The sequence below is a fragment of the Silene latifolia genome, chromosome 1 (genome assembly GCF_048544455.1).
Source record: "Silene latifolia isolate original U9 population chromosome 1, ASM4854445v1, whole genome shotgun sequence".
NCBI lineage: Eukaryota > Viridiplantae > Streptophyta > Magnoliopsida > Caryophyllales > Caryophyllaceae > Silene > Silene latifolia.
Window position 1 is genome coordinate 188,109,152 of NC_133526.1, and position 72,089 is coordinate 188,181,240.

A 72,089-nucleotide genomic window follows, 5' to 3' on the forward strand; every position below is an offset into this window, starting at 1 on the left:
CTGGCCAGCCTAGGATCAAATTTCAGCCCTGCTGTGTTTGATAAAATACCCATTGTCCACCTGCTAGAACCAACCATTGACAAACCTGGCCAAACTTATCCCATCCACGAGGATATAAATTCTTGGACCAAAATCATACTATGATTGGTTCTTACAGGGGACACTTCTTAATGATAAGAATGAGGCAATGGCTCTAAAAATCAAAGCCTCCACCTATACTATTATCAATAATATGTTGTTCAAAAAGTCACAGGCTGGACCCTACCTGTGTTGCCTGGAACCTCATGAAGAAAAACAAGTCATAGAGGATATACATGATGGATACTGCGGAAATCACAAAGGCGGCAGAAGCCTGGCCAGCAAAATTCTAAGGACATGCTACTTTTGGCCAACCTTTAGAGCTGATTACATAGCTTACATCTCCAAATGCGAAGCCTGCCAAATCCATTCTCCTTTCATCCACCAACCATCAGAGCTACTGCACTCTATTTCAACTCCCTGGCAGGTCATGAAATGGGGGATGGATATAGTAGGCAAACTGCCTCAAGCCCTTGGACAGAAAGTCTTCATGCTAGCTATGACTGACTATTTTTCAAAATGGATAGAAACTGACTCTTACAGGCAAGTCAAAGAGAAGGATGTCATATCATTTATCAAACGCAACATCATATGCAGACATGGAATCCCTTCAGAAATAGTCTGTGACAATGGCACTCAGTTTGTGGGAAAAAAAAGACAATGGCTTTCTGTGCAGAATGGAATATCAACTTGGTAACCTCCACGCAAGCCTACCCAAAAGCCAATGGTCAAGCTGAATCCAGCAACAAAGTGGTAATTAGTTGCTTGAAAAAAAAAACTAAAAAAAATGAAAGTGAGATAGGCTGAAGAACTTCCATTAGTCCTATGGGCTGACAGGACCACACCAAAGACATCCACAGGTCAAACCCCATACTCCCTGGTCTATGGCTGTGAAGCAGTAATCCCTGCAGAAATCCACATACCAACAACCAGGAGTAGCCTGAATACCATAGAGGAAAACAAGCCACTATTACAAGACAGCCTGACATTGACTGAAGAACTAAGAGACGCAGCCAAGATCAGGATAGCCTCCTATCAGCAAACAGTAGCCAGAAGCTACAACAAAAATGTTAACATCAGGGTGTTTAGGGAAGGAGATTTGGTCCTACGAAAGGTCTTCCCTAACACCAAAGACAAAAATGCTGGCAAGCTAGCCCCGACATGGGAAGGACCATACCTGATTGATTCAATAGTAGGACAGGGAGCTTACAGACTACAAACCTTGGACCGAGAAATGATCCCCAGATCTTGGAACATTTCTCACCTAAGGCTATTTCATGTCTAAATTAAAACCAGGTAAAACTATTAACTCTAAATGTGCCTGACCAAGTTTTATATAGCAAACCCCCAAATGAAATCATGTGACCTTAGCAAATTATGTTTTCCTGCTACCTGCTATCTTGCCTGAATATCTGCATATTTTCTTTTACACAAACTCTATCACGACTGCCTATTTAAATCCTACTATATTGAATCCTGAAAACTTGTTTTACGCATTTTTTCCATTAGTTATACATTACACGCAGGCTTAAACAAATATTCAGGATTGAGGGCCACTCCACCCAACCTGAACAGCATCCCAGAAATGTTATACAATAACTAGGCACCTACCTGCCTGACCCAAAAAAAAAACACATACAAAAAACTGAGCTCAGTAAAAAAAAATAAAAGACAAGTATAATGGTGGAATAAACCAGATTACTTGTCTAAAAGCCCTCCTGACAGGCTGAGGGCCATAAGCCCTCCTAACTGGCAACCACCCCTCTTACTAAAAAGCCCTCCTGACAGGCAAAAAAGCCATCATTTCCTGATAAGGATTGAGGGTCATAAGCCCTCCTGACAGGCATCTCCCTAACAAAATACTTCAAAATGCATTGTTTACAGGTACAAATTACTCAAATCAGGCCATTCAAAGAAACCAGGAGAAAAAATGGCAAAGTAAACCAAAGCAAACAAATACTGCTCAAGGAACATCCCTCCTGGGTAGAGGATTCAAATTATACCAAAACAAAAAGAAAAATATAACAGCCCAGGGAACACCCCTCCTAGGTAGGGATAAACATTCTCAAAAATAAAAAATTGTTTGTCCAGGGAACATCCCCCCCTGGATGGGCCAAAACAAAACAACTACTTCAAGAAAAAAACCAAAAACAACTAGCCTACCTTGGAAGCAGTAGCAGAGCTGATCCCCTCATCAACAGTCTCTTCCTCTTCCTCGTCATCCTCCCCATCACCAGCCTCACCACTCTTTTCCTTGGACGGAGGAGAATCCACCTCCTCATCAGCATGCAGCTTGCAAAGCTAAGGGTAAGTGGCGTTAAGGTTAGCTATATCCTGATCCGGATTCGAGAAAGGCCTGACTTCAACAGGCTCCTTTATAGCATCCACACGACCCCTACCAAAGAAATATAGAGCAGCATCCTTGTACCTACCCTACACCAGGTCCCTCTCAGTAGCCAGCTCCTCATTCACCTTCAGCTGCTCCTGCATAGCCTGCTTCTCAGCCTTCAACTCCTCCTGAACAGTGTAAAATTTGGCCTGGAGAGATTTCAGGGCGTTCTGAGCAGAACCCGGCTTAGACGACTCCACCACCAACCGTGCCTTCCTTGCCTCATTATCCTCCTTCAAGGAATGATTCTCACTTTTTGTCGCTTTGAAATCAGTTTTAAGGCTGACAACATCTTTCTTCAGGCACTGCACCTCCCAACCAAGGTATCTTTGAGGTTGGTTACAGAATCCAGCTGGCAGGCACCCCTCAACATATCATTTACATTATGCGAAAATATCACCAATCAGGCAAAGCAAAACAAAAAAACAACCAAAACAAAACCCGACAAAAAATTACCTCCTGCGGCATAGTGATCAGATTGGCAGCATGATCCCTGGTACGATACATAGCAGCCAAAGCACGAGCAGAAGAGTCCTCAGCCTGGTATTTATAAAAAGGATCATCAACCATAAAATATTGAGCCTGGATCTGTTCCTTGGCAAACTGAATCTCATCAAGTCTGACCCTAACTCCCCTAACCTCATTAACCCCATCTGAAGTCTCACCTGTAATACCCCGGCCCAAACCAGGTCGGGAGCGGTTACTTATGATAGCTCACCAGGTTGTGTACATGGCCCACATATCAACTCGAGTCCTTTATAGCGCATTTTGTCCTCACTCATGCGCATCCTGGGAACCTTCCCAGGAGGTCACCCAGCTAAGCACGCTTAACTGTGGAGTTCTTTTGTATGGATGACCATAAAAGAAAGTGCACTTTGTTGATATGAGTAGTACTTCCAATCCCTTTAAGCACTAGTCATTTAAGCCTATCACTGGACCTCTTCAATTAACATGGCGTGTTACAATCACCCCCACTTGAAGAACGCAACATCCTAGTTGCGCCTGGGAGCATAACCGCTAACCCAGAATCCTCCCCTGCTAGGTGTGTGATTACAATGGAGCGTATAACCACTGCCTCAAAAAGAAAGTCTTTTGTGCTTCATTAGGAATCATAGGTTCAGCAAAAAGGGCTAGAGCATTAAACTAATCAGTATATTCCTATACGGACAAATCCCTTTGCTTGAAATTCAGGAATTCTGCCATCTTATGGTGTTTCAATTGAGCAGGATAGAATCTTGCTTCCAAAAGAGTCTTGAATCTCTCCCAGCCAAAACCTGGTTCCAAAGTAGCAGTGGGACCAGTCATAGCCCACCAACGATCAGCTTCCTTCTCGAGAAAATGTGCAGCAATGTTAACCTTATCAGCCTCTGCAACACGGTAGAGAATATAAATGACTTAAAAATATCTATCTAGTGATTAAACTTTGTCTCAAGACAGTCCAACACAATAATAAATAACGAAGTCCAGTTAAATAAATACATATTTCGTAATAATATAAATTAAAAATAATTAAATTTATATACTTTATAAAATAGTCTAGCATTTAAATAATACGCATAATTTATAAAATTATCGCCCTATCATAATAAATAAATACGACGACTTAGGAAAATTATAAAAATCAGTTAAAGAAATTTAAAACTCGTGACTAGCTAATATTATGACGGATAAAACGCGGGTGTTACAGTCTCCCCTACTTCTAAAAAGTTTCGTCCTCGAAACTTAACGCGAGAAAAACGAGGGTAGGAAAGAAAAGGAGGGATTGAAATAAATGAGATGATAATAACAAATTACCTCTCTCAAAAACACCCATTCAAAGATACAAAACCAGCCTGGACTGCTCCAATTAGCCCTAACTGGACCACTCTCACGGATCCAAACATCAGTTTCAGCAGGAAGGAGACCCCTTCCCTTCAGATAGTGTTCAAAGGTTGGCTTCAACTGATTAGCCTTAGGAAAAGAGGCACACAAAGCCTTCACAGGAGCATATTCAATCCCCTTGTATGACATAGACAGAATTTCCGGAGGAGCAGTTATCTCCACAACTTCATCCTCAGTGATAATGTCTGGAACATCAACAACAACAGGAGGTTTCTCAACCTCAGCAGGAGCTTTAGATGCATCCGTCTTTCTTCTCCCCCCAGCCATTGTTTCAGATTTAATTGAAGAATTGATTTTTTGGTTTCAAAGAAAGGTTGATTTCACAAGAGAATTTTGGAAGAGGGAGAAATTATAGAGAGTTGAAGAATAAGAATGTGAAAGCAAAACGAACGTTGCAAGGGTTTTATAGCCGCAAAAACAAACGGGCAAAAGCAAGTGGACAAACCTAATCATAACTCTCCTAGGGTTTTGTGAATCTACCCCATTAATGGCAAACTAGCCGTTATAGAAGTTGAACCAAACACAAACTCTATTCCGGTAAAATATTCATATACGTTTTTTGCCTGACCCAAATTTTTATCTCCTTATTCCTGGCCAGACCCATTAGGGAATAAGAAGATAAGGGGCAATTGTTGGGCCTAAAATTACCCTGCCTGGCCAGACAAAAATCAGGCAGTGTCCAAAGCCAAGCCTGGACAGAAGACATTCTATACAAAGCACCTGAGAACCTAAGCAGGCACCAACCAGGAGGAAAGAACAGGTCATGCATCTACAATGTCAGGCCTGAATGGAAATCACAGCCAGCTACATAATAGAGCACCACCAAGACGTGTCAGGCAACAATTCAAGCACAACTTAGACCTGGAGAAAAGGTTCCTACTTTCGTGGAAGACTTATTCAAGCATAATATATGAAGAGTGTGGAGCAATTGACTGAGCAAAGATAACGACAGTCAGGTTATAGAGTCAACCAACAACCTTCGGGGAAATAGGGCACTGGGCCTATTTACTAGGAACGTCCAAAACAACCATGAGGGAGCCGTTATAAGCAAAGTATAAATTAAATAACAAGGCAGAAGAAGAAGAAAGCATGATCTACTATTCACTCATTCTTACTCTCATACTCAGTCTTTAGCCTGACATACACATTCCCTGTCAGGATAGACTTAAAGATAGTAATAATTCCTCCTGGCTTGGTGCCCGTGGTTTTTTCCTTATTCCCAGGGTTTTTCCACGTATAAATCTTTGTGTCATTGTTTTCACTTTATTTACTTATTCAGCAATATTGGTCAAGCAATTCAATTCAGTTAGATCACCCCCTCAAAATTCCCCTGGCAGGACGTTCTCATTTAGTAAAACCCCTGCTAAAACACTATTAGAATTGGTTTTGGTTTAGCGCACTACCGTCTTAGCCTCACATATCCGTACGTGCCTTGGCACAAACCACTTCTATACCCTTGCCCATTTACCATCGTATTGTCCTTGATACATGTACTTTAATCTTTATTGTGAATGCGTATTAGTTGGAGAAATTTCGATCGAATTAGATTGTATGCATGTTTCATAAGTTGAATGAGTGTCTTAATTCATTCTATCTTACATATATCTTACCCCTTATGAGTGCATGAGTGAAACCACGAGAATTAAACTAATTTATCTTGCAAGATTGAAAAGTGTTTGGCTGAGTCTCGGTATCATGTCACATCTTGAGTTGAGCTGCGTTATTCTATTATGCGTGCTTTTGAATATGTTTTATTGGCAAAAAATTTTTGGTCATTACTTTGTTATAGATATGGATAGCTTGGGATTTGTATGTGCTTTGACATTTGCTCTGAGTTATTCGTTCACCATTTGTATGTTGTCTTTTGAATGGTGTGATTGCTTTGCTTAGGGACAAGCAAATTGTTTGGTCTGGGGGAGTTTGATGTATCACTTTTATATCTACTTTTATAACTCCTTTCATGTTGTTTTGATACCATTTTCGTGCCTATTATATCATTTATATTCCTTTATTGGTGAAATGTCGATACTGTAGCTTTATGTTTTAATGCATAAATGACGCATTATGAGGTGAATCGAAATAAAGATGAGCATTGCGGATATGGTATAGAGGAATACACGAAGCATGTCACGAGAAACGACGAGACTTGAAGATAAGAAGAAGAATTAAAGATGAAATCAAGCTGAAGCGCTTGGTGCCTCGATCGAGTGTGCTGAGGCTCGATCGAATAACCTGTCCTCGATCGAGTATGTCAAGGCTCGATCGAGGAACCTCTTTGATATATTTATTTCCGTGTTTTTCTAAAACACGTCTTTTTAATACTATTTATTCTAAACTCGGGAAGATTATTAGGTTACGCTTTTATTTAGTTTCGTACGAAGAATACTCTAAGTTTTTGGTTGTCTTGCATACCTTGGATATTTTAATCTTTCCTCATTAATCATTAAGGTATTAAATCATTCTTCATAATTTATTGATCAAGTTTATGCTTTTAATTAATTATATTGTTTTATGTCTTCAATCATGTTTTCATCCATCTTTATTGTTATGATTCAATTTACTATGAGTAGCTAAATCATTCATCTAGGATACAGGTGATCTAGGTTGATTAGAAGGGGGTTATTAATTAATTGTTAGTAATATTGTTAAAACTATCGTTTGATTATTGTTCTTCTTCTAGTTATATGATTTAAGGCTTGAATCTATAATCAGTGTAGCGAATTAATACTTTAACCGACGGGGTTAGAATTAATATAGGTTGCGATAATCAGATTGATTGTGTTTAATTATAGCGATTGCATGTTAGACTTAATCTAAAGGGCATAATAGAATTAATCAATCATGTGACCTTAGATAGTTTGATTGACCTAACAATTGATTAAGATACACCCCATATAATTGACTAGTGAACCGAAATCCTAGACTTCTTTAATATTATTGTTACACATCTTTTAATTCACTTGCTATTAGTTGATTAGAAAACAAACAAACAAAATCCCTAAGAAATCAGTTACTTTAAGACACTCTAAATATTAACAAACTGATTATTACCGCCTCCTTGTGGATTCGATATCTTTCTTACCACTAGCTATTTTGCGTACTGAGATAGGATTATTTTGATTTAGGTGATACGACTTTAGCCTTATCAGTCACTGGAGGAGGCACATGCCTTCATTGATGGAGAGCGAGTAGACTTACTCGCTATTGGTCACAAATTTCGCCATTCTAGTAACCCTATAATATATCGTCGCAGGGCTTTTGGACTAATCATGCTTCATCTCTATGCTTTTGAAGGGAATATCGAAGTGCCTACTTGTTGTGGTAAGGCAAAATTCATCAGAATTGTAGAGCAAATGGAAAATCTTCGGAGTCCGGCTTGGCTCATTCTGGCCGAAACCATCAATTGGTTAGATGCTCGGAAAGCTAACCCAAATCTTACTTACATTGGATCAACCCGTCTTCTACAGCTATGCCTTTTCTTTTTCTTTTTCCTTCTTTTTTTTTTGTTTTTTGTTTTTTTTGTTTTTTTTTTGTTTTTTTTTTCTCTTTTTTTCACCCACCTCTTTTCTTTTCGATCAGTGGGTTTGACATCATTTCCTGTAGTCTGACTTGCTTTCTCCGCCTTTTTTCACATATCTGGCTATGTGAGAGACTCAAGTTGGTTGATCCACCAAAGATTATGAATGCATATGAGGTGAGAAGCTTCACTTCTCGTCATCGTCAGTTTTCTCCTGGGCAGGAAGAGCCTTTCTGGCGACATCGGCTTTCTACCAACGCTGGGTTACATGCTCGGTGGGCCTTGCCTTGGCTTCGCCTTACTGCAGTTACTGGCCTGTCTGACACTGAGAGAACTAGACATCTTACTTTGTTGGGCTTAGAGCGATCTACCCATATTTACCCGGATCGTGTACTTCAACAGATCGGTCGTCAAGAGCGGATTCCTGCCGTTTAGCCCACTCACAGTCGTGCTGAAGAGGTGACTCTTGCAAAGTGCAACGCGTGATTGGAATCTTGGACTCGAAGGACCATTTGGCACATCACTAGGCCATTTGCTTCTACTTGGGTGTCCTCCTCTTACTTACAGTGGACCATCGAACCTTCTTTCAAGACCCGAAGAGAACTTTATAAGGCCGAAGTCATTGATTACAAATACTGTGAGAAAGTGACGAAGAAACGAGAATTCTTTATTGGGACGGCTCTGGTTTCATCTGGATCTGAAACAAAGACTGACTCGACTCCTAGGACTGACTCTTTGGTTTTAGGTGTGTGGAAAAGGCTTAGTTCAAGGAGTGAAACCGGGTTGACACTTGCAGAAAGACTTGGTCCTCGACCTAGTGTGAAAAACAGACTGAGCCCTCATGAAGAATCGATGATTCCTCCGAAGAAAAGAGCCCGAGTGATGATGGGTGAGATTTCGTCTCATCGTGATGGGGCGTGCGGCCCAGCTAAGGGTGGCAAAGAGTATTCTTCGACATTACTATTTACTATTACTATTACTATTTGTGTGCTTTCCTTTTTGTGTGTGATGGGCTTCGCCCGGAATTTAGAATAAACAAAAACTTCTTATTTATTAGAAATCCCTAGTTTTCTGCATCAAAATTTTCATTTTTGTTTCACATGTTTCGGTTGTACTCTTAACTAAGAGTTGCCTACGTATCTGCTTTGAAACAGATCAAACCGAGTCCGTAGTTCTCGCTTAAAACATTTCATGCAGTGTTGACAAACAACTCACAACTTATTCTAAAAACATTTGCAACTCAAAAATTATTTCATAACATTTGAGAATGAGGTCATCAAGGATAGTATTTCTCCAGTTGGTCCAAATTCGTAGGATTTGTGAAGTCATTCCCATCCAAATCTATTAATCGAACAACGCCTTCTGACAGAATCTTATTTTCCAAATAAGGGCCTGCCCAATTTGGTTTAAATTTACCACTCGAGTCAATAGGTAATAGAGCGCTAACTGAGTTGAGAACCAGATCACCCTCACTAACTCCCCTTGGTTTTACCTTTTTGTTGAAAGCTCTCTCTATCCTTTTCTGGTAGAGTTGGACGTGATATAATGTGACACCCTTAAAAATTAACGATAAATAAAGGCGTAAATGCTACGGAAAAACTGGTAGGATATGTTTGTAATTGGTTCAACTAGCCAAAAACCTGTAATTTCAAAAAAATTTCTAAACCAATCACAACATTTCCAACATTCCCAAGAGGCGGGTGCCAAAACCTGCAATGCTAACGAACTAATTACATGCCATAGCTAACGATAAGAAAATGTAATGATACAAACCCAAAAAAGAAAAAGGGAGACATATGTCCCTTCAAATTATATACAAAACCAAAAGACATAAAAGGTTTACTATAAGAATAACCAAACTAGGTCCAAGGTTCCTTATGCTCACTAGCTCAAATCTCGTGACCCCAACAAAGCATCAACAACCTGTCAATCGCATTTTATACAAACACGAAAGCCACAATTCAGTGGGGAGTAACTTCGAGTCCTCCCAGCCACGAATCGTCATAATTAATGTAACATGTAGTAAAACATGCAAACAACATGATATTTAATCTAATTATCAAGTATTCTAACCTATGACCCCCTAACTGACCAAAATAAACTATCATGTGAAACATATAACAAACGGTAATCCAAACTTTATCAACTGTAACCGGCTTACATCTCACCTATTACAGTTCATAAAATCACCATACAAGAAAGGGCAATATATCAAAGACAGGCATAAGTTCTTAGTCCCGTCAATAGTCACTTTGTAACTCGAGTCTATACCACGAGGTAGGGAAGGTAATCGAACCGGTATCTTGGCTCAGCGGTTAATATTAATAAAACATGGCCAAGAGACAACACAACCCTAGCCTAAAATCATGAGACCTAGACATGCGGATACACACCACCGCACCCAAGACCCACAATTTTTCTAAAACAAAGTGAGTACCCTAAGGAGTCCACCAAAGGGTTGGCTAGTACTTAAGCTGACCACTTACTATCAAAATAAGTAACTGAGGTCATGCCCCAACTTGGATATAAATCCACTAGTCAGGAACACAAAGGCTATCAAGCAGTGAACATATACTCGTCAAAGACTATAAAGACCTATCTATGATGAAGGCCGAAATACTCACCTAGGACCTAGTCCCAGCTAGTCCCAGCTTGAATACTTTAGCCCACACCACACAAGACTCACCACACAAGTCAAGTAAGACACCCACTTAACCATAAGAGGGCAAAAAGTCCTACTTACCAACATAAATTCTAACATTCTATCATGTGAAAGGCTATATAAATGTCTATTCAAAGATACAATCCAATGAGAATCCTCAATAAGTATTCAATACTAATTTCTAATTCTAACAATATTAACCATGTTAAAGGCTTCAGGGAATCTAGGGCCATTTCTACAATATAAGATGCTACTTAAATCAACTAATTACACATGTGAAATAAAAATATAATAAATGGCCTAAAACAAGAAAAAGGCCGATTATCTAATTCATTCAACCGAATTTTTACCCGCAACCCCAGCCCTGCGACAGGTACGGGTTAAATTGCGGCTGACCAATCACACATTTAACTGACATCGCATCAGTCAAAGGGACTAAGGCTCAGTTTTCGGCACAATCATCAAAACATGGCAATTATTGCTATAAAATTCACCTTGAGCCTAATCATTACAATTTCATCTTATAAACTATCCTAACATGTGATAACTATCAATATAAGCTTAATTTTACCAACCTCATTATCTTTACTACTAACATTATTCATTTTAAGCCTTTTTATTACCATTTCATTTTATAACCTATACTAACATATGCTAACTACCAACATAAGAATAATCTCTACTACTAGTGTGATTCAATTTAAAAGTGTACTCATATGTGACTTATACAACTCTAACATTAATTAACCCGAAATGACCAATATTGTACGAAAAACCGCGAAACAAGCAACGGACCGACCCGGGCCAGCCATGGGCCAGCCCCGTGGGCTGCCGGGCTCTTTGCCGGGCCATTGCCGCCACCATTACTCCTCTTTTTTTTCCATTTTTATTCATTATAAGACCGTCTGAACATAATTAATCGTTCCCAATACTAACTTGTTAACTAAAACTAACAAAAATACATGGATTAAACATGCATGCATCAAATTTAATCATGTGAAAATTATTACTCAAACAAAAATCACAAAACATACAAAAACAACAAAGCATGTGACGATCTTTCGTCGAGTAACTCGAAATATGTTACCTTAAGCTAGAAAATGAGCAATTAGCACCTTAAAAACCCAACCCTAATATGCAACTAGCCGCTATCTTCGATAATATACGAGTCCCCAAACTCGTCCTCCAATTCTTCACCTAAATAAACAATTAAAACACAATAATAAGTACATAAAACCGAAATTACCGAAAATTCATCTTAAAACAACTTCAAGAAAACTGAAATTAAATTATACCAAGTTGTAGATCTCGACGAGGGGATTCCGGAAATGTAAATTTCGTGAAAATCCGATAAGAAATGAAGAAATTAGGGCGATTTTAGCTTGATTTATGTGAAAATGGTGTTTTGGTAAAAGGGAAAGTTGAGGAAGATGAAGATTGAAAGGAAAAATCAGAAAAAAGAAAGAAAAGGGGAGGAGTGCCGCGGGTAGGGAGAAAGGAAAGGAGGGAGTCGGGTTTGAGTCGGGATTTTTCGAGTCGGTTTTGACTCGTTTCGATAATAATTAAAACCGTAAGTCAAATGCAAATTCCGACAAGACCAAAGTTTTTAAACACGAGATTACAAGAAAATTGAATATTTATACTACCCATTTCCAAATTCGTTTACCCAATGTTCAAAAGAATTGTTATTTTCCCCCCCGATACGCCCTTATTTCGAAATAAAAAGTTTTACACGGTTTAAACTATTTTTAAACATCTCGAAACTATCAAAATAAATACTTTTCTTCAAAATATAATAAAATTATATTTCTTTGAATTATTTTTACTTTAAATACTTAAATATCAACTTTTATTTGATTAATAAATTATTTTCGAAATATATTAACGGTCCGAAATTACGGGGCGTTACATATAATGCATTCAAACGTCGCTCGACGAGCATGACTAGTGAATCATACCTTGCTTGAACCCAATATGCTTCGGGAACCTGGCTTTCCAGTAGGATCCTTAGAGATGGCACCTCTAATTCAATAGGTTGGACTGCTTCCATCGCATAAACTACGGGGTTGCACCCATTGCTGTTCTAATCGAAGTTCTATACTCCCATAATGCGAAGGGTATCTTCTCAAGCCACTTCTTATAGTTGCCAGACATCTTCCTCAAAATGACTGTTATCGTTTTATTAGCAGCCTCTACCGCACCATTCGTCTGTGGTCGGTATGGTGATGACTTGTGATGCTTGATTTTATACTTTTCAAGTATAATTGCGGTCTCAGCTTAAAAATGAGTTCCATGATCGCTGATGAACATATATGGTACTCCGTACCGTAAAATGATCGTAAGAGAACTTATCACCTACAAGTGGAATCACATCAATATCATATATGCATTTCCAGTTATAACAATTTAAAGACAACTTCTCTATAATCGGACAACATAACTACTTAATTTTTTTTTTTCCAAACAACTTAAACAACAACAAAGCAAACAAAGGCAACTCGATCCTCGTAAAACCAGTATCCCTAACCACATGTTACTATTTCCAAAAGCCAAACAATAACATCCATCATGATCATATAATATTCAACTTATCAATCATGTAATATCCGCATGCTTACTTAGTATAACTTCAACACATATCAATATACATATCGTCATATCCTCCTAATATCACATGCTACTAATATTAACCAAACAATAACATCAATCATCACTTAAACATATTCCGCATCATACTTCACATACTTCTATCATTCCATCCAATTCAACCACATAATTCATCCAACACATATACTTTAAGGACAATAAACAATTAGCGATCCCATGACACCCCCATAATGACCGGTTTAAAGTTGTAGGGCAAGTTCACGACTTTAGGACATCTCCCAAGCCTTTGCATTAGCTCATAACAACTCCTACACGGGTTCAATTTAATTTGACTCTCTACATTCATTGAGTTCATTGGCAGGTTCCAAAATCGTCGCTTTGATACCACTTTATAACACCCCTATATACCAAGGTGCCTTACCAAGACCACCCTAGCACACGGAGATGCTACCATCTTGGTTACCCGAGGCATAGTAATCAAAGTAAACCATAAAAAAACGTACTTTAATGTAAAAGTTTAATGTTCGTACATCACACACCGAAACTGAAAACCAACTAAAGAAAAATTGTCTTAACAAGACACAGCGGAAGACTAAAGATTCTGACACGTGGTGACTCCATCCCTAGCTAGATACCGCGCATACTCCAAAGAAATACCTGCTAAGCAACTGCTCACCATCCTCAAATGGATCACCACAGTTTTCAAAACAATTAAACGGGGCTAGTTACTGAATAAACAAGATAAGCAACAACAACAACAACATCCAATTACACAATCACAATCCTCCAACTCCGTCTCATCATCAATCATCTGCCTACACACTAAAGTGTGATGCCCTGCCATAATATCCATCGCAACAGATATTCCACACCGCTAGTGGGGACCGCAGCCGTACCACCTAAGCCCCACTCAACACCATAGAGCGAATAACCCACGTCCATTACGGTGCACATCCACCTTGTGACGGGAACCACCAGGGGCGAATCAAGGGCATAAAGCCACTCCCGCAAGTGACTCCACTTAGCCGAGAGCGCACCTAGCGAACCACAAACAATTACAACCAAAACCACAATACCAATATAAACATGTCAAATCCAATTAAGAATAATAGTAATCATGTCAACACAATAATCATGCCATCTTATACTTATTTAATCAGTCAACTGAGCAGCAAACCCCTACCTGAGATGGAATCACCGAGTATATGACCCTATCTATTCATATTTTCCAACAGCACGAAGAAGACTTGTGCCATTCAATTTGATATTTGCCCTGAATTTCTTTATTTTTCTACATTTCTACTCATTAACGACTGAAACGGATTCTATACATCAAAAAAAAGGAAAAAAGACCAACATTGTGAATTTGTGATTAGGTTACAGTTCATTATACATTCACATAGTCTTCTTCTAAAACATTGGTCTTGCTTTACGCCGCAAAAACTCGTTCAAGTTGTCAAACTCAAGCAATGAATACTTCTTCCAATTGTATGTCATATAACTTAGATTGGGAACCATCAGAGGCGCGGATAAGGAAAATGCCACCATGCTATGGCATTGCTTAATCTCCAATGTCTCCAAACACGGTAAACTTAAAATGACCTCTTCATCGAGAGACCTGATAAAAAGAAATGTATATATCTTGGGGGCAATTGTCTTGAGACTAACTTCACTTAGTTTGGGCATTTCGGCATATCCGTGTGAGAATGACTCGAGGTTGTCACACCGGTACATATTGACGTTCTCCAAAGTCCAAAGAGAGCAAACGTAGAGTCTGGTTGGGTTGACTTGAAGAAAAGCATTCCAACGAAGAGCAATTCTGTAAATGCAGGGTTTTCAAGTAGGGTGCTATAATCGGACCTGAAATGAACTGTTTAAATGCTTGACAGATATCAACGACGAATGACTCTAGCGATGGAAGGCCTAAAATGACGTTTTTGGCAGAAGAGAACTCTTCCAGAGTGTTCATTTCGCCTAAAGATATCTGCTTGAGCCGAGGAAACTCTATAATCAAAACCTCGTTTCCTTCAACATCGCCATACTCCCATTTTATGACAGTTGGATATTATGAGAACTTCAAGCTGTTGTAGCGCTCCTTGAGCCCTGATAACTAAATCAGCCGAAATCACACATTCCCAACTCAAAACATTCAAGACTGCTTGAATTCCCAATGGTGAGATTTTTCAATTGAGGACATTGATAACTTGACAGTGGATTTCCAGCTCTTCCGAATCGTCTGCTATAACTTGCCGTATCTTGTTACAGCAATTTATGGTTAAACTTTCAAGTAGCACAAGTGCAGAAAATATGGAAAACCTTAATCACTCCTATTACTTAATGCAAAGTATTTCCCGGACAAACCACGCTGCACAAAAAAATGGTTCAAGCTGTCAAACGGAAGCAATGAGTACTTGTTATAGTCATCTGTCAAATGACTTAGATTGGTAGCCGTTAGAGGTCCAGATGAGAATGCAGTCATTTTACCGCAACCAAACATGAACAGTGTTTCCAAACACGGCAAATTTAAACCGATATCTTCGGCAGATGTGAAAAAACATCGCATCCTGGGACATTCATGTAGATGAACTTCACTTAGTTTGGGCATTTCCACACGTCCGCTTGAGAATGACTTGAGATAGTAGCAATGCTCGATTCGAATGAGCTCTAAGGAGGATAATTGTAGAGTCTGATTGGGGTGAACAGAAAGAAAGCATTCCAACGAAGAGCACATACGTAACTTCAGGTTTTTCAAACAGGGTGCTATGATCTGTCCTGAACTAAACTCTCTGAATGCTTGGCACTCTTCAACCGTGAGTGACTCGAGCAATGGAAGGCGCAAAAGGACATTTTTGGCCGAGCAGAATTCTCCCAAATTGCTCACTGTATCCAAATAAATGTGCTTGAGGCTCGGGAACTCGATAACAAAATCGTCATCCCCTTCAACATCATCAAGGATTACTACTTTCATTTTATGGCACTTAGAAATTTCGAGAACTTGGAGCTGCTGTACGGAATCCTGAACCCGAATAAGTAAATCAGCTGAAATAACATATTCCCAGGGCAACTCCTCCAAATTGAGGCGACACAGGCCTTTAAACTGGCCCAGAGGTAATTGGTTTAGTCCAGGCAACATAAACAAATGTAAAGCTTTCAATTGCCCACGAATCTTCGCTCCAGAAGAAGCAACGTTAACGACATTGCTGCTCTCGTTTTCAAATAACTCCTTGAGTGAATCACTTTGCCCAACCCACAATTCTTCTAATTCCGGAAAGGCCAATGAATTAGTTGATGATGAGAACAAGACTTCATTTTCGATACAATGGAGTTTAAGGCAAGTCAAATCGTCATAGGTTATGGATGGGAGGCATTTTAGGGCGTGTGTTCCGCTAGTTGTCAGGTTTCTTAACATCGGAACATAGTTTTTTATGACTTCATTTCCTCCCTCGATTCTCGATATATCCCAATCCCATAATCTCTTTACATGGTTTTTCGACATGACCACTTGCAGCTCTTCCAGGCTCGGAAAATCCATCTGCAATTCAAAACAATTAGAGACAAACCGGAAAATTCTAAGAAAAAGTATGGATGTGAGGAGTAAAACACGGGCTTGATATAGCAGCTTCCGAGTAAAATTAAAGACGAGAGGTACGATTAACTATGAAACGTACCTTTTCACTGAAAAAGGCTGCAGAAGAGCAATCCAAATCAGAAAATCTATTCATGAGGTTAAGTTGGGCAAGTGTTAGAGATTTTAAACTTGGGAATTGGAGTTTGTATCTTCCATTATAAAAACACTCAAGATTGCTTGAACTCTCAATGGTAAGAGTTTTCAAATGACAAAATATGATAACTTGATTAGAATTTTCCAATAATTCTTCTGTTTCTTCAGCAATTATAACTTGCTGCATCTTGTCACAGTGTCTTATGGTTAAGCTTTCAAGTTGCACAAGTGCAGTAAATATTGCGGACGTGCCTACATTTATCATTTCGTTACACCCTTCGATCTTTATCTCCCTTAAATTAGAAAAGCCGGAAAATCCAGCTTCCTTGCTCCACAACTTTGAGATTTTACGACAGTCTTTCACTGAAACTAGTTCCAAGCACGGAAACCTGATCTGCAACATTTAACAACATAAAAAGGTTGTTTTCGCACACACATGATAACAATCGTGTCAAGAAATTCATGGAATGTAGACCTAGCAAAAATCAAATCACATGTACCGACTTAAACTGACTCGACCTGCACCTGATCTGCACAAGTCACAGCAAAGCGATTACATTTGAAAATACAAAAAGACGAAGCTTACCTTTTTGTTGAAGAAAGCTTGGTGGCTTTGAAAACCATGGTTGATCTTTGTCCCCAACAAACTTTGACAGGTGAAGCCGGAGGATATTTCTATTGATTTTAGAAAAGGCAGCTCAATTACGACATCTCTTTCTTCAACTTCATCAAGCATCTCGTTACCATTATCAATGAAAAAGAACTTCAGGGAGGGACAGAATTTTAATTGTACATGAGTCAAGTTACGCGGAACATGGCTAAGAGGAAGCAGATACTCTAACATCTCCACTCTATCTAAGGACATTTTTTGTAGCTTCTGAAACATGCCTGATGGAGCATCTCCTTCACATAAGGCCTTTAAAATATAGATGTCCTTTATTTCAAGAAAAAGCAGCTCCTTAAACCCGTCTTCGTCCATTTCAGGGACAAGATTATCGACCCTTAGACACTTTAATTGAAGATAATCTAATTTTTTTAGCAATGCCTTAAGACAACCGTCATAATCTGAGCAATCATTAATACTCAAAACACGATGGTAGCCTAGGATGTCGGCTGTTCTATGGGCATCACCCGAAACATCAACATATATCTTAAACATGTCTAGATTCTTGGCAAATTCGCTATTTCTTGGCAATTTTGCGGCTTCAGAGACCCTCATTTCAAGTGCATTCAGGTATTGTAACTGGTTAAGCTCATTAGCAGTTACCATTCCCTCATTGCGTTCCTTTTTTATTCGGGTGGATGCCCAATCAGTAGAGCTACCAAGTGCGTAGAGTCCTTCCAATTGAGAGAGACGGTCTAACAATCCACATGGGATCAACCACTCGGACATAGACTCGCATCTACTCAAATCAAGTAAGCTAAGATTCGACAAATTCCCAATTTCAGAAGGTAGCTCTCGCTTTAGAACGGATTCACAAAGACTAAGGACAATTAGACTCGACAACTCACCAATAACTCGAATATCTTCCAATTTACAGCTCTCTAAATGTAATGTTCTAAGCTTCTTCAGTTTTCCTAGTGATACCGGCAAACCAGGGGAAAAGTTCATTTTCGACAAAGCTAAAACCTCCAGATTCAACATTCCTTCAAAGAATGAATCAGGAAAATCTAGGGCCAGATTACCTTTTAATAGCAAAATTTGAAGCTTATCAGCCTCTACACCATTAAGACGTGAGAAATCACCACCGGATAGCAGTGATATGGCGGTATATTTCCCAATACTCTTCTTGTTCAACCATCGAGGAATGGCTTCCACCATGAACTTATGCCCCTCATCTACAACAAGATCATGAAAATCATTAAATTACACGCATACAAAAGTCAAAAAGAAAAAGTCGGAGTAGTTCTGTTATTTTTCGCACCTTTTGCAGCAAACAAAATTGCAGAGGCGCGAACAACATCATGAATCTTAACATACCCTTTACAATCACCTTCTAGAAACATAGACGATGACACGAGATCCTCAGCCCAAGCATTAGCTTGTTCCATGGCTTCGGAAAGCTTATTCACATGTTGAAACAAATCCAACCCGATTCCATATCTCATTAACTCTTCAATCGATAAACTTGATCCAACGGGAGACAAACAGGCTAGCAAGAAAAACAACCTTTTCTCTTCGCTCTCCATAAACATGTAACTTGTTTCTAAAATCAAGTAGGACTCGCGGTGCTCACCATTAACTTGGCTCGATATAGGCTTATCCAATTCATCTGCAAACTTTCGCCAATTTGGCAAATCTTTATCCTTAAGTGTATTAGCAGTAGCTACGATAGCAAGAGGTAATCCTCCACATTTGCTCATTAATCTATCAACAACACTTTTGTATTCTCCAACATCTGCTCTGTCTCCCGCTTGACTCTTAAAGAGATCTTTCGCTTCTTTTATAGACAATAGACCGACCTCGTATATATTACCATCTTGCACACCCATGACTCTACAAACTTCTCGATCTCTAGTTGTCAGCAAGAGCTTGCAAGTTCTTGGTATCCCGACTTCATCTAAGTTAAGCTTTCTCCATATGTTGTCTAAGATCACAAGCGTTTTCTTCTCCTTATCCGATGTTAGTTGGTTGTATAGTCTAATAGCCCTTTGAGCTATACTGTCCACCTCAAGCAAAGACAAACCAATGGATAATGCAATCTCCCCTTGAATATGCAGGATGTTCGGAGAATTCGAAACTTCCACTATTACTACTTTGTCAAACATGTCTTTGGCTCTCTGAGCCACTTCTTTTGCCAATGTAGTTTTTCCTGCATTATGGTTTTAAAGTTGGAATATTGTCCAAGAAAAATCACAAAGAATTGGTTATCTTTAACATGATCACTACAAATTCTTGTTTAAGACGAGAGTATCCGTCTTAAACTTAAGAGGGGTCAAATAGAGTCAAAATCCTCTCCATTTCCTAAAAAGAAATGGAGTGGCCATTACCTATCAACGGTTCAGATTGTATCCGGTCAACATCGAACGGTTTACGATTTTTGCATAAAAATAAAGGGTTAATAGAGTATAGAGGAGATAATAATATTATTAAATGAGTTTGTGAGAGGAAATGGAGAGAACAGAAATGGAGAGGATCCTTGTTGGGTCAAATACCATACTACTTGCATAGCTAAGACAAAAACAAAATGCTTAGATTGACGAACTAAAAACTTGTCTTATCTATGCAAGCGGTATGCTATTTGACCTGTTTTAGGAGAGACTAATTGAACAATCACATTCAAGGGGAGATTTTCTTATCGATGCGTTTGATATACAATGGAGTACTAAGACCATCCTCAACCATGAGCCATTCTCTTCCTCATCTCACTCTCTCTTATCACTTCTTACTCATCCACCTCATTATTCCTCAACTTATCAATTTTACTCCTCCAACAATAATTTACACTTATTTCTCATCACTCTCTTTCATCATTTATCTCTCTTACTTTAACATACCTCACACATTTTTTACATTAAAACTCTATTTTCATAATTTGTTTGGGTTTACAACTCGATAATTTATTGACTTTGGTTTTACTATAGAAAAAAGTAAGACCATTTTTTTTCTCTTAAAAAAAATATTACCCAAGACAATAAAAGACATAACATTTATAACATCATTTTACAAGGCTACATTAATACAATATTTAAAAAAACAAACCAAATATTACATAGATAAATTGAATACACGAAAATATAAAACGATAAAGGAAATACAATAAATTAAAAGACCGTTTAAAGAGAAAATAATACGACGTTAGTTTATTGAAAAAACGATATTTAAGAGAGTAAAAAAAATCAAAGAAGGAAGAGAAGAAAAAGTGTGTGTATATATCTTAATATTACTAATTTACTACCTATTTGTAGAGAAAAAAAAATAGGAATTATGGTGTAATTATTTTTTTTTGAAAAAAAAGTTACATTTTAATTAATAGGAAAAATGAAAATTTGGTTGCAAAATAATTACATGTGTAAGTATATGTCAAACCAAATTTTGGGGTTTGATGATTATAATAATAAAAAAAGCAGTAAAAAGAATGCATGTGGAACATTTTTGGTTGAGATGTGCAGCGTTTCCTTCCGCTGTTTGTAGCGCAGCGTTCTATTCCTTGGATTATCAAGGAAGATAAATCATTGTTGGACCACTCTTATTTCTATTCCTCAGTTTTTAGCGTAGTCTATTCCTCATGGTTGAGGATGGCCTAAAGAGGCGTTTCCAATGATCCATATTACATTGACGAAATAAAAACTACTCCATAGATAAAAGTAGAAAGGAGATAAATGCATACCTGTACCGCCCATGCCAAAAATGCCAACATCGTCCGAGTTACCATCTTTTAGCTTGTCAACAATGAGACGCAAAAGAGCTGTCCTGGATTTCACAGCCTTAGAGAATTGATTCGGGATTGGCTTTAGATCCGCTGCACTCTTGGATATAGTGAGATTTTCGTCCGGTGGACATTTACTAATGATATGGTCTTGAATATGGGCTGCCTTCAATTTTGCTACTTTGCTCAATTGGTAACGATGATGGTAATGACTAACGACTACTGCACAACAACAGCATCGACTCCTGTGTCTTTTGACGCTATCCCTCAATTCCTCTCTCAATCCCGTACTACTCGAAAATAAACCATGAACTGCGTCAAAGCCTAACTTGACACTCTCGACCTCAGGCACGGCTTTCTTAAAGTTCGCATCATCCATTAACATTCCAAGAGACGTAACCAAATTTCGTATAGGTTGCACCAATTTTGCGGCATTTTCTTTCACTGAATTTTTTCCCACGGTTACTTGTAATAAGGCTTTGGATTCCTCTTGGCCCTGGCCGTTCTCTGCCTCATCCCCCAATTCCTCCTCGCTTAAGTACTCGACTTCCCTCACAATCTCCTCCATCTCCTTATCTCCTTTCACAAGATTTTCCAACTCGGCATCCTTCAACATTCTCGTAGCCATCATCGCCATTTTCCTATCCTGTTTCAAAACCTTCTTAAACTCCTCGACCTTCTCTTTCATCACATCCACCACAACTCGACCGACCTTCTCATACTCTTCCCTCACTAAATCCCTATAAATATCCTCATCACACATTCTCATCTCTTCCTTAAGCTCCCTCATCACTTTAACCACCAATTCCTGAAAACCCAAATCCTCTCTTGCCGCCCTTTTCAAAACCCTTTGCTCCATCATTCTCACAACCATTTTCGCCACCTCAAAATCCCTTTTCATAATGCTCCTCAACTCCTCATCATCACTCAATATCCTTACATCTTTAAGCCAACTCGCGACCTCCTTACTCGCGTATTTCAAATTATCCTTTCCATTCTTCAATTTTTTATCTATATCCCCCTTTCTATTGCACACATCATTAAGACTTTCCCGTAATGTAACTAGATTATCCTCACAGCTTAATATGTATGAAACATACTCTTTTGTAGCATCAAAGACATATGTCTTCAATGGTTTCACGGCTTTTAATGCCAAATCCATTCCTTTTTTTTGGATTGTTTTAATGGAACTCCAAAACACCAACTTTTTTTTTGAAAATTTGATTTAGTAGTAGCGATCAAAAAGAAAAAAAAAAAAAACAGTATTACCTTAGAAGTTAGAACCCAAGTAAATTGCAGGGTAGAGGTTCAACAACAACAATATTACCTTAGGAACGCAAGTACATTGCAAGGTAGGGGTTCAGATGTACGCACAATGTAAAAACAACAACCAGAACATTTTCGAAGCTCAAAAGTAGAAACGATTTGTGAAAAAAATAAACCCGGAATAACCCAGATACTAATAAAATTGAAAATTTTGGACAATGACAATGAAGCAAACGCAAACGGTTTTGGTTTAATCTCGAGTAAATTAGCAACTTAAGTTCTCGCAATTTAAAGTAACATGGTGGTTCAGACTTCATAGCATAATTGTTTTGAAAGAAAAATAATTTCTAGCTGTCAACTTAACATGGTAGTGCATACCCATAACTTTTTGCCAGAAATTAATGTTTACCTGTATACAGTATATATTATGAATATTTTCAGTTGACTCGATTGGGATTAGGATCTTTAACAACGTGTAAGGATTCTAAATCTTATTTTCTCAGTAAAGAAATGCTAAGAGAATCAATGATCAGTTTCTCTCTCTTAAGACAGCACTATATGGAGTACATCTTAAGTTTAAGACGGGTCAAGTACATACTATTTAAGTATATAAGAATGCATAGGAAAAATCAATATATTTGTCTTATATAGTACACAATTGGTATACTATTTGACCCGTCTTAAGACGGATAGTGCCTTCTTAAATGAGAATTCGTGTTCAATGATATTCTGCCTAAATTGGCTTGTGTCAGATACCAGCAAGGTAGCAATGTGCCATGAGCAGATGATAAGATGAAGGAAAGTTTATTAAACAAATTGGCAAATAATTGTGTAACTTTACATGGTTGTATAACATCTCCATTTTATGTTATGTTTGTATAGAGTTCATTTAATAATACGCCGGCAATCTGACGCGTTTGAGAAGTCTATGTGGAGTGTTGAAGGGCGGTTATATTTTGTAAAATTTTCAATTTGGTCTAGAATGAGTGTCGAAGTCAATCGGACACTCAACACATGGCTAGACCCAATGGAGATACTTTGTCCCATTTCGTGTATTATCTTGTGTCCCATCACTTCTGATGATGACACATAAACACTTTGTTATTTATTATTGCCATTTTTATCCTTTGAAGTGTGATGTGTCAAGATCTTAAGGTAATGGGACACAAGATGGGACATAAAAATGGGACAGGTGATCTTAACTCAGAGTGAAGTGCTAGAGTAACATAATCGGTAATCTTTAAGACTCAAAATGCCTAGGTAGTAAAATAAAGGCTATGTTTGGTAATCAGCAGATTGATATTAGCAGAAGCAGATTGGTCAAACAGATTATAAATGACAGATTGGATTAACAGGTTTGACTAGTATATTTCAATTAGCAGATTTAGTAGAAGTGTTTGTAATTAGCAGATTTTGGTTAATAGATTGTTGTATCTATGTGTAGATTGTTGACGGATTCATATTTCACAATCTACTAACGTGAATATGCTGGGTAGAACAGCATATTGAAAAACAGTAGATTGAGCTCCAATCTACTCTTTCAATATGCCATTTACCAAACACTCAAAATAGTAGATTGGTGAGTCAAACATGTTAAAAGCCTTGAATATGCTGAAAATTTCTCAATCCGCCATTTACCAAACACTCCAAAAGTATAAATTACAAATAACCACATGTATTTGCATATTTTTACAAATAACTAACGTGTATTTCTATTTTTAGAAATAACCCCCAATGTTGTACGTATACTCCGCAATCATCTCCGTATATTTGAACCGATACTCATTTTTCATATTTTTCGACTCGTTAATGAAAAATATACACGGAATACCCATATTACCCCCACTTACTTACATTCACTAACTTGACCCCAACATAACATACCCCATATATTCAATCAAGTGTTCCCTAATCCCCCAAATCAATTTATACTTTCAAACCCTAAACCAAAAATCCCCCAAATCAATTGTATTCGACTTCTAGTATTGATCTTGTAGTTTATCATGTATGCGAGTGTATTGAGAGGATTGTCATTCATTTAATCTTGCAATAAGAAAAGTTATCATCTTTTTTGTCTGCATTAGTCGGATTGTTCTTTTAATCATAGTGTTCTTCATGTCTTGCAATCACCTACCTCATTTTGTTACTTCTCTTGCTCTACGTCAACGTTCAACTTCATTCGGCTCCTTCAAGTAAACAGCCCTCAAATCCAATCCAATGGTCTTAATCTTCATATCATATGATTTGTTAATTGAATAATAACATACCCCATATTGAATGGAAAGATAAGTTCCAGTGTTTGCTCGAATACAACATACCCCATATTAGCCCAAGAAAGTAAACTGATTGAATTGGGGTAATCATGGTCGATTTAATTGGATCAATTGATTTGGAGAGTTAGGGTTTGAAAGTATATAAATTGATTTGGGGAATTGGGAACACTTGATTGAATATGGGTATGTTAGGTTTGGGGGTAAAGTTAGTGAAGGTAAGTGAGTGGGGGGTAATATGGGTATTTCGCGTAAAATTTTCATTAACGAGTCGGAAAATATGAAAATCGAGTATTGGTTCAAATATACGGTGGTAATTGGAGAGTATATGTAAAACTCGGGGGTTATTTGTAAAAACAGAAATATATGGTGATTATTTGTAAAAATACGCAAATACACGGAGTGGTTATTTATAATTTACCCTAAAATAAACTTGTCTCATCTATATAAATACCTTCGGCCCATTTTATATTTAAAAATAAAATCTCGTCTTAAACAAAAATTCATGGTAAACAACTACTCCCTCCTAGTCTGAGTGTTGGTTCTCTTTCTTTTGAACATCAAAATTAAGGAAATGAATTTGGACCACACAAAACACCCTACCCCACATGGAATTGAATTAAAAGGAAAGAGGAAGAGGAACCAACCCCGACTAGCATGGAAATAGAAAGAGGAACCAACACTCAGACTAGGAGAGAATATTAAAACTATTTGAATATGTGAAAAGGATTACCCAAAACACCAGCGATAGAAGTATAGTAGATGCTTCCTTAGTTTGAATGTTCTTTTCTCCTGACATTGATGAGTGTTTCGCGCTTGGTCAATAAGACGCAGAATAATAACGCCTTCACCATTACGTTTCTGAAGATGCTTAGTTTAGTGACCTCCATTAATGCCGTAACCCTCTAAGCTATGTGCATGCATGTGCTTCTTCATGTTCGAAATCGATTAAAATCAAAATCAGAAAATTTGAAAATTTTGGGGATTTAGGGTTTGAAATTTGGGGGAATTAGAGGAGAGAGAAAGAAGGAGAGGCGGCTACTTGGCGTAGAAGCGAGCGGAGGTGTGGTTAGCGCCGACATCGGAAGGCCGGGATGAAGGATAGAAGTATATTGTAAATATACTAGAAATTCAGGGGTAAATAGGGAAAGAATTGTGAACTGATTGGGAAATTAAGCTGTAGGGAATCTTGACACTCTTGACTCTTGAGTACGCAGCACGATCGGAACTTGTAGACCTCACTAAATTGACTCCGTTTAAATGATCAGACCGAATAATCTGATTTGTATCCGATTCAAATATACTTGGAATTAGAGGTGGCAATTGGGTCGGGTCGGGTCAGCATACTTTTTGGATCAGGTCGGGTTTGGGCCGGGTTATTATCGAGTCCAGTAACTTAATCGCATTACTACAATTTTTTACCATTAAATTTAGTTTTTAACCTATTATTTGGTTTAATTACTTCATTACTAAGTCAAACACTTTCATTTTGATCAAAATTAAGCTTAATAATTGTCGGGTCATCAATTTAATCGGGTCAGCATCGGGTCAGGTCAATATCGGGTCGGGTCTGGGTTGGGTTCGGGTCACTGATAATCGGATCGTGTCGGGTTATGGGTCGGTTTCGGGTCGCAATATTTTCGGGTCCTGTCGGGTCGGGTCACTCGGGTCGGGTCAGACTTGCCAGCTCTTCTTGGAACTGATAATCCAAGATCGACTTGATTAATATGACATGACATAAATGTTAATTGTTGCAAATAATTTACTAGACCGGATAAAAAGAACACCAACACCCAAACTCAAGACCTGAGTTTGACCCGTCCTAATATAACCTTACCCAAATGTTTATTGTTGGAAAGTAATTATTATCCATAAATAATTTAATACCCGTTCTGGCCCGATCATTTATTTGACTATTCTATTTTAGGTGTCTTATCTTTCTATTTTAAAACAAACTCGTAATAATTGACTAATTTCTCTTTTCTTGTCTTTGTGTCATCTTCCATTAACACAAACTTAAAGTTCCCATCTTCCATTAACATTCCAAGAGATCAGTAGGTCTCATGAGTGTAACACCCCCATTTATTCAGGAGCCTTTAGCTAGACATTTCCAAATAAATAGGACTGTTACCATCTCAGTTTCCCGAGGTAGTGAATAACAAAGTATAACAAACCAAAGTACTTTAAATAAAACTTTAACGATTACATGTTTATTACTCCCTCCGATCCAGACAAATGTATACATAAGGAAAAAGTGGTTATTTAAGAAAATGTGGAAAAATGAGGGGTAAAGTAGGAAATATAGATTGGGGCCACCTGAAATGAAGTGTGTAATTAATCATAGAGTGAAAAAGTAAACATAAATTAATCTTGATTAAGTTACATAAACCATCCACTTAAGTTACATAAAAAGTACACTTACAAACACATTTCCCACGTAGAAATAAAGCAACAGTGGGAAATTTTCCAAAATTTTGCCAAATTTTGTATTTTGGCGCCTAACTACACAACACCCAATACAATGACATCAGCTACTACTACATCAACTATTACATCATCTTAAGATTCTTAACCCAACTCTATTACATAAACACTACAGACTACACATAACTTCATCTTCACTTCATCTCATTTTATCACCAAAGCCTTCTTCTTACCTTGGCTAAAAACACACAAAAAACAGGTTAGTAGTTCAACAAAATGGGTATAAAAAACCTAACAATAGAACAAAAAGAAGGTCTTGTGCATTTCTTGATGGCGAACTCCGATAAAGGCGTCCCTCCTAGGGGAATAATCAAAGAAGCGGCATTGAAATGGTCCGTCACTCGAAAGACGGTATGGTTATGGTGGAAACGAGCTAAGGCGATATCAATTGATGAAGCGGTCCACTTACCTTCTCGTATGTTGGGCAACAACAATGCACCAACGGTGCCAATGAACATTGAGATGATAAAGAGCATGCCTTTCAAGAACCGTTCATCAATGCGCAAGATAGCAAAAAAACTGAAAGTTGGTTATGGTACGGTCCAACGATGGGTCGACAAAGGTGAATTAAAAAAGCATAGCAATCCAATACACCCTTCACTAAACGATTCAAACAAATTAAGACGGCTTTTGTTTTCACTTGCCTCACTCTATGTTGATGAAAATATGGTCAAGTTCAAAGACATGTCATGCAATGTCCATATTGACGAAAAGTGGTTTTATCTCACAACCACAACGGACAACTACTACATTGTTGCGGGTGAAGAACCACCATATCGTTCATGTCAATCGAAGAGGTACATAACTAAGGTTATGTTTATGTGTGCGGTGGCTAGGCCTATGTATGGAGAAGATGGTGAGTTACTTTTCGATGGGAAAATTGGTGTATTCCCTTTCATTGAACATGTACCAGCAGCAAGACGAAGCAAAAACAGGGAGGCAGGAACAATAGAAACAAAGGCTATTGAATCAATAACAAAACAGGTAACCAAAGATTGTTTGATCAACGACATTATTCCAGCAATTAAGGCTAAATGGCCAGCAAATGCAAGTAAAAACATCACCATTCAACAAGATAATGCAAGACCTCATATTGTTGACCATGATCCAGAATTTAGGGCTGCTGTCAGCTCAGACGGTTTTAACATTCATCTAGAATTTCAACCACCTAACAGTCCAGATTTGAACATCAACGATTTAGGGTTTTTTAGGTCATTACAAACACTTCAAAATGATGAAGTTGCCAGTACAGTTGAAGAGTTAGTGGGTAATGTACATGCAGCATTTAAAGATCATGAACCCATGAAGTTGAACTTCAACTACCTCACTCTACAATCAGTCATGGTGGAAATCATGAAATGCAAGGGACACAACAGTTTTGATATTCCTCATATGAGTAAGGAGTCACTTCTAAGGCAGGGAATACTCCCATTAAACTTGACAGTTGATGCAAACTTAGTGAGGGAGTGTTTAGCATATTTGGATCAAATTGGTGAGGGCAATACACTACTACAGAATTCATCAAGGACATCAGTGGATGGACATCGGATTTTTGAAAAAACAGATGTAATAAGTTTGCACATCGGATTTTTATAAAAGTCTGATGTAATTATATTATATGGACATCGGTTGTTATTTTCAACCCATGTCCATTATAATGGACATCGGATTAAATTACAACCCATGTCCATATAATCCTCAATTTGGGCGCAAAATGAAAACAATTCCCCCGCCCCAAATTATTTTCACTAGCATACTGAGTCAATCTATTATACTTACTCCATATCATTCTTTTTTTTAGACAAACCCAAACCCAAACCCTTAGCTTACTCATCCCTTTCTTCTCTATCTCATCGTTCATCCCTTAGCTTCTTCACTTCAAAACCCGATCGAAAACCCAAAATCCTAGCTGCTGTTGCTGCTTCATCGTTCATCCACTAGTAGAAAAATGACATTAGGCATGTACAAAAGGCTACGGTCGTTGAAAATAACCGTAGGCTTTTATAAATGGCTACGGTTGTATACTAACAACCGAAGCCATAAATATAATTCGAAGGAAAAGACTACGGTTCAAGCATAGAACCGAAGCCAAATGTGATGAAACGGCCACGGTTATTTGTAAACCGTAGCCATTATTACTTGTCTTCCCATCTTTTATTTGTAAACCTAAACCCTAAGTGTCCTTCACTACCCCTCTTTTATTCTAATTCCCATCTCCCTCAACACCCAACTTCACCATTATTGCTCCTCACCTCGACATCCCATCCAAGTCTCTATCTTCCCATCCTATTTCTTTTCTGCATTATCGCCATTGAAATCGTCACTGCCATACCGAAAATGGATGCATGTTTTTTTCTTTTTACTTCTAATCGTTGATAATGAGTCTCGTCTTAAATTATGTTTAAAATTACATTATACTGACCTACAATATCTGTCAGTTCGTCTTGTTCGTATAGCTTTATCATTTGCTTCGATCAATTAGATTAGAAGTTAGGGTTGTTAGTTGTTGGCTAATCAGTACAATCAATTATTTTTTAGATGGGGTTCGTCTTGATTAATGAATTTCGCCGTTTGGCTGTACCATCGCCTCCTACAAGACGGTGATAATCGCTTGTCCTTTCGCCTCCACCTGTGATCGACGTCGATTTCCGACTCTCCATTTGTTATGAAAATCGATTTAGGATTTCAGGTATATTTCATTATTAAGGTATTCGATTTTCAATTTTGTATATATATATTTGAGGTTAAATTGAATAAGATGTTCACTTTGCAAATCTTTCATGGTATTTCGGTATCTGGCTGTTTGAAATTGATTGTAAAATCAGTTTGAAATTACGAGAAGTGTAGTTTATTTTTAAAAAATTACTAGATCTCTAGGTTGAATTTGACTGATAGCTGAAGTTTTGATTTCGGTGTCTCGGAAGCTGATGAGCCTTCATCACCCACACACGCTTCACCAGCTCGTCTACTACACCCTCTTCTCTGACTGGGATTCCGATTGTTTTGGGCATCCTCCTCTCTATTGGTTCCCTTCTCAATATGAATCCAGATCAGATACACTAATCTGGGTCACTAATGGAAGCTAATGCCCCAAGGCTTCTAGGCAAATCATACCAGGACCCCATTTCTCGTTTATCCACATTTCATGAGAGTAAATCAAGTTGTTGTTTACTTTTGCCTTGAATTGTGCTGATTGGGTGATGGTTTATGGTGGGTGTAAAGGAGGGATACATGTTGGGTTGACAATGTGAGATAGGTGGTGGTCATAGTCGAATTTGATGGGGCGATGTTATGGGGTAGCTTTTTTTAAAACGGTTTCAAGTAATCTTTTATTTTGTTATGACCTGATAGAATTTAGCATTAACTATGATTTTTACTTTGCTTTTGCCCTCTGATAAAAATCAGCAGATATGAATATTCTTCTTCTTCGCTCAAAGTTCTCTTCCATGCTGCAATGTATTTGACATTATTATGGTGAGGCTGGGACGTTTGCCTACTGATTTGCTTCTGAGGTAAATATGCCAATTGTTTAACATGGTTTTCCATGCAACTATTACAATTGTAGTTGTCTTTCATTTCATTTTTCCTTTATGTAAGTTTATTTCTAGAAGGCCAAAAAGTCATGGACACTATCTATTACATCTGATGATAAAGATGCTCCAGCACAGAGTGTACTGGCCAAAACGTCGTGGATTCAGTACTTTGATTCAATAACTTGAGTTTAAATGCCTTAGTGGTTTAAGTAGTTTGTATATTTTGCTTTTATTCAGCATAACTCACACATACTGAAGTGTGGTAAGTGATGATATTTGACATCAAGATGCTCCAGCACATAGTGCCATAATTTGAATGATTTTGGTGTTTTGGTGGTACAGGTTATTCATGAGAAGATACGATAGCTCTCAAATTGTCATGCAGTGTACGATGATATTGATTTTTGAAGGTAATTCTCGATACTTTTATACCATATCCTTTGGCATAATAGTATGTCATTTTTGAAGATTTGTGTCTGTTTATAAATCTTGACTGTTATGTTTTTGTGCTACATCAAAAGTGAAACAAGATTTGACCTGCTGCCTATACGCATTGTGGGCGAACCTGCTGCCAATTCAATGAGCTAGCTGCTGCACCCTCTTCCCTTAATTATTAGCTTATATGAAGCTGCCCTTGTGAGGCCATGTCTGACTGCCCCATTGTCATTAATATGCATTACAGGTTTTTCAAGACACCACGCCATATTCACAAGAAGAATTAGATGAGGTTCGGGATTTGTGGGCGAACTATTTTCTCAATATCTAGCCGTAGATAGCTAGCTAGCGTAGTAATGTATTAGGTAGTTGCATTTTGAAAAACTGATTACATGATCTGCAAGACCATGTTATGTTGGTTGGGATTTGTTATGCCCTTTGTTGTTGTTCGTTAGTTGTTGAATTCGGATGACGGGACGGTTGCGTTGTATGTTGATTGGGATCGGTTTTTATTAATTGAAATCGATCATTTTGGTTGAATGGCAGTTGACATGTTTTGTATTAATGTTTTGGCATTCAAATTGGTGTAATGCAATATGAATTGGCCTGCTCTTTTCAAATTTAAACAAAGAAAAACAATATAAAGGACAGCGGATTTATAAAAGTTCGATGTAATTCTAGCTTCAAAGGACATGGGCTTTCTATAAAAATCTGATGTACATTACACATATGGACATCGGATTAATGTTAAAATCTGATGTTCATTACTCATATGGACATCGGATATATTTAAAAATCCGATGTGCATATATTAATGGACATCGGTTTAAAGTCCCATGTCCATTACACCCCATATGGACGGGACTGAACTCTACATCGGCCTATAATCCGATGTCCATGTGTCTAGAAGTCCGATGTCCTTCATGATTTCTGTAGTAGTGATAGTCTTAATGAGTTAAGACAAGGTATGGCATTATTACCTGCAGTAGAGGAAGTAGAGGAAGTGGTGGTTGCAAGTGACGAAGAATATTTCATTGATCTTACAAGGGAATGACAAGTTGAAGTAGTCTTTTTATTTTTGGCTGGATGTTTCAGTAGGAAACATGATCAGATTTTTCTGCATGTTTACTACTTAAACATCTTATTGAATGATCCTTTTTAATTGTGGTCATTTATTTTGGTTAATGTAATGCAATGATATGTGTAATGCAATGTGTAATGAAATCTAAGTCATGTTTTAATGTAATGCAATGATATGTGTAATGCAAGTAAAATTCATGTTCAAATGTAAACTTGGTGGTTGAAAAAACTCTAAGTCATGTTTAAATGCAACAGTGAAGAAGTCATCATTGTTGGCAGCAAACCAAGCTCTCAGGAAATAAAAACCCTCTCATCATTGAGGTTTAAAATGGTACCACTTCATGCCTCCTTAACCAATCTAAGATTGGGGTGGCATGAAGTACCCATTTCAATATTAGGGTAAGACACAATTATCAGCAACTACCCTCAAAGAAGCATCACTGGGTAACACAACAAACAACATGAGGTTTCCAAGTTTGACTCTCACAAAATGCTTCATTGAGTCAGAAAAGGAACAACAATAACCAGCAACAGGAAAAAGGCAGCAGCACTGGAGCTCTCAGAGAATAAAAACCCTCTCATCATTGAGCTTTAAAATGGTACCACTTCATGCCTCCTTAACCAATCTATGATTGGGGTGGCATGAAGTACCCATTTCAATATTGGGGTTATGACACAATTAGCAGCAACTACCCTCAAAGAAGACATCATTGGGCGACACAATGTCAACAACAAACAAAGAACAACAAACAATACCAACTAGATGACCTTAACAACATCAATATAAACGAGATACAACAGCAACAGTATAAACCAAAACAACGTAAACAATCAAAATCAAACAAATTATCTGCTAAACAATAAACCAGAACAATGTGCTAACATACTGTAAACAATAAACCAGAACCATGTGCTAACAAATTATCCGCTAAACAGAGAAACAAATTATCCGCTAAACAGAGAATCAAATTATCCGCTAAACAGAGAATCAAATTATCCGCTAAACAGAGAATCAAATCAGATAATCAATCAAATCGTTTAGAAATCAGAATTCATTTAATCTGCTAACCAGTAAATCATCACTTGTTCATTTAATCAGAAATTTAATCATTTAGAAATCTGAAATTAAACCACTAATCAGAAATCAGAATTCGTTTAGATCGAAATCAGAAATTAAACAAGAAATAAAAACGAAGCATCACTTGTTCATTTAATCAGAATCAATACCTCAACCAGTAAATCATCAGAAATCGTTTAGAGAATTAACCAAATCGTTTATAAATCAAAATTCATCGGAGAATCAATCAGAGAATCAATCAAATCACTTAATCGCTTCAGAAATTAAACGAGAAATTAAACAAGAAATAAAGCTACCAAGAGATTTAGAAATAACCTTCCTGCTCAAGACGTTCCTTTTCATGACAGATTTTGCGTTTAGCATTAAATCTGCTAACATACTCCCAGAAACCCTTTGTACTCGGTGACTCATCAATATAACCCAACTCTGAAACATTGAAGTGTGCAATAACAACCAGATCCATGCCCATCCATCGCAAAATAAGAAGAAAAACGATAAAAAAAAAAAAAATTACAGTACTAACTTTGTGAGGGACGATGAAGATGATGCATGTGAGGGATGATGAAGATAAAAACAATTTATAGTAGTAGAATGATGATTATTGATATGTTAGGTGATTAGGGTTGATTGTTGAAGATAAAAATGATCTACTTGGTGATTGTTGACGATGAAGATAGAGAAGGAAAAGAGAGATGTTGAATGATGCGGCTGATATGGTGATTAGGGTTTTGGAGGGAAGGGTTAGGTAATGGGTGGGTGGGTTAATATGGGTAGATTAGGATATGGATGGGAGTATTAAATGGGTTTAGGTGAGTGAATTGGGTATTAAATGGGTTTAGGTGAGTGGGTGAGTTTATTGTAAACTTGTAAATAGATAAGGATAGTAAGGGTAAGTTTGTCATTTTCCATGCCAAATATGGTATGTTTACATTAGTCTGGTTCGTCCGTTTTAGGGAAGTGTTTACATCTGTCTGGATCGGAGGGAGTACAAATTAATCAACTAAAACTTAATATAAAATTTAATACAACTCGCAGCGGAAATAAATAAAGTGATCAAATAATCTATGTGGTCTAGACTTCTAGGTAGATTGGTCAAGTCCTCACGCATTCCCATAAGCTCCCAAGTCAGCTAATCTTTAGTACTTGTCAAATCTGCCCCCCATTATGGTTAATCACATGTGTTCACGAATACACTGTCAACCACGAGGTTGAGTAAGATAAAGTACATTAAAACAACCAATCAATAATAATCTCACAACTGTCACCATGCCAAATTCCAATCTCAACTGTCCACGTTATCCACCAAAGACTAAGCCTGGGGCCTTCCAATTAATCACACACGTTATCCACCAGAGACTAAGCCTGGGGCAGTCTAATATCCATTCACATTATCCACCATAGACATGGTCTGTAGAACCAGCCCGGGGCCGTCCAATCATTCACAATTCCAATCTCAACAAAGTATAAATGTAATATACTATACTCAACTCAATTCTCAATAATAGTTCAGTCTAATAACGATATTCCATCTCATAATAACATATCAATCTCAACAACAGAAATCATCAACAATTACCATATCACATGCTCAAGCCATCTCAATCAAACATATAGTTAAAATGAGTAGATTATCCTACCTTTTCAGCAAATTATCCAACTATGCAGCTCAGAAAAGCAATCAGAAATACTCCTCTTCAATTCCGTCACCTAATAGCAATTTATAATTTAATTATTAATTATTCTGTATCTTATTAGCTTAATTAATTATTAGATATTAATTAATTATAAAATTTACGATCCAAAAACCCGTCTCACCAAATAACCCAACACCCATAACACACGGTTTAACCCGTGTCAAACACTCCCCATACCGACCCTTAACCATGGCTACAACCACTCCACCACCAGCTCCACCGTGGGTCCCTACTGCCAACAACCCAGCCACACCCTCACACACCAGCCCTAATCACCATACAAGCCTCACCACCACGCCCTAACACCCACGACCTACAACAACAACAACAACAAGCCATAACACACATGACACAACCGGCCCACAACTACCCGTAACCACGGCCACCATAGCGCACGACACCACCTCTGGCCACCACCATTATCATCTCTGACACACGGTGGTTCCAGGGGTGTGTCCTTCTTCCCTTCACCGTCATCATACCGGCCAAGGCAGCCGTCTAAAGATGGTCACAGCAAAAACCCCTGCACTTCCCCTGTTTCACGTTTTCCGGCCACCACCACCACAAATCTCCATCTTCAGCCACCAAGAAACCTCCACAGTGGTCTACCCAACCACCACGAACCAACCCAACCATACCCATCTCAAGTCGAGTCCGTTTAAGGGTCCAATAGTTCGAATTAACGACAACACCAACAACCTGTCCTGTTTTCGCGAAATACCGTCAACCACCGCACAAGCCACCACCTATAACCACGAATGACCACCCATGGCGGTCGACTCAACCCTAGGTACCATCCTAACCCAACCCAGGTCCATCACGATTGCATATGGGTTCAATACAATATATAAAACGTGTAAGAACACCCACAACCATCACGTAAAAACCCCTGCAAATACCCTTCTCCCGTCGGTCAATGGTGGTCAACGGAGGGTAAGGTCAGTCCCTGGTGGCCCACGGTCAAGGTCGTGGTCTTAGCTAGTCCTAAGGCGGTCTAATTAACGAGTTATAAGGAGGCAAAGTGTATACATAAGACGGTCTTACCTTTCGTAAATTATCGCTCCAAATTCTTCTCTTGCTCTTCCTAGATCCTTAATCCCTTCTCCAATTACTTAATCTCAGATTTTAATTTGCATAAGGAGGCTAGGGTACAAGGCTTATGCTACTCATATAGAAGGCTTTATGAGTTAATTAGCAAAACTTCTTATTTTATTATTAAATCCCGACTTCCCTTATAATTCCAGACTCAGTTAATACTACACGTCCCAATGGCACACGGCCCAAGGCTAAAGCCCGACTCCGTCTTTGCTTATTCATCTTATTTATTTAATTACCGTCTTATTGCAATTGTTATTATAAATGCGATTATTATTAATTAATTATTTGAATTACATAAATTATTCATATAACTACTTATGAAATTACGGGGTATTACAATGAGAGAAAAAAGAAATTCAATGGATCCCTCGCCCCATCATGTGAGAGGTCTCTCAATAACGCTATTGAGAGACCGTCTCTCTGAAGTTTTTGTGAACTTCGTATAGGCTGCACGCCTGCACCAATTTGTCGGGGTTTTCTTTCACAAATTTTCTATCCACGGTCACTTGTAATAACGCTTTAGATTCCTCTTGGCCCTGACCATTCTCTGCCTCATCCCCCAATTCCTCGTCGCTTAAGTACTCGACTTCCCTCACAATCTCCTCCATCTCCTTATCTCCTTTCACAAGATTTTCCAACTCGGCATCCTTCAACATTCTCGTAGCCATCATTGCCATCTTCCTATCCCTTTTTAAAACCTTCTTAAACTCCTCGACCTTCTCTTTCATCACATCCACCACAACTCGACCGACCTTCTCATACTCTTCCCTCACTAAATCCCTATAAATATCCTCATCACACATTCTCACCTCTTCCTTAAGCTCCCTCATCACTTTAACCACCAATTACTGAAAACCCAAATCCTCTCTTGCCGCCCTTTTCAAAACCCTTTGCTCCATCATTCTCATAACCATTTTCGCCACCTCGAAATCCATTTTCATAATGCTCCTCAACTCCTCATCATCACTCAATATCCTTACATCTTTAAGCCAACTCGCGACCTCCTTACTCGCGTCTTTCAAATTATCCTTCCCATTCTTCAATTTTTTATCTATATCCCCCTTTCTATTGCACACATCATTAGGACTTTCCCGTAATGTAACTAGATTATCCTCACAGCTTAATATGTATGAAACATACTCTTTTGTAGCATCAAACACATATGTCTTCAATGGTTTCACGGCTTTTAATGCCAAATCCATTCCTTTTTTTTTGGATTGTTTTAATGGAACTCCAAAACACCAACCTTTTTTTTTTTTTTGAAAATATGATTTAGTAGTAGAGATCAACAACAACAATATTACCTTAGGAACGCAAGTAAATTACAGGGTACAGGTTCAACAACAACAATATTACCTTAGGAACGCAAGTACATTGCAAGGTAGGGGTTCAGATGTACGCACAATGTAAAAACAACAATCAGAACATTTTCGAAGCTCAAAAGTCAAAAGTAGAAATGATTTGTGAAAAAAAATAAACCCGGAATAACCCAGATACTAATATTGAAAATTTTGGACAATGAAGCAAACACAAACGGTTTTGGTTTAATTTCGAGTAAATTAGCAACTTTAAGTTCTCGCAATTTAAAGTAACATGGTGGTTCATACTTCATAGCATAATTGTTTTGACAGAAAAATAATTTCTACCTGTCAACTTAACATGGTAGTGCATACCCATAACTTTTTGATAGAAATTAATGTCTACCTGTATACAGTATATATTATGAATATTTTCAGTTGACTCGATTGAGATTAGGATCTTTAACAACGTGTGGGGATTCTAAATCTTATTTTTTCAGTAAAGAAATGCTAAGAGAAACAATGATCAGTTTCTCTCCCTTAAGACAGCAGTATATGGAGTACATCTTAAGCTTAAGACCGTCAAGTATATACTACTTGGCTATATAAGAATGCAAAGGAAAAATCAATATATTTGTCTTATATACATAATTGGTATGCTATTTAACACGTCTTAAACTTAGGATGGATAGTGTCTTCTTAAATGAGAATCCGTGTTCAATGATATTCCGCATAAATTGGCTTGTGTCAGAGACCAGCAAAGTAGCAATGTGTCATGAGCAGATGATAAGATGAAGGAACGTTTATTAAACAAATTGGCAAATAATTGTGTAACATTACATGGTTGTATAACATCTCCATTTTATTTTATGTTTGTATAGAGTTCATTTGATAATAATACGGCAATCTGACGCGTTTGAGAAGTGCATGTGGAGTGTCGGAGGGCGGTTATATTTTGTGAAATTTTCAATTTTTCAGTCTAGATTCTAGAAACACACAACACATGGCTAGAGTGTAACATAACCGGTAATCTGTAAGACTCACAAGATGCCTAGGTAGTAAAATAAACTTGTCTTATTTATACTTTCGGCCCCTCTTATACTCCCTCTTATTCTAAATAACTCTCCCTATTTTCTTATTCTTGATACCTTCATTTTTCTTATTTAATAAAATTTTATATTTATTTTAATCATCTCACCTTACAATTGTGACACCCTTAAATCTAGCCTTAAATAATAACGTAATTTCTACAGAAAAACTGGTAGGATATGTTTGTAAATGGTTCAACTAGTCAAAAACCTGCAATTTCAAAAAATTTTCTTCCTAAACCATTCACAACCAATCCAACTCAAGAAGAGTGTCATAAACCCTGCAAAAGCTGATAACTAATTTACATACATAACTAAAGACGCGGAAATATAAGGATACAACCCAAAATAGAAAAGGGAGACATATGTCCCTTCAAATTATATACAAAACCAAAATAGAAAAGGTTTACTAAAAGAATAGTCAAACTAGGTCCAAGGTTCCTTGCTCACTAGCTCGTCTGTGACCCCAACAAAGCATCAACAACCTGTCAATCGCATTTTATACAAACACGAAAGCCACAATTCAGTGGGGAGTAACTTCGAGTCCTCCCAGCCACGAATCGTCAAAATTTATGTAACATGTAATGTAACATGTAAACAATTTGATAAACCATTTACTTATCATGTATTCTAACAAATGACCCCTAAACTGACCAAACTAAACTATCATGTGAATCAGATAACAAATAGTAATCCAAACTTTATCAATCAGAACCGCTTACATCTCACCTATTACGAGTTCATAAAATCACCATACAAGAAAGGGCAATATATCAAAGACAGGCATAAGTTCTTAGCACGGTCAATAGTCACTTTGTAACTCGAGTCTATACCACGAGGTAGGGAAGGTAATCGAACCGGTATCTTGGCTCAGCGGTTACTATTAAGAAAACATGGCCAAGAGACAACACAACTCTAGCCTAAAATCTGCGCAGACCTAGACATGCGGATACACACCACCGCACCCAAGACCCACAACTTTTTTTAAAACAAAGTGAAGTGAGTACCCTAAGGACACCACCGAAGGGTTGGCTAGTACTTAAGCTGACCCCATACTATCAAAATAAGTACCTGAGGTCATGCCCCAACTTGGATAAACATCCACTAGTCAGGAACACAAAGGCTATCAAGCAGTGAACATATAATAAGAATAATAATCAAAGGAGCTGTATGAATTTTATGAGGTAAGAATTGAAGTCGAACCTAAATGGGTGTCAAAGACGGAGTTTCCTAGGTTACCAACATCAAACTTATGAGAGGAGTATGATGAAGTAAGGAAAAGAGGTATGAGCAGTAACGCTCATGATCAAGGAAGAAGGAAAATCAGACAACAAGGAAATGCCAAACACTTTTATCACAAACTACAACAACACCCAAAACGGTTCCAAATCCTCAAACATTCAGAAACAACTTCCACAAGCCTAAGGTCATAGCTTCCAACAAAGCTATATTCATATCCAACTAGTGTCAACTATGGTTTCCTCAAAAAGTAAACCTTCATTCAAGAATCCCAATACCAAGCTATAAACTCCAAGAGAAAGTTCCTCAAATATTCCACAAGATTCTCATTTCAAAATAAGGTAGTAACATACCAACCCCAAACTCTGAAAAATCAATAGGATCTCAAGTTTTCTATCCTTTTGCTTGCTAAGGATTGCCGAAAGCGGATCTACATTCAGCTACAACATCATCCCATCATCTCAAGTACTCAATGTGACCTCAAGGTCTATAAACCTATAGGGTTAATAAATTCTTCTCAACACTGAGCAACTAGCAGGTTTCTCAGCTTGGGCTTCAAACTGAGCAATTAGTCGGGAGACAGATGTCATCTTGGCAAGAGGGATCGAAGGTACTCAAGCCTTCCCTTCAATAATCTCCCTCGAGCTTTGTCTAATAAACCGTAGGCCTATCAAAACAAAGACTAAAGAAAAAGATAAGAACAGACCTCAAGGTACTTAGTCTTCCCTTGAGGCGAAAGGACAAACAAAATAAAACAGATAAAAAACGTCGCCTCCCCGGCAACGGCGCCAAAATTTGATACGGTCGTTTTGTACCAAAAATAAATACCTAAGTTACTACTAACAGAAGTCAGCGGTAAGTAGGGTCGATCTCCACAGGGAGGCTATTTTGCTAATTATCTGTTTGATCCGGTCTGTCAGGGTGTCACAGGAATGGGGGTTTTGAATGTTGAACTAAACTAACGAAAAGGTAAGAGAGAAATAAACGCAAGAAATTAACAGAAGAGAAGGGAATATGCTAGGAGTCGGTCCACCGTGGCAGCTATCAGATCTTATACTATCGGGAATACTAAGGCGATTAGACTATTGATAAGAAGAGCTATGGTCGTCACCTTTCGGTCCTTAAACCGCCCTAGAGCGTAAATGACTTAACTTTCGCCCTCACTGCAATACCCTATTGTAATTAAGCAAGCCTTCCCTTCCAATCTTTCGATCTAGGTCGGGGTTAACTAAATTTATGGTCTCCTGCATGCATTCATTCGACCGGATAACAGTTAAATTGCCTAATACAATTCCTATCGCAAGACTAATCTATATAAGTCAGTTAAAACATCGCTACCACGGCTTTCCTAATCCTAACATACTAGGGGAACTAGCTACTCATGATAAAATAAACAAGAACAAGAATTAAAAGAGAATTAAACATTAAATTAAGGAAGAAAAGGGAAGAAGTGTTACTGAAATAATGATCCGGAATAAAAAGCAAAGTAACAGTGTATCGTTCCAAGAGAAAAGAGAGAGTCAGAGTGTCTCCGGATAAAAAAAGATACATTAACTGACGACCTAACTCCTATTTATAAGAAATTGGGAGTTTAATTAAACCTAATGACGGAAAATAACTAAAAAGCCCAGCCCGTCAGCAATATCCACTCGATCGAGTAAAGAAACCACTCGATCGAGCACACTCAACTTGAAAAACAATTTCGATCGACCAAGTACGGTGCTCGATCGACTGAACACACATAAGGGACTGGTCGATCGAGTAAGGAAACCACTCGATCGACTATTTATTCTCCTAAAACCACTCGATCGACCAGTTAAGTGCTCGATCGAGTGGATCTTGACTCCAGCAGCTTATAATTCACGTTAGTTTGATTTTGACTTGTCTTTTTAGCTCCCGAAACACCTTCACGCATCCCAAGACAACAATAAATCCCGCTCCAAATCTACTCTTCCTCCAAATGCATGCTAAATGAGCGGTAAAAGGCTTGATTTCACTACTTTATGGTCAATTCCTGCAAATAAGACAAAATACACCAAAGTAGCATATTCGGGGCATTTCGTAGCATAAAACCACGATAAAAGCATAGAAATACGTGCATAAAATAGGCTAAAAAGACTATATAAAATGCACGTATCACAAATCATACGACTAGAAGAGGAAATCATGAGAATGAGGGAATTAGCGACAATCAATGGGGTTTGGGCCGACGATGATGAGGACGAGTATCTCATTGAAAACTCCCTAGTCAAAGAAATGGTCCAAAATGGCGAAGATCAAGATGTGGACCACCTAACTCGTTCGGGTCGTCCATATCAAAGCACTACTCAAAACAGTCCAACCAACATTGTCACACCAAATGATAACGAAGAGGACTCCACTGACCATTTGCTCAAGCAATTACAGAAGACGAAGGTGATCTTTCGATCGGCAATTAGTAGCAAGCTCATTCCCACATCGCCAAGCTTTACTGCAAGCTTTGGCCAAACTAAATGTTGCACATAACTCGACACCTGAAGATGTAGTCAACTTGGTCTTCCAAGAATCACCAAAGCTAAGTAATCCTATTACTTTCTCAGACGAAGATTTGCCACCTTTTGGCGCTAGTCACAATTTAGCTCTTTACATCACGGTCATTTGTCTAAAGAAGAACGTGCCAATGACCTTGGTAGATGATGGCTCCGCGGTCAACGTCATACCCCTCAAAACGGCATACAAGCTAGGCATGAAAGAGTCGGATTGGACCCCTACCAATCAAGGTGTGCGTGCATATGATGGTACACGACGAAAGGTAGTAGGACTTGTTAACCTTACCATAGCCACAGGGCCAATTGAGCGAAAGGTTAACTTCCAAATAGTGGACATCGAAGCTTCCTTCAACATACTTCTAGGAAGACCTTGGATTCACGCTTCCAAAGCGGTAACATCCACTCTTCATCAAAAGATCAAAATCCCACTAAATGGCAAAGTAGTGACGATCACTTCGTCACCCATCAAGGCAATAATCGAAAAACAGTCGAACAATCAAGTCCTTGCAGATCCCGTGTATGAACTTGGGGGCTTCCAAAGCGTAAGTGTCATAGAAAGTGAGTTGGCACCCTTATACTATGATCCCTACTCCAACTTGGTGGTCAACCACATGCTTAAAACCCAGGGATACTTCCCTGGAATGCCTTTGAACCCTACCCGAAGAAACACCTTCGCACCATATAAGGAAGGCAACTCGAAGAGGATACCACTTGGACTAGGGTACAAACCCACTAAAGAATAGGTTCTCGAAATGCTTGCTCAAGTCCAAAACCGCAAGCACGTAGGAGTCCAAATGCGACCCTATCTCCCTACCTTAAATGGGTACTTTGTTCAAGAAGGAAGTCTAGAACTCTTTCACGGGTTTCCCGAGCCTTGGCATTATCTCGAGAGGAAGCTAGCCGGAATCGAGATCTTTCACGATTGCTACTTCATCCCTCCAGAAACGGTTCCTACCGTCAAAACCCGTCAAGCACCTTGCTTAGACGAACAAGCTGTTAGTCTTTTGTTTGGAGAAGATCGATTTGTTAGGGCCGCGCAGGACGAGATCATTACCATGATACTTCAAGACGACCACTTCAATCCCACCGCGTTAATCACAGAAACCAACGCAAGTTAGCAGAAAGGATGGAGAAAATCAATCAAGTGGACCAACAATCAAGGAAGGCTCTTCAAGCTCACCACTGGAGAAGGAGAGATGTTCAAAGGAGAACCAGAAGACGATGAGTTCGAGTCGGAGTCGGAGTCAGATTTAAAGTCTAGAGAAGTCATTAGAAAGTCTCCTCCTGTCGTCATCCCCATTTCCTCTGTTTCTCCTAGCTTAGCCTCGAGTAGTCACAGTAGTTCGGGAAATGCCCCAACCACTGTCCCTTTGCCACCACTGACCATGGATTAGTTGGCTTCTTTGTTTCAACTTTACTCAAATTTTAATATGAATAAATCAGGTTCTGCTTACTCTTTGTGTTATCTTGAGTGCAATTTTGTTTACGATGATACTAAGGATGACCAAGACCCAGACTCAATCGAAATACCTCCCTACGTAGCCAAAGAAATACTACAGGAAGGGGAAGGGGGACCAGTAATAGAAGACACCGAACCCATCAATGTAGGAACCGAACTAGAACCCCAAGAACTTAGGATAGGGACTACCTTGAGCTCTACCGAAAGGGCCGATTTCATAGACCTTCTAAATGAATTCAAAGACGTTTTCGCTTGGTCCTACAAAGACATGCCAGGGATCGACAGGGATATCGCCGAACATAGAATTCCGATTAAGCCAGGTTTCAAACCTGTGAAACAGAAGCTTCGACGAATGAGAACGGAATGGGCTCTTAAGATTAAGGAAGAAGTTGACAAACAATTCAAAGCCGGGTTCATCAAAGTTTCCGAGTATTCTGACTGGGTAGCCAACATAGTACCTGTACCCAAAAAGGATGGGAGAATCCGTGTTTGTGTTGATTTTAGGGACTTAAACAAAGCAAGTCCTAAGGATGACTTTCCTCTACCCCATATCGACATATTGGTGGACAATACCGCAGACCACGCGTTACTATCCTTCATGGATGGGTATGCGGGTTATAATCAAATCAAAATGGCTATGGAAGATATGCATAAGACCGCCTTTGTCACCCAATAGGGAACCTATTGTTATACAGTCATGCCATTTGGATTGATCAACGCCGGAGCTACATATCAACGCACCGTAACTACACTCTTACATGACATGATGCACAAAGAAGTTGAGGTATACGTAGACGACATGATTGTCAAGTCCAAGGATAGAGAGGGGCATATTGCGAACCTTCGCAAATTCTTCGCAAGGCTACGAAAGTACAACATGAGGCTCAATCCTCAGAAATGCACATTCGGGGTAACGTCTGGCAAACTCCTGGGATACGTCGTTAGTCAAAGAGGTATAGAAATAGATCCTTCCAAAATCAAGGCTCTGATCGAAATGCCACAACCTCAAACAGAAAAAGAAGTCAGAAGATTCTTGGGAAAAGTGCAATATATAAGTCGATTCATATCGAAACTCACCATGATTTGCGAGCCTATCTTCAAGAAGCTCAAGAAAACAGACCACACCATGTGGGACGACGATTGTCGGAAGGCATTTGACCGAATCAAGGAGATATTGGCTAAACCACCAGTGCTCATGCCACCTCAACAAGATCAACCTCTTGGTTTATATCTCACGGTAACCGAAACAGCCATGGGCGCCATGCTAGCACAAAATGTAGGAAGTGAAGAAAGGGCTATCACTTATCTGATTTATTGACATAAGTAATCCTTGTTTGCAAATTCGCGCTTTTTGTAGTATGTTCAACATATAAGAGTGAACAACATGAGCGTTTGATTAGAGATCATAATTCCATCTAGTTAATTCTTTATTACAATATATTCTATAGGGCTGTCTTATACAAGTAAAATATCTAATTTCTTAGGAAGAAGAAATTTTGAAACACTCATTGGGTATTTAGTGACTTTTGGATGCCACATCTTTCATAAAAGTGGCAAAGTCATTAAAACAATTGAATGACTTGCTCTCCTTAGTCCTTATCCTCTTTCTATATATTTTTAGTGCCACTCAATCGCATCTTATATAGAACCTATATACATAGTAACATTTAGGGTTGAGTTGTGTGGTTTTTTTTTTTTATGGATAGAAATGAGTTTTGCACATTCCAATGTTTGGTTGGCTCATTTTGGAATGAAGTTAGAATACTTGATGAATTCTAACTGCATTCCAAATCCCGGAATGTCATACCTTACTCTCTCCGAAAGTTTCTAACTCTTTCCTCCTAGAGTTAATGAAATATTCAAACCAAACAAGTTTAGGATGGTATGGGGTTTGAAATCCATACTCCTATGGTATAAGATCCTCCATTCCACCCTCTTAAACCAATGGCCCTTTTTATACTATTTATATTCGATCCGTTCTCATTTAGATTAACATATTCAATCAATCTCCTAACAAATAGCGGATCAATTCAAACATATTCTATCATAATAAAAATTGACTATTAGTCGTATCAAGTCTGGCTAATTAGACACTCTTGTGTATGGAACATCATTTTTCCAAAGCAACAACTAAAGGGATTTATGGTCGAATGTTTTGGATTGGAGTGAAATGGATTTGATCCATTTTAATGTTTGCTTTGGTTATTTTAAAATGGAGGATAATTCCTAGATTCTAAATCCATTCCGTAAGGGTGGGAGATTGATTGAATATGTTAATCTGAATGGGTATGGGTCGTCTTGTTGGTGGCTTTATGTAAGAGACCAAACGACCCCTTATTGTAAATTCATTCTGTTAGACCATCCCCAAGCAGTGGTCACGCTAACTAGGTCACGACCCGATTTTACTCTTAATTCCACCTTATTAACCTTGACCTATTTTCACCCTCCCAAGCAGAAGGTCGCGACCTAGGTCATCAACCCAATCATTTTCCACTTCACAACATCCCAATCATACCCCACTATCATATTATATACTTTTTTTTTTATTTTTTTTATTGTTCCACCAATCAAATTTGGACACATAGGAGGTCACATAAGTGGTCAATTTGTGACCAAAGTGACCAAGTTTGGTCACAAATTGACCTTTGGTCACAAATTAACATCTTTGGTCACCAATTAAGTACCTTAATTACCCCCATTAACCATGACCAAGCAAGGTCATGACCAAGCAATTGACCTTGCTTGGGGATGGTCTTAGGGTGTTTGGGTGGTGACTGGTCATTACCATTGTAAGAGACCAAATGACCCCAAATTTCTAACTCCATTTCCTCTAGGGTGGGAGAGTTGATTCTTACCACAAGTGTAAATTTATATTTGATTCTGAATCCATTTTTCACTCGTGTCAAATTCCAATATATTGATTATATTCCAGTTCACCTTCTTGAACCGCAAACGACCTGTTGTACAAAGACTATCTGTATCTGATATGGAGCACTCTTAAACAATAAGAGCTATTTGTTCTGGAGCCCCGCCTTTCCATATTGTATTTGTGATCATCAACTAAAGAAACTGTATGAACTTTGGCTTTGAAATATTTTGATATAAAGCAATATGACTCACTAGACTATTTACGCTCTTATTCTTCCATCACGGGCCATCTCAAAACATCATCTCTGTGTTTTAAAACAACAACAATATCAGAGCCTTAATCCCAAAATGATTTGGGGTCGGCTGACATGAATCATCCTTTCGAACTGTCCATGGGTGAACGCACGCCTCAAAATGCGAATAAAAAGGGAAGATGAAAAACAAAAAGGGAGAACGAAAATGTAATGGAAAGTCAAGGTGAACTTAGAGGTTTTAAAATCGAATTCCGTCTTTCTTTATAAAAACTTAAAATTTAAATCGAGAGAAAAGATTAAAGCGATTTTTTTAAAAACCGAAATAGAGTTAAGGATCCGGAATGAACCAGGTCAAAACTATAAGAAAGTGGTTGTTGAAAAAGTGTGTAATAAAGGAGAGAAAAATAAATAAATTAATTTCTTTAAATTAAATGAATAAAAAAACACTAAATCTGTCAAAAACATCAAATACTAAAAATCCACATGTATCCTTTCCCTCCATTGTGCCCTCTCCGTCACCATACTCTCCTCAAGCCCCAGAACTCTCATATCGTGCTCTATCACTCTCAACCATGTCTGTCTCGGTCTTCCTCTACCTCTAAGGACCTTTTCTGTTCTCCAAGTCTCCAGCCTCCTAATCAAAAGTGCGTCCATAGGTCTCCTTCTCACATGGCCAAACCATCTTAATCGGTTTTCCATCATCTTGTCCTCTATTGGCGCCACTTTTACCTTTTCCCTAATCACCTCATTCCTTAACCGATCTTTCCTTGTATGTCCGCACATCCACCTCAACATGCGCATCTCCGCCACACTCATCTTTTGAATGTGACAATGTTTCACGGCCCAACACTCGGAGCCGTAAAGTAGGGCAGGCCTAATTGCCGTGCGATAAAATTTTCCCTTTAATCTTTGGGGCATATCTTTATCGCATAGAAACCCTGAAGCACTCTTCCATTTCAACCATCCCGCTTTAATTCTGTGAGCCACATCTCCGTCTAACTCCCCATCTTTTTGAATAATAGATCCTAGATATCTGAAGAAATCCGAACCCTCAACAACATTCCCATCGAAAATAATACTCCCCGCCTCTGTCGATCTCAACCCCGCCACCTTAGTGAACGGACACCTCAAATACTCGGTCTTACTCTGCTCGGCTGAACCCACGAGTCTCTAAGGTCCGCCTCCACACTTCCAACTTTCTCTCCACCCCTCTTTTGTCTCATCAATCAACACAATATCATCAGCAAACATCATACACCAAGGGATGTCGTCTGGAATATCCCTTGTCAACTCATCCATAACTATAGCAAAGAGAAAAGGACTAAGTGCGGAACCTTGATGCACCCCGATGGTAATAGGAAATTCTTCCGTTCTCCCAACATTAGTGCGAACACTTGCACTAGCCCCCTCATACATGTCCTTTATGAGGTCAATATATTTTCGCGACACACCCTTTCTCGCCAAAGCCCACCAAAGTACTTCTCTTGGTACCCTATCATATGCCTTTTCCAAGTCAATAAAAACCATATGCAAATCCTTCTTCTTGTCCCGATGGTATTCCATCAACTGTCTCATGATAAAAATCGCATCCATAGTCGATCTCCCGGGCATAAATCCAAATTGGTTTTCCGAGATGTCTACATATCTCCTAAGCCTTTGCTCGATTACCCGCTCCCATAACTTCATTGTATGACTCATAAGTTTAATTCCCCGATAATTGGAACACTCTTGGACATCACCTTTGTTCTTGTACAAAGGGACTAGAGTGCTTTTCCTCCAAGCCGATGGCATCTTGTTGCTCCTCCAAATCTTGTTGAAGAGCATGGTTACCCATTCAATCCCTTTCTCCCCGAAGCACCTCCAAACTTCTATGGGTATACCATCCGGTCCCTCTGCTTTCTTTGACCCCATCTTCCTTAACGCCTTTCTAACTTCACTCTTTTGTATTCTACGCACAAATTCCCGATTAACCATGCTTGGTGTTACCTCTACATCCCCAAAACCTTGTTCCTGATGTCCATTGAATAAATTATCAAAGTAAGAACACCATCTAGCCTTTATCTCGTTATCCTGAACCAGAACCTTGTCGTCCATATCTTTCACACACCTAACTCTCCCAATATCTCTCGTCTTTCGGTCTCTTATGCGGGCCAGTTTATAGATATCCTTCTCTCCTTCTCTCGTGTCCAACCTGGCATACACTTCTTGGTTAACTTTTGTCCTCGCATCCCGTACGGCCTTTTTAGCGGCTCGTCTAGCCTCCTTGTACTTTTCAAAGTTCTCATCACTCATACATTTCCCCAGAACCTTATAGCATTCACGTTTAGTCTTTATCGCTTGTCTCACCACATCGTTCCACCAAGATGTGTCCTTACTTGATGGTCTATTCCCTTTAGATTCCCCTAACACCTCCCTCGCCAAATCCTTTACAACATGCTCCAATTTATCCCACGTTGCATCAATATCTTTCTCCTCGCAATCCGACCAAATATCGCTACTTCCAACCTTATCCAAAAACGCTTGTTGGTTTCCCCCTTGTAGCTTCCACCACTTGATCCGTGCCTCACCGATTATCTTTCTCTTCCTCAAGTCTCTCTTACCCCGAAAATCAAGAACCACTAGTCTATGTTGTGTTGCGGCACTTTCCCCAGCTATGACCTTGCAATCGGTGTACTCTTTCCTCCACACATTCCTTACCAAAAGGAAGTCAATTTGACTAGCATTACCTCCACTTCTATAAGTCACCAAATGAGAATGTCTTTTCTCGAACCAAGTGTTCATTATACCCAAGTCATAAGCCAAAGCAAAATCCAATATGTCACTTCCTGCTTCATTTCTCTCCCCGAACCCAAAACCCCCATGAATGTTCTCAAAACCAACTCGACTAGTACCCACATGCCCATTGAGGTCACCACCAATGATCAATTTCTCTCCAATAGGGACTCGTTCTACAACCTCTTCTAAATCTTCCCAGAAGGCTCGTCGAAAAGAAGCATCCAAACCTACTTGAGGTGCGTAAGCACTTATAACCGTCACCACCTCATCCCCGACTACAAGCTTAATACTCATAATCCTATCACTCTTTCTCGATACTTCTACTACATCATCAATGTAATCTTTATCAATGACAATACCCACTCCATTACGACTTTTGTCTTTGCCCGTGTACCAAAGCTTATAACCCCAAGGCGCTATCACCCTTGCTTTATCTCCGACCCACTTTGTCTCTTGTAGACACATTATATGCACTCTCCTCCTTTTCATAACCTCCCCTACCTCAGCTAATCTCCCTGTCAAAGAGCCAACATTCCAAGTACCAAACCGTAACCTACTACCCTTCCTAAAGTCATGTCCTGATTTCTTTACCCGCTCTTGACCATGCTTCCTAGATCCAAACCTATTTGACACCACACCCATACTTCGAGGTGGCGCGCCGCTTTTGGGCGACGACCTAACAACCCTTGCATATTTTTCACTACACCCGGGTCTAGAAGATGTAGCGCACCCTTGCCTATTTGACACCACCCCCAGATGTAAAGATGGCGCGTCGCTTCCGGGCGACGACCTAGCAACCCTCACATACTTTTCACTACACCCGGGTCTAAGAAGTGCAGCGCGTCGCTTCTGAGGAGACGCCCCAACGAAGTTCAAATTCCGATTCATGTCCATAAAATGTGACTAAGTTTTTATGCTGGCTGCCACAGACCTACCGCAACCCTCCTCCTTTATCCGGGCTTGGGACCGGCAGCGAATGCCCGAAAACACTCACAGGCGGAGTTATCATCTCTGTGTTTTCAACAAAAAAATTTTTCCTTGTATTGTTCTTTCTGTATCGTTGTATCAAGTAGAGAAACTATGGTAAAGATTGATTTTACCAATGCATACTTGTATGCATTTCAGTTTAGGCATGAAGGTCATCACACTTGTCTGAACTGTACAAATGGTTAAAGATGTTACAGGGACAGGTTCTTCAGGCAACTGCTGAGAATCACTTATCTATTTGCCTCAGTTTCCTTCTTTTAAAATTTCTACAATACAAGTCACTATTAAATTCAATAAGCTATACATGTGAACAAAAGCTTGATAAATGGCCTAAAACAAGAAAAAGGCCGATTATCTAAATCATTCAACCGAATTTTTACCCGCAACCCTGACCCTGCGGCAGTACGGGTCAAATTGCGGCTGACCAATCACTCAATTAACTGACATCGCATCAGTCAAAGGGACTAAGGCTCAGTTTTCGGCACAATCAACAAAACATTACAATTTCCTTTTGTAAACTACCCTAACATGTGATAACTATTAATATAAGCACAATTTTACCAATAACATAATTTTTGTTACTATCAAAATACTACCCATTTGTTACTTATACTATTCTAACCTTAATTAACCCGAATGACCAATATTGTACGAAAAACCGCAAAACAAGCACGGACCAACCCGGGCAGCCGTGAGCTAGCCGTGGGCCTGCCACGGGCCTGCCACCCGTCCCCTACACCACCTTATTTTTCCATTTTTGTTTAATAAGAGACCGTCTGAAAATTAATTAATCGTCCCCAATTAACCTTTAATAATTTAAACTAACAAAAGGCACAAATTAAACATGCATACAACAAATTTATCATGTGAAAACTACTACTCAAGTAAAAATCACCAAACATACAAAAATCAAAAACATGTGACGATCTTTCGTCGAGTAACTCAAAATATGTTACCTTAAGCTAGAAAAAAAGAGCAATTAGCACCTCAAACCCAAACCCTAACTAGCAACTATCCGCTATCTTCAATAATATACGAGTCCCCAAACTCGTCTTCCAATCCTTCACCTAAATAAGCAATAAAAAACACAAATATAAGTACATAATACCGAATTTCCGAAAATTGGTCTTAAAACAACTTCAAGAAAACTGAAATTAGAACATACTAAGTTGTAGATCTCGGCGAGGGGATTCCGAAAAAGTAAATTTCGTGAAAATCCGATAAGAAACGAAGAAATTGTGGCCAAAACAGCTTGATTTTGTATGTGAAAATGGTGTTTATGGGTTTTTGGGATTAGAATGTCGATGAACAAAGACAAACCAGAAAAATGAAGGGGAAGGGGGGGGGGGGGGTGGTTTGGTCCGCGGGAAAGGAGAGAAAGAAAGGAAAGAGCGGGTTTGAGTCGGGATTTTTCGAGTCGGTTTTGACTCGTTTCGATAATAATTAAAACCGTAAGTCAAATGCAAATTCCGTCAAAACCAAAGTTCTTAAACACGAGATTACAATAAAATTGAGTATTCATACGACCCATTTCCAATTTCGTTTACCCAACGTTCAAAAGAATTGTTATTTTCCCCCCGATACGCCCTTATTTCGAAATAAAAAATTTTACACGGTTTAAACTATTTTTAAACATCTCAAAACTATCAAAATAAATACTTTTCTTCAAAATATAATAAAATTATATTTCTTTGAATTATTTTTACTTTAAATACTTAAATATCAACTTTTATTTGATTAATAAATTGTTTCCGAAATATATTAACGGTCCGAAATTACGGGCGTTACAACAATAATACCCTACAATATAATAGCATACTTTGTCTTATTTTAATCATCTCATCCCACAATAGTACCCCATAATATCTTCCTTCTCTCCAATTACCTCACCCTAACTCCAGTATTTTAGCTTATTTAATTCAAACACCCTTAATTTCGTGTCGCCCTCTAATGAAAAGAGTTATTTAGAATATGAGGAAGTATTTAAATATACTCCCTCCAATCCAAGCTTGGCAAGCTTGTTAAGTGTTAACGAGCCGAGCCGAGCCGAACCCGAGCTTGGCCTTGCTCGGCTTGTGCTCGTAAAGTAAACTCGAGCTTGAGCCGATCTCGAGCTTACCCGAGCTTGAAAAAATTATGCTCGTTATCAAGCTTGCGAGCTTTAACACGAGCTCGAGCCAAACTCGAGCCTATATATAATTGTTGAATATTCGTTTTTTCTCTCTCGATATTTTCAATAACAAGGCTCAAAAATTTTATATACAAATATTGGAAATTAAATCAATGAGACATATTTTATATGTGTGTGATACACATATATAACCATGACAAAATATTTTTATAAAATATGAGTAATATCTTATCTAATTACACAAGTTCGAGCTGCTCACGAGCCTTTCGAGCCGAGCCAACGTTAGCTCGGCTTGACTCGTTAAGCTCTCGAGCCAAGCCCGAGCTCACACGAGCCGAGCTCAAGTTGCTAGCGAGCTGTCTCGCTCGTCTCATTAACAGACCTAGGAGGGAGTATATTTTCATCTTAAACAAAAATTCATGGTAAACAACTATTAAAACTACTTGAATATGTGAAAGGATTACCCAAATCATCAGTGATAAGCTTTTAGGTTCGATAGCCCGACCGTCGTGCCAAGAGGTGAGATGTGAATTTGTTCTCGGTGAAAAAAGGACAACTATCGATAACAGGACGTGTTATTTCCTAAGCACACTATTAATGGCCGACATTACAGGATTCGCCGCGGATAGTGACAATTTAAGCGAACCGAGAGCAAATTAAATAACGAAGACGCAGAAATGCAGAATACAAACGCCTTCACCATTACATTTCTGAAGACGCTTGGTTTAGTGACCTCCATTAATGCCGTAACCATCTAAGCTATGTGCATGCATGTGCTTCTTCATGTTCGAAATCGATCAAAATCAGAAAAATTGAAAAAATTGGGGAAGTAGGGTTTGAAATTGGGGGGAATTAGAGGAGAGAGAAAGAAGGAGAGGCGGCTACTTGGTGTAGAAGCGAGCGGAGGTGTGGTTAGCGCCGACATGGGAAGACCGGAATGAGGGTAGAGGTAGATATTGTAACAATTGGTCTCCCTTGTGACGGGTTACCATTTGTGGCGGATATTTTGTGAGATAAAATGGTAACAAAATGGGTTAGTGGAGAAAGGGGACCACATGAATAGTGTTGCAGAGAGTAAAAAAGTGGGCACTTTGTGAGATAAAATGATATCCGTCACAAGCTTGTGACGGATATGTCATGTCTTCAATGAGAATCTGTGATATTGTAAATATACGAGAAATTCAGGGTAATAGGGAAAGAATTGTGTAACTAATTGGGAATTATACGTGTTCCGGGTGTAATTCCAGAGCAAGTAGAGTTACCACCCGTGGCTTGTTGAATGATGTCTTGAGTTGGATTCTTCCTTGGTCTTAATCGTTCCTCTCGGCCTCTCCTGCAACAATGAACGAACTGAGGGCTTGGCTTTGTGCCAAGCGTACCCACTCCGACGCCCAAGTCAGTAAACTTGAATGTATAAGTTGTATGCTAATTGGCTAGGAATATATTGTAGGGAGATAAGGAAGATTATACCAGATGAATAGTGTATTTAGGTTAAGTTGTGTATTTCTGGATTGGATCCTTTCCTCAATGAAGGTTGAGGAGTATTTATAGACTTCACCTTTTGTCACGTAGTGGCCAAGTGGCCAAGTGGCTAGCAGGTGGAAAGACTGATCTACCCCTCGGCCGAGGGACCTATGGCGGGCCGGCGGGCCCTGTTGACTCACCGCCGAGGGGTCTTGGATATGAGTACGCGGATATGTGTCCCGGCTGGCAGGTTGTCACGCCGGGACCCAGGTTGACAGGCCGATGGGGCGGCATCGGCTAGGTTGTCTAAGTCGTTGACTTGCTATGGACATCTTTGACCTTGCTCAGTATGTTTGACTTGGTCAGCGGTGCAGAATATGCCCCATCAATTTGCCCCCAGCGTAGTCTATGCCGTGGTATGGGCTTCGATGTACGTACGAGCGTATATTCGCGCAAGTAGTTTGTAGAAAATTTTCCGCATCGGCTTCTTTCGCCGCGGCTTCTTACTCGCTCTGCCTAGTCTTTCTTAGGCCGTACCATATCCCCCTCCACATGGATGTGTATTGGGCATCCGATGTGGATAAGAAAGGGACGCTGGCCGAGACCGGGTTGAGGCGCGGTTATTTTTTTATTGCCCCGGCCGGCGGTGTCTAGCTTGGTTGATCATGTGGCCGGCGGAGAATAGGTGCATGGGAATTTGTTTGAGGAAGTTGAATAGGCGGAGAGGTTTGAATAGGCGTGTTGAAGATGTTTGGTCACTGTTGCATTGATTGACACAACTGTTGCAACGATTGACATTCCGTGGTTGCATGTCCGGCACGTGTCTGCATGCTGATTGGTTGACGCTTCATGGGCTGTTCTCTGATTGGTCCTGCTTCATGGGCTTTTCCCTATAAATAGGGCAGTTGCTCCGTGAAATTGGTCACCAATTTCATTCTCCAAAATTTTTCTCTAACTTGCAAGGGCTTCTGTCTCCTAACATTCAGAGTTGTTATTCCGGCGAGTGCTTTTTCTTCAAGGTAAACAAACAAACTTCTTCTTTTTATTTTGTTAAATAATTGTTGATATTATGTCTGCTACTGGCGCCGGGACTAGTACTTCTGCGCCGGAGGATTCCTCGTTGCGTCTTGATGGGGAGGAGATACTAGACGCCATTCCGATAAGGTTTGGGGGCCCTAGGTCTCCTTCTCCCGCGGTCGATCCACCAATTCTGGAGGGACGGGAGGATGAGGGTTGGGATGCTGATGGGGATGAGGGGACCCCCTCCGATGGTGGGAGGCTGTCTGTCCCGGATCATGGCGAGCCCTGTACGACTGGTCTTGAACGTGGTTGGTTCCATAAGTTCGGCAGTTGTTCCGGCGGGACACTTTTCGGAGGCCATTTCTCATTCGGTGAGGGGTATAAGATCGTTATTCCTAAAGAGGGTCAGGCGGTCTGTTGCCCTCCACCGGGTCACATCGGCGTGTACATCAGGCATCTGGAGTATGGGCTGCGATTTCCTCTGAATAGATACGTCGTGGCCATTATCAGAGCCATGAACGTCGCGGTGGCCCAACTACATCCGCTGGCCATGAGGACGATAGTTGGCTTTGTGTGGCTTTGTCTCTTTAAGGGGGAGATCCCGACGGTCAACTTATTCCGCCGACTTCACAGTCTTCGACCGTCCATTCTTTGGTAAGGTGGGGTGGTACAGCGTCGAGACGGAGCCGAGGCTATATTTCCGTGAACAAGCTTACTTCCGCAAAGACCGGCAAGGGCGGTGGGTTTATGTCCAAGTGCGGAGGATTACCCGTTGCCCGGTCTTTCCGAGCCCCTGTTTACTTGCGGTGTGAGAACCGGGAAGAGTATGAGGAATGTACCTCCCGGGGTAAGGTGAAAATGGACGCTTCGAAGGTTCCTCTTACTGAGGATGAGGAGCGGGCGATGCAGCTGTTCGATGCTGAGAAGGGATGGCTGCCCAGACTCGGATTATTCTTCGAGGATGAGTGCTCGGTCACGTCGGCCTCATCGGCCCTCGGCCCGGGGTGAGTGGGGTCGGTGTGAGGCCTATTTTTTTTACTGTTATGCTCTGTTCTATTCTGTCGTGTAATTCTTGTTTGGTTTTCTTTTTGCGGACCGGTTTGGCCAGGATCTGTCCGAGAGTACCTTGAAGCGGTTAGGCCTTGATAAGGACGGGAAGGTAGTTGTGCGGCATCCTACGGCTGAATTGCGCGATCGCAGACCGTCTCCCAACGAGCTCATGGATAAGCAGCTAAAAGGGGTGGATCCGGTGGCGGCTCAGGTAAGGGTTCTCGGAGGCGTGCCAAAGAGAACGAAGAGGGCTGCGACTACGGCGGCGGCGGCGTCTGTGCCCGCTCCCTCTTCGACCCCAGTGGTTCAGAGGGAACCTGTGGAGGTCGTTGATATTACGGGGGTCGGTGACCATTGCTAAGGAGCGCCGCTTGCTTCTACCGTTGTTGGGGAGAAGAGGAAAGAGCCACCGTCTTCTTCCGTTGTTGCCGGGGAGAAAACCGATCCATCCGGCCCTCGAACAAAAAGGGCCCAAACTGGTACGGATTTAACTTGTGGTTCGGATTTGGCTGGTTCGCTGGACATCCCAGACGACCGGCTTTCTGATGTGTCAATGCACGGTGACATGGATGCTTTGTGCAAATTTTTTGCAGATCCTTCCTCGGCGGCCGCCGTTCTTATTGAACGGCAATCAGGGAAGCAGCCCGAGAGGGCTATCGAAACGGCGGGTGACGGAAATGTCATTGTTGACTCCTCCGCTCGAATATCTCGCCTCCGAGCTTGTGGCGGAGGGTCCGAGAATGTATAAGAGGTGGCGAAGTGGACCCAACAAGCCGACTCTATATCGCGGAGCGAGGAAAAAACCATGGGCCAAGCCGCACCGCGATGGCGAAGCTTAGACTTGACCTCTCCGCCGCAAAGGGGAGGCCGCGAAGTTTAAACGGATTTCTTTTACGCAAGAAGCGCGCGGAGGAGGTTGAGAAGCTGCTTTGGGGGCCGAGAGGGCCAAAGTTGAGGAAGGCGATGGCGCTACGCCAAGATGATGGAGGAGCGAGATAGGTACAAGGACGCTCATAAAGCCGCGGTTGCCGAGGGGGAAAAGTGGAAGAATCAGTTCCACAATCAGGCGGAGGCGCTTAAGGACGCGCAGGCTGTCATTGCTCAAAGGGAGAAGGACATTGCCATGCTCCAAGATGAACTCCTCCCAAAAATGTGCGCCCAATTCCGGGACCAGGCCGAGGAGGCGGCCAGGGAGGCGATAAGAAGGGTCGTCCCTGATGGTTCCTTTCCGTGGGATAATTTTGAGAAGCTCCTGGACGAGATGGCTGAGGCTGCGGAGGCAGCGGCTGCAGAGAAGACGGAGGCGGCGAAGGTGGCTCAGGTAGCTGAGGTGCTTGAAAATGTCGAGCCCTCGTCCGAGCCGCCCAACGAAGAGGCTGCTGCTGCTGCTGGCGATGGAGGGAATCAACAGGCATAGGGAGACGGGCGGTCGTCACCGGACTCCCCGGCGTCTCGGATAGCTTTAGGCATGTTCGGGGGCCAATTATTGAGCCTTCTCTCCCTGCCATCTTTTGGCGCTTCAAATCCTAAGTCTGTACCCTTTTGTTTCCTTATTTCCTTGCTTCTTGTAAAACTTTGGTAGGTAGAGTTTTAGGCTATCCTTATGGGGACGGCCGTCGCTTGTACTCTTCTTGCAGTTATTATTTTTTTAATGGAGTTTCATCTTTTGGGTCCTCGGCTCTGGCCGGGGCTTTGATCATATTATTCTTCACTTGTCTTCTTGTGTTGTTTTAATTGAGTGCCTTTGTTTTTACCGTCGGCATGGCCGAGGCAGTTAGTACGCGCATCACAACTGTGTTAACGTCTTTAGCATTTCCTCTAGCGTGCCGGTCATTGTGTCCCCGTCGCTCTCGTCTAGGGCCGTAACTGTAGGCATATTGACCGCCAGACTCGCGTCTCAACTGCACTGAGTATACGTTTCTTCTAGCATATCGGTCGTTGTGTCCCCGTCGCTCTCAGCTTTGGCCGAGGTAATCGGGGTTACGGCTCGATAGCGCTTATCGGTCATTGTGTCCCCGTCGCTCTCGGCTAGGGCCGAGGTAATCGGGGTTATGGCTCGATAGCATTCGTGAATCGTAGGCATATTGACCGCGGACTCGCGTCTCAACTGCACTGAGTATACGTTTCTTCTAGCATATCGGTCGTTGTGTCCCCGTCGCTCTCGGCTTTGGCCGAGGTAATCGGGGTTACGGCTCGATAGCGCTTATCGGTCATTGTGTCCCCGTCGCTCTCGGCTAGGGCCGAGGTAATCGGGGTTATGGCTCGATAGCGATTCTTCTAGTGTACCGGTCATTGTGTCCCCGTCGCTCTCGGCTGAGGCCGAGGTAATCGGGGTTAATGGCTCGGTAGCGATTCTTCTAGTGTACCGGTCATTGTGTCCCCGTCGCTCTCGGCTGAGGCCGAGGTAATCGGGGTTAATGGCTCGATAGCGATTCTTCTAGTGTACCGGTCATTGTGTCCCCGTCGCTCTCGGCTGAGGCCGAGGTAATCGGGGTTAATGGCTCGGTAGCGATTCTTCTCTTTGAGTGACAAACACTTCGATGGAAAAGTTGGGTGATTCATTCGTTTGCTATGATCATGCGTTGGGGTGTCCACAATGGGTTTGGACACCTCCGCCGCTACACAAAGTATTTCCTCAAGTTGTCGGTGTTCCAATGGCTCATCAAAGGCACACCTCCCATGTCATCGTCACCCGGTATGTGCCCGGTCTCATCTCTTCAATCACCTTGTAGGGACCCTCCCAGTTGGCCGTCAGTTTACCATGAATGCTTCCTTTGTTGGTGGCAGCCGACTTCCTTAGGACTAGGTCTCCTACTTTTAAATCCCTTTTATGGACCCTTCTGTTGTAGGCTCTTTTCATCCGGCTTTGATATACTGCCAAGTTGAGGGCGTCTTTGTATCTCGGCTTTCTTCGACCAGGTCTAAGGAAGCTTTCGTGCCATCCTCATTTTCAATGGGTGAAGGTAGCCGTTCGAATGTTGGCACCGTTGCTTCAATTGGTAGGACGCCGGAACGTAGACTAGGTGGAAAGGGTGTACCCCGTTGCTTCTTTCTCCGTGGTTCGAAGGGACCATAGGACGCCGGGTAGTTCATCAGCCCACCTTCCCTTAAGGTCTTCGACCGTCTTTTTCAAACCGTTGAGGATCGTTTTGTTGGCCGCCTCCTTTGTCCGTTGCTCGTGGGTGGCGGACGGAGGAGTATGCAAACTTGATACCAAGCTCTTCTAACCAATTCATTATCGGGTCACTCCGAACTCTCGGCCGTGGTCAAATACTATAACTTGGGGTAATCCGAAACGGGTTATAACATTTTCCCAGATTACCTTTCTGACGGCCGCTGTGGTCTTCGCCGGTACTGCTACAGCTTCGACCCATTTGGTGAAGTAATCAACAGCGACGATCAAGAATTTCCTTCCTCCAGGAGGAGGTTTGTTGGGAATGGTCCTAGCATGTCCATCCCCCACTGTGCGAAGGGAAGAGGGCTGAGCACCGGTTGTAGGTCCCTGGAGGGAGCGCGTGTATTACACGGGGCATGCATCGACGTTCGTGCACTTCTTGGTCTTTGTTCTGGAATCTTGAAGCATGGTGGGCCAGAAGTAGCCGGCTCGTAGAGCTTTGTGGGCTAGCGTTCTTGCCCCCATGTGGTGTCCACAGATGCCTTCGTGAATCTCTGTCAGTATCAGCTCTGCGTCGGCTGGACCGACACACTTCAAAAGTGGCCTTATTACGGACCTTCTGTACAGTTCTCCTTCGAACACTAAGTACCTGGCGGCAATCCGTTTTATTTTGGCCGAGGGATTGCGGCCCTCCGGTAATTCACCTGTAAGTTTGTATTTCATTATCGGAGTCATCCACGTTGTCTCGGCTTCTACGATGCCCACCATGCCGTCGGTCTCAGTGATGCTCTTCGCATTCCGGATATCTACCAAAGCACGGTTGGTGGACGTTCTTGATGGTTGGTGGCAAGTTTGGAGAGAGCGTCGGCCGGTTGTTCTCGGATGCGGGAACGCATTGGATTTGGAAAGACTTCAATTTCGCTATGTCGGCCTTTACCCTTTCTAGGTACCTTACCATTCCGTCGTCCCGAGCCTCAAACTCCCCTCTGATTTGGTTAGTAACCAACAGTGAGTCTGTCTTTAACACAATGTGCTCTGCTCCGGCAGCCCTAGCTAGCTCGACCCCGGTTATCACCGCCTCGTATTCGGATTCGTTGTTCGAGGCCGAGAAGGTGAATTTCAAGGCGTACTCGAACTCGTCCCCGTTTGGGCTGATGATGAGGATGCCGGCTCTGTTGTTCGTCGTGGAGGAGCCGTCGGTGTAGACCTCCCATACGCCTGGGTTTGGCTCTTCTTGATACGTGCATTCGGCCGGGGAAATGCAAGTGCTTGCCCCTTTATCGAAGGTCTTGGTTTGTCTTGAATGCCGAAACCGGAGAGTTCCACCGCCCACTTGATGAGCTGCCGGATTGCTCGAATTTTTCCAAAGCTTTCTCTAACGGCTGATCGGTTAGGACCGTCACGGGGTGCGCGTCGAAGTAGGGTTTTAACTTCCTCGTGGCAATGACGACGGCGAAGGCTGCTTTTTCGATTAGTGGGTAATTTCTCTCGGCGGGCAACAGTGTATGACTGATAAAGTAGATTGGGTGTTGCTGTTTGTCTTCTTCCACGATGATCACCGCACCGACCGTGGCCGAGGTAATCGCTATGTATAGGTATAGCGTCTCCCCAAAGATCGGCACCGGACGAGTTGGGAGAGTCTCGAAGATGAGCTTTCAACTGCTTGAAGGCCGTGCTCTGCTCCTCCCCCCAGCTGAAGTCTTTATTCCCTTTCAAAACTTTGAAGAATGGGGTGCTCTTGTCGGCTGACCGAGAGATGAAACAGACGGCGCCAATTGTTCCGGGTGTAATTCCAGAGCAAGTAAAGTTACCACCCGTGGCTTGTTGAATGATGTCTTGAGTTGGATTCTTCCTTGGTCTTAATCGTTCCTCTCGGCCTCTCCTGCAACAATGAACGAACTGAGGGCTTGGCTTTGTGCCAAGCGTACCCACTCCGACGCCCAAGTCAGTAAACTTGAATGTATAAGTTGTATGCTAATTGGCTAGGAATATATTGTAGGGAGATAAGGAAGATTATACCAGATGAATAGTGTATTTAGGTTAAGTTGTGTATTTCTGGATTGGATCCTTTCCTCAATGAAGGTTGAGGAGTATTTATAGACTTCACCTTTTGTCACGTAGTGGCCAAGTGGCCAAGTGGCTAGCAGGTGGAAAGACTGATCTACCCCTCGGCCGAGGGACCTATGGCGGGCCGGCGGGCCCTGTTGACTCACCGCCGAGGGGTCTTGGATATGAGTACGCGGATATGTGTCCCGGCTGGCAGGTTGTCACGCCGGGACCCAGGTTGACAGGCCGATGGGGCGGCATCGGCTAGGTTGTCTAAGTCGTTGACTTGCTGTGGACATCTTTGACCTTGCTCAGTATGTTTGACTTGGTCAGCGGTGCAGAATATGCCCCATCAATACGCTACTAGTAGAATCCCGTGCGAAACACGGTCTGTTTGTCTATGCTAATTATTTATGTTAATAATTTTTTTTATTGAGATATAATAGTTTATTTTCGCAGTACGATTTTTACTCATTATAATACTTTTTACACCAAGTTTTCCATTTGTCTACCCCTAACTAAAAATCATCAACCCTAATTCTCTCTACCCCTCTTTACCTTCTCCAATTGTTAAACTTTAACTTTATTCAACTTCCTTAACATTCTTCAATTATGAACAATTATTCGAATGGAGATTGAGTATTTAATTCGTTAATCCCTTGTTAATGATTTAATTGACATTTTTTTACAATTTTATTCCTTTTTAATTAAGGTTTATGTCTAAATAATTAAGGGATAATTTATATGGCATGGTGGGTTTGTCGGTGGTGGTTTATGGCCCGGTATCGCCGGTGTGGTTTGACAGTCGTCGGTCGACGACGTGAGAGTCGTCGTTGGAGCAGTGATACAGTGGTACTGTTGTTTGTCGTACGACGGTACTGTAGTAATGGAGAAGTGGTACGGTGATAGGTGAGGGATGGAGGGGCAGTTCGAAAGCAATACCGGTGTTAGTTCGGTTGGACGGCAAGATACTATGCGTACATGGTACGGTCATAGGTGAGGGATGGAGGGGCAGTTCGAAAGCAATACCGGTGTTAGTTCGGTTGGACGGCAAGATACTATGCGTACATGGTACGGTGATAGGTGAGGGATGGAGGGGCAGTTCGAAAGCAATACCGGTGTTAGTTCAGTTGGACGGCAAGATACTATGCGTACAGTTAGATTGTTTTTAACGGTGGTCAGTGCCAGTGGTATGTAGTGTTGTTGGTCAGCCAAGATGCGTAGTACATGATTCATCATTCATGGTTGGATTTTTTTTTTTTTTTGGTTCAATGTACTGTATCATTGTATGCATCAATGCTTTTGATTTGTTTCTATTCAATGTCTATTATTGGGTGTTGATTTTCGCAGTACACATTTTACTCATTACAGTACAATATTGACAATTATACCCTTCTCATTTTCCCTCCCAATTTCTTTCTCTAACTTCTCTCTAATCTTTTCCCTATAGTCTCTATTTCATTTACCCATAATTCTCTAATTTCATCCACCCTATGGTTAATGAACAAAACATTAAGGGAGGTGGTTTTCATCCTATTGTACTGTTTTGGATAATTTTGTTTACGAAATACGAGTAATTGAAGATGCATATAACAGATTTATTGATGAGATCAATTCTATTGTTGCGTATGACGGTGGGAAAGGTCCATAGTAGTATGTAACTTCTAGTTCTTGCTTGTCGGTTGGTTCTCCGGCATGCCGTCCATATCAACCAACAATCAAACCAAAACCCTAATAAACCCACAATAAAATAAATTACCCAAAAATATGGATGAATTTGTTCCATAAATTGCATTCAAATAGTCAAATACTTGTTTTACATTCAAATTAAGGATTAGAATGAAAGATATTTGGTTGATTTTGAGAGGTTTAATTGTTGGAATTTGAGAGAATTAGTTTGGTGAGTGTTTTTTACTAAGGGTATCAAAATGGAAAATATTGTCCAAAAAGTACTGTAATGAGTAAAAAATGTACTGCGAAAATAAATTACGTTTATTAATTATCAAACTAATTTATAAACAACCGCATAAGTAGTGGCTTTGATATTTGAATTAGAGAGAAAAAATAGAGAGAGATTAGAGAGGGAGAATGGGAGGAGAAATGAGAAGGGTATAATTGTCCAAAGTGTACTGTAATGAGTAAAATGTGTACTGCGAAAATCAGCACCCTTTTATTTTATCTTTTCAGGTATGCTTTTCTATAGTGCTGAAAGAATAATCTGTATACTCTTTAGACCCACTATTTAATATTGATGTAAAAGAATTTTCATTGGAGATACATATATAGTTAATAAACAAACTTATTACGCATAAACACCTCTATTTAACTTATTTTGTACTCCTGTACTCTCTCTTTTCAAATAAATTATATACTTTTGTTAAAATATACTTCACATATAAATATAAAATATGATTTTTCTAAAATGTGCCCTAAGGGCACATGTTAATAACCTTAATATAGTAAGATTAAGAATATATTCTCACTAATTATGGTAACAATGATTTTATACTTAAATATCTCATGAGAATATGTTGTCAATCTTATCATATTAAGGTTACACATTTTAGAAAAACCCAAATAAAATATATGAAATTCATTTGAATGAAAGGGAGTATTTTATTTACTCCATAGTTTCTATGAAGACTCCATAGTTTCTATGAAGACAATTTGTCGCAAGTTGTGACATAAAGATCTTACCAATTTAACAGATTACATTTTGAGTAAACTTCTTAATATTTGGAAATTCAACAATTTGAAAGCGAGAAATGACGTTTTGAAAAGAGCCATTGAAACTTCAGCATACTTGTATAACACACTACTTTTGTACTCCACTTGTAAAATTGCGATGAGCATTTAAACATCATGAAAATGTATGCACAATTACTAATTGTAAAGCTACAAGGGAAGAGGATTCTCTCCGTTTTTTTTTTTTTGTCCATTTTCTCTCACAAAGATTATTATTATTATTATTATTATACTATATATTCCAATTTTACGCATTAACCCTTTTCATTTCCTAGTAAATTCACAACATTCGATTAGGCTTAGAGAATCTGAACAGTTGGGAAGTAATGAATATCCATTTCGTTTTTTTTTTCCTAAAAAATGGGGAAAATCCTTACTCATAGAAACATTAATACTCCATACTATATACAGTAGTCTCTAATAGTGGCAACATTCGTAAAATTGTTCGGAATATCAATATCAACTATTTTATACATTAGATTTTGTTTTCTCAGTTTGGGTAAGCATAATGAAAGAAAAGAAGCCTATATATATAAAATGGGAATATGCATAATTAAAGAAAAGAAGCACACAATAAAAAAACCCTTATAAAATTAATAAGCATAACTAGTTTTAAACCCGTGCAAAAAATGCACGGGCATGCTCAAATAATTTTATTATAATTATAATACTTTCATCTATGATCGTCATATCAAAGAGTTATATTTCTCCAAATTTTTAATAAAGATAACTCACATAATATAAATGAACGATCAAATGATATAAATCAATAAAAACACCCAAATGTAAAAGTATCATAGTTTACAAACAAAAGTCAATGAAATTCATGTTATATAAATTTTTTTAAATTACATTTATTATTGCATCTCAATGCAATTAACTTTAATTATAGTTGAATGTCATCAATACCAACTTTATCTAGTATTCTTAATTATTATTTTTCAAAATTTAGTTCAATTACTATAAATTTTTTGATGTTTTTATTATGATTTTACAATTGTATATTTTAAATGAATTTTCAACATAAATTAATATTAATAAGCATAATTAAAGAAAAGAAGCATGGATGTATAAAATAAAAGTTGTACCATATTTTCATTTTTGGTATAACTGTAACCAACTTGATTGTTTTTACACCATTTTCTCAAACTGTTTTGAACTTACTCAACAACTGTACCGCTTGTTATGCAAAAGTGTTAGCCGTTTAGAACTCTTTATATTCATCGAACCCATTGGAATTTTTACATTTAGAAAGAATGCATAACTAAAACGGCTGCAGCATTTCGAATAAATAAGAGAGTGAAAATTTGATAGTTTGACCTTCATTCTACTATAAGGAAATATAAACCTCTAATCTCAATAACTTCCCTTTTTGATTGTAATTCTTAGAGAATATCATCATACACATATATACATATTCAATTATCCACAACTAATATAGAATCATATTAGTAAGGGAATTGTCCTCACTTGAACTCATAGTTGATCTTGCACTTGAACCTAATAATATCACCATATATGCGTGAATGTGTGATTCCACTTTGCTATTCATTGAACAACTGAAGTTGTGTAGTATTTGTTTTTCATGGGAAGTGTGGACAGCGGGCCGCCCACGGGGGCGCTTGGGATGGAAAAGAGAAACAAGGGTTTGCATTTTTGTATGGAGTCGCCACCAATTTTTATGGGAAATTGGAACCGTTCGAATACCTCGCGTCATGTCAAGACACAAAGTAAAGACATGAACACTAAGCAATCGTTACCCTTAGCATTCTATGTCTAGAATGACTCTCGTGGATGCCAATGAACACGGGTGCTCACGGAGATCTGGAGTAAGGGGTGAGGGTACGTATTAGGAAGCTCTTTTGATCGAACACCTAATCCCGCCCGCCTCGATAGCGGCCTCTACTAATGATTAGGGAAGTTATTTATACTTGATATATCGTCGGTTATATGCATGCAATGCAACATCCAAGTTTTAATCCTAACATATGAATTAAGCTAAGTCGGTTGACACGTAGTTAGCATACAATTGGGTCGAAGTAGGATTTAATGCTCATTTACATGTGAAAACATACAAGCGATAAAAGAAATACAATAATTATAAATTACAATAATGAAAATTACAATAATTACAACGGAATAGGCAATTTATGTCGAAAATACCTTTAAAACGGACAATTTGAGAAAAAGAATAAAGAATTAAAATGAATAAACTAACGACGAGGAATTAGCGCGATATTACGGATAATAGTTGATTAAACGTAGACTAATTAAACTAGGTCAAGGCAGAAACAGAGTTCAGGGACAGAACTCAGCCAGGAACAGGCGCAGCAGACGCTGCGTCTGTTCCGTGGCTCAGTTCTGGCTGTGAAGCCGTAATTGCAAGCCGTTAATGTTAATTGGTGATTTTAATGATGGATTAAAATTATTTACTCGGATGAAAGTGATTAGCATGTTGTTTAACATATGAATGGGTCATAAAAACAGTAAAATATGAATGAGACGGATGCAAACGAATTAACATAAGATGGAATAATGACAGAAGTGAAAAATATTAATGAGTCAAAACAAATTAATTCAATTGATTAGGTTAGATACGATGGATTAATGACGAACATGCGATGAATATGATAATAAACAGATGAAAACTATATCAAAGACGAATTCTAGAAACTCAATATGAACAAATTGAATCTCCATAACCCGGAATTGAATTTAATGACGAAAACCCGCAAATATGAGATTATAAGGGATTTAAGTTGGATTCGTGATAAATTAAGACATATTAATGATGAATGAATAATGTACATGTGAATTATATGCTGTCATGACGGAGAATTAACAAACAAAAGGAATTTGGAACGAATAACAGAGGACGAACGAAGAAGAAAGGAAGCAGGAACTGCGGCAGCCTCACGAAGAGGCGCAGCAGGAACTGCGCTCCTTCGAAGAGGCGCGCGATTGATTCTTTGCGTCCTTTCTCGACGGTTATCTACTGGAAATCCGTAAAAAAGAGGTTTTAAAGCATGGTTTTAGAAATCGGTTTTAATGGTACTTTCGACATAAACCTTACAATCGTGATAATTACAAAAAGTAAATACAATAAAATAAAAGAGGAATTTACACCCTCAGACTTACATGTTGACGAAACGAGAAGGACTAAGATATCGATTAGTGATGCTCGACGCGAATGCAAAGAAAGTGCCCTCGTAAGAGGAAAACGATTAATTAATTAAGTTGATTATTGTGTAGTTGGTCAAATTGGTCGGTCATGCAAATGGGGAGGCTGGTACTCAGAAAGATCCGAGCTTACGTGGTCGAAAGTTCAAGCACGTAGACGCCAAAAAGTAAGAACAAAGTCTAGAATGCAAAGGGAGAAGAGAAGGGCGGACACTCGCGTGAGAAATATGAGGAGCGAAGGCTCCTATTTATACTAATCACGTGAAGGAATTAGGGTTTCGAGAGTCTTTGGAAGTGAATCTCGGAAAGATATGAAAAAGATACGAGAAATACGCGAGAAAAGGGCTGGGAAGAGGCGCAGCGACCCTGCGTCTCTTGGAAGAGGCGCACACACTGTTGCGTCTATTCCCAAGTGGTTTCCTCTGCAGAAGAAAGATTTCCGTGTTTGAGTTATGGTAGGACGGAAATAATTCGATTTTCCTTAATATCTTATATGAATATTACGGGAATTTACTTACTAAAAGATAAAATTTATGAAATATGGAATAGAAATATCCGGAACATTCCAGAACATTCCGACTCGGGATTTAACGGTTATCAGAAAATGGAGACGGTTTTAGGTCGGACTCGAATGTACTCTAATTGTCAAAACGACCGTATCGGGACGTAGATGACAACTAAGAGGTAGACATTAATATTTGAGCAATCACTTGACGATAATCTTACGAATTGTCACAAATCGTTCCGCGTATCAAACATGCGGCCCAATCATCACCGGGTGGTTTGCGGGAGGTGCGAAATGAGGTATCTCTGAGCCCCCACTTTGACCGAGGCTTGGACAAGGCGAAAGTCAAAGTATAGCCATCAGGTCAATCGAAGATTACAACCTGACGACTATGGCGACGCGAGGCGGCTCAAGGGGTCTGAGCCAAGGACCTGTCGTCGGGAACATTTTAGAGTCTGTCGACTATCGGGGAGGGTCGTTTAAAGTCCATTAGACTACGTAAGGAGGCTCGCCAGCCATAAGAAGAGACCATACCTGAGACTTCTTTCTCGAGATGCTTCTGGAGGTGCATAGGAGCTAAGGGTAAGCGTAGGAGCTAAGGGTGAGACCTAAAAGATAAATAAGGATTGTGCTAGGGTGTGGGACCCTAAAGGAAAGCATTGACGGGAAGAAGGCCTAAAGTAAGTTCAACTTAAGGGTAGCTAAAGCTTGGGTATAGGAACTCTATTGGTTTGGGGAACTTGAAGGTTTATGAACCTAAAAGGAATTGGGATCCTATAGTTAAAAAGTCCTAATTTCGGGTTTACGAACCTAAGAAAGAAGGCCTTGGGTTTGGGAACTTCTGGAGAACGACACCTTTGTCGCACTCTATGGGGAAGCAAGAAATATTGTGAGTAGCAGGACACAGGCGGGAATTGCTGAGGAGAAAACTGCTTTGGGTAGTCTTTGGGAAATAATTGCGAGTAGCAGGACACATGCGGGAACTGCTGGGAGGGAATCTGCTTAGGTAGATCGTCAATCCTCACGTCTTGAGAGAGACAGTACGTCCGCTTACTCTCGCTAGAGACACGATTGGGAATTATTCTTCTTGTCATGAGAGGGAAAGTATATCCGCTTACTCTCGCTGGAGACATAATGAAGGTGTGTCGAAGTTTGTGAAGGAACAAATGCTCGTTGCGACAATCAAAAGGTCTTGGAAGGAATAAATGACGTGCGACAGTCTGCTGCTGGCTTGAAAATGCGGGCCGGGACGAAAGAAAATCGCCAAACGGACCAAAAGAATAAAATAGCATCGGGGAAGAGGCGCACCAAAGATGGGCCCACAAATAACGAACTCATAACGAATTTTTGAAAAATCCGTATGGAGGGAACAAAAGGAAAAGGCGCAGCAAGAGCTGCGTCTCTTGGAAAAGGCGCGGCGCCTGCTGCGTCTATTCCCCAAATTGTTATTTCTGCGTAAAAACGCGAAAATCAGAGGCTTAATGTTCATTTGTTCGAAACACAATTCACACATTTCTCTCTCAAATCTTCACCATTTCCGCCAAGGTTTGATTCAAAAGCTTGCACTAATCATGACTAATCGAGGTACGTGTCTCAATCTTGCATTAATCGTCTTCATTTGTCCAATTTGAGCCGAAAAATCTAGGGTTTATGACCCTTTTGATCGAAAATTTGGGGCTTTTCCCCCAAACGCATTTGCCTTGTCAAATCGACATTAGAAATGGATAGTAGGTAATATTAGGAACATAACCATGTATTTCTTTCGAATTTTCATCAAGTTTTGAGCCTTTGAGTGAATTTTGAGACGGTTTTACAGCTAAACCCTAGATTGCTTCGAAAATAGCCTTAGGAATGCCCATTTGCGATGAAACTTGATATTTGGGATCCTTGAATGATGGGTAAACTTTCTACCATTTCGGAATTTTGGTTTGTGACAACTTTTTCAGGGCACTTATCTAGGGCATAATCACCATTATAGCGAAATGCTGCCGAAATTTCGGCTCGAACCCGGAACTAGGCTTTAAACTAGACTTGACTTGACCCTAATTACTACATGAGTGATCGGGTAGGTGGAAATATGGCCAAGGATGGCAAAAAGGAGCGGTTTCAGGGCTTCCGAAGGCTCGAAAATCCCTTAACCAAGGCTTGTCGTCATGTGACGCGGCCTAAATTTGCTTTAATGTTGCAGGTGATGAGGCTTCTACTTCTGGGAGAGCTCCCATGGAGATTGACGCTGCCACTGTCGAGGAGGCTTTAGAGCAGGCCTTCACCGCTGCGGTGATGGCTGCCGGAGACGAGGCTCACGAGGAGGAGGCCGTTGAGGAGGAGGAGGCCCAGTGACGGGCCAATGTCGGACGAGGAGGTCGTCAGCTGAGAGAGGCTCCCACGTGGGCTGAGACTTGGGAGAGTAGGCACCTGGTGTGGGCCGCAGAGGGTCACCTGTCCTACAGGACGGTGAAGAGTTTGGTAAATAGGAATTCACTACACATTATCAATCCTCTTTCATTCTTTTATTCGAATTTCTTTCAAACTTCATCCAAAACTAAAGATAGCTTTGTTTCAAATCATAATAGGAGGCCGGGAACATCAGGTCGTTCTCGGGCTACACGACAGCGATGGAGCACTACGAGCAGCTGTCGGCGGAGGAGAGGGCCATGATCGAGCGCGGAGCGTTCGGTCATTTGGTTCAGGTTTGGAGGGATATCGCGAAGAGGAAGCTACGGGCTAACCTTAGCCTGGTCCGCGCTTTCTTGGACCGATTCTGGGATACGACTTCCACATTTCACATGCCTTTTGGTGAGGTGGGAGTCACTTTGGAGGATTACGGCATGATTTCTGGTCTGCCGTGTGGGACCGAGGAGGTGGAGTGGCCGGAGACTGCCATGAGAGCGGATTCGGCCGAGGCGAGGAGATTGATCGGCTAGAACTTGTCGCCGAAGGCTGTTACAGTGCCGGGTTTGATACCCAGTTCTTACGTTCGAGACTACTTTGCGGGGAAGACCCCGGCGCTGGTGACGCTTGATGGGAGGGAGACGGCTCCTCCTCCCTGTACAGCTGAGCAGAGGGCTCGTCTGTGGCTTTGGTGGTTTATGTCTTCGATTTACCTCGGAGACAAGGGCGAGAGGCTGTCGACGAAGCTTCTCCCCTTCCTTTCTGACCTGAGTTCCCTAGGACGTTGGGGACCGGGTCATCGCTTTGGTTTTGCGGTCCTCATCCGCTTCATGAGGGCCATGGTTCGTCCGGAGTTGATGGAGAAGGGGACTTCTCCTGGCGCTGTCGGACCTGGACTACTGCTGGAGGTACGAACCTACCTCTAGATCAAAGTAAATTACTTTCTTTATCAAATCATGAAAGATCGTCATTGATTATTTTGTTTTACAGGCGTGGGTGTACTCCTACTTCCCGAGCCTCGCGCCCAAGAGGACGGAGCCGCTGGAGAGGGCCTCTCCCGTGGTGAGGGATTGGGTGATGTGCCGGACGAAGAGCAAGCGTTCTTCTCACAACGTCTACCGGCGGGACGTGAACGCTCTTCAGCTGAGCAGCGTGAGTATCTCATTTATATTCACTTGCTTCTTGCTTTTAGTTGATCATAGGAATGATCCTTGTTTTATCTTGTCACAGTGGGTGCCCAGACCTTGGGCGGAGTACGCTGGAGCGCCTCCTTTCGTGGCTGAGGTCCTTCGACCTAGGAGCTCGAGCCGACTGCTGTTCAGGACGTCGATGGGTCCTGTGTGGTACTTGGGCGAGCGCTTGGCCCGTCAGTGCTCACGGGACGTGTTGACGGTTCCCGTCGATCCTCCCAGGACGATGTTTAGGGAGCCTTCTGAGGCGGAGAGGGAGGCGGACTTGGCTGGCGCTAGTGGTGACGCCCTCCTTCTTCCTGACGAGGACTACTCGGCGTTCTTGTACGGGAGGTTGGCGTACTGGCCGGTAGTGGTGAGTATTTCTGCTCTTCTTGATTCTTGATTTTCTTTTGAGATCTGTGATGAAAGATCATCGGTTGATGAGTGACATTTGACCTTTCAGGAGGTCGAGGCGGCGGGCATCGAGCCCCCAGAGTACCCCGAGACCCTCGAGTACACTGACGCTACCGGGAGGACGACGGTCTCCGAGCTGCGTGACTTCGACGTAGCTGTGACGGATGCTGGCCTGGACGACTGGCAGCATCTGATTC

The 72,089-nt window shown here is 40.4% G+C and overlaps 2 protein-coding genes and 1 long non-coding RNA gene across 3 annotated transcripts; 1 reads left to right on the forward strand and 2 right to left on the reverse strand.

The window, feature by feature from the left end:
• Nucleotides 1-15,276: 15,276 nt before the first annotated feature.
• Nucleotides 15,277-22,479, reverse strand: LOC141613718 (uncharacterized). Its single transcript, XM_074432464.1, has 5 exons — nucleotides 21,187-22,479; nucleotides 18,781-19,668; nucleotides 17,442-18,694; nucleotides 16,803-17,249; nucleotides 15,277-16,666 (listed from the first exon to the last, which is right to left on the reverse strand). Exons 1-5 carry the CDS (start codon nucleotides 22,385-22,387, stop codon nucleotides 15,452-15,454), a joined length of 5,004 nt encoding a protein of 1,667 aa, XP_074288565.1. The 5' UTR covers nucleotides 22,388-22,479; the 3' UTR covers nucleotides 15,277-15,451.
• A 4,982-nt stretch (nucleotides 22,480-27,461) lies between these two features.
• Nucleotides 27,462-30,331, forward strand: LOC141589296 (uncharacterized). Its single transcript, XM_074410264.1, has 2 exons — nucleotides 27,462-28,737; nucleotides 30,141-30,331. The coding sequence occupies exons 1-2, from the start codon at nucleotides 27,462-27,464 to the stop codon at nucleotides 30,329-30,331; spliced, it is 1,467 nt and encodes a 488-aa protein (XP_074266365.1).
• An 8,455-nt stretch (nucleotides 30,332-38,786) lies between these two features.
• Nucleotides 38,787-51,858, reverse strand: LOC141617030 (uncharacterized). The gene is made up of 3 exons (XR_012531079.1): nucleotides 51,825-51,858; nucleotides 51,616-51,726; nucleotides 38,787-39,034 (listed from the first exon to the last, which is right to left on the reverse strand). It is a non-coding gene; the product is annotated as an uncharacterized LOC141617030 (long non-coding RNA).
• Nucleotides 51,859-72,089: the final 20,231 nt, after the last annotated feature.

Coding starts and splice junctions, on each gene's coding strand:
- LOC141613718 (XM_074432464.1), bottom strand. CDS start 22,387: ATGGATTTGGCATTAAAAGCCGTGAAACCATTGAAGACATATGTCTTT. Junction 19,669..21,186: donor TTTTGGCATGGGCGGTACAG/GTATGCATTTAT, acceptor ACCATAATGCAG/GAAAAACTACATTGGCAAAA. Junction 16,667..16,802: donor CAGCCTTTTTCAGTGAAAAG/GTACGTTTCATA, acceptor TTTGAATTGCAG/ATGGATTTTCCGAGCCTGGA.
- LOC141589296 (XM_074410264.1), top strand. CDS start 27,462: ATGGGTATAAAAAACCTAACAATAGAACAAAAAGAAGGTCTTGTGCAT. Junction 28,738..30,140: donor AGCATATTTGGATCAAATTG/GTGAGGGCAATA, acceptor TTTGACTGATAG/CTGAAGTTTTGATTTCGGTG.